We start from the raw sequence: 72,089 nt of genomic DNA on the forward strand, positions 1-72,089 counted from the left end.
CCCATGTTATCCAATGAGGAATAGACCGCCTTCCACCATGATGCGCAATGCAGACGGAGTTAGTTCACTTTCACCTGTACCAACATACCGGACAGGCGGTTGACATTTTATGGTGGTGGACAATATTCAGATAATCGAGAACTGTGTCATATCTTTAATTTGCACATACATTGCCATTACCAATGTCCCATCATGTTACTGCTCTATGTACACTGAGGTGGTGGTTCCATTGTTCAAATTGTGACAGCCTACTCACTCTTGTGTCCCTTAGATACTTACCACCTGGAGGAATCGGAGGAAGAGGCAAGATCCCATGTACAGACCCCTTGTGGACTTGGCTACACTGGAAGACAGGCACATAATACTCACCTATAGACTGGGCAGGGCCACAATCACAGAGCTGTGTGATCAATTAGAGCCTGATTTGATATCTGCTGTCCGTCATCCCACTGGGATCCCCCCTCTTGTGCAGGTTCTATCTGTGCTCCATTTCCTGGCAATTGGCTCTTTCCAAGCGAAAGTGGGTTTGGCAGCAGGAATGTCACAGCCAGTGTTCTCAATCGTGCTGGCAAGAGTTTTATCTCCCCTGGTGAAACACATGTGCAGCTACATTGCTTTCCCCCAGGTGGAAGATTTGGCCATGGTGAAGGCTGGATTCTATGCAATGGGACATATACCCAACATTATTATTGGGGCTATTGGCTGAACACATTTTGCGTTTGTCCCCCCCCACACCTGAATGAACACGTGTTCAGGAATTGGAAGAGGTTCCACTCACTCAATGTGTAAATGGTAAATGGTGTGCCTGGCTGGCCAGTAAATCTACCACATCACTGCCAAGTATCCTGGGTCAGTGCATGACACTTTTGTCCTGAGGAATAGCAGCATCTCAAATGTGATGGCACAACTACAAAGGCACAGGTTGTGGCTAATTGTTGAGCCTGACTCCCCACCCAATGTATGTCAGTGTATGCCTTCTGGTGTTGACCCTATACCATTGTGTAAGGCTAATGTTTATCCCTCAATACTTGCAGGTGACTCTGGCTACCCAAACCTATGGTGGCTCCTGACCCCTGTGAGGAATGCCAGGACAGGGGCTGAGAATCATTATAATGATGCACATGGGCGAACCAGGAGAATTATTGAAAGGAACTTCGGCCTCCTGAAGGCCAGGTTGAGATTCCTCCATCTGACAGGTGGATCCTGTGCTACTCACCCGAGAAGGTCTAACAGATAGTAGTGGCATGCTGCATGTTGCACAACATGGCCTTTGGATGACATGTGCCTTATCTGCAGGAGAAGGACACAGGAAATGCCCCTGTGGCAGCAGTGGACCCTCAGGACAGTGAGGATGAGGGGGCAGAAGATGAGGATGTGGACAACAGAACATCAATTGTACGTCAGTACTTCCAATGACACACAGGTGAGACAGTGGAGCTGACCATTCCTCTGATTAAAGATGTTTCCTGTGTGGCTTTGGTAGGATGGCAATCACTTCCTTTGCATTTCTACTTACTGTCCCCTGCGGCTTCTTAATTTGCACATGTGACAACAGTGTGCTGATGTGATGACTGCAGACAGATACAGGTCATAAAATGTATGCTATAAGTGTTCTGATCATTTGCACATGATGTGACTGTTTCCATATGTGCACATTTTCATCACATAAAACACTTTCACTTAGGTTGTGTTCAAGGGTGTTTATTGTAGTGCAAATTATTGATGGAATGATGCAATGGAATGGGGTGATGGTTGAGTAAAGTCCAGGGTATTGTTCCAGTCTGTTTGTAGCACAGGTCCAGTGTCCAAGGGGCCATAGGAAGGGGAGCAAAGGCAGTTCAAAGTGGACAAGGTGAAAAGGTGGGACAAAGGAGGACATTCAGGGGGGTCTAATTTCCTGGCGGTGGTCGTGGTCTTGCAGGTGTCTCTGGCTTCTGTCTGGGTCGCAGGGAACATTTGCAGGATGGTTCACCTTCTGTAGGAGGAGGGGTGCTGGTGGCCTGTGGGTCCTGTGGCAGGGTCTCCTGCCCACTAGCTGCAGCAGAGGTGGTGGGCTGATCAGTAGACTTGCTAGTGGTAGGGGCCCATTGATGTGTTGTCCATTCCCTCATGATGTTGGCAATATCTGCCAGCACCACTGCTATAGAGACCATGATGGCGTTGAGGACTTGCAACTTTTCCCTGATTTCCTGATGGTGTACTTCCTGCAGCCGCTGTTCTTCTGCATGTTGGTAAGGATCTGGCCCATCTTGTCCTGGGATTGTTGGTAAGCCCTGAGGACATTACTGAGTGCCTCCTGGAGAGTCCCTAGGCCTGTCCTCCCCCTGGTGCACACGGTCCTCCCAGTGTCCCTGTTCCCCTCTGCCTCTGTCCCCTAAACGGTTTGCCCACTGCCACTGATCCCAGGTCCCTAATTGCCTTGGGTGTGGACTGGGGTCCCTGTACAGTTGGGCACACTGCTGATTGACGTGTCCTGGAGATAGAGGTGTGGGGGGAAGTTGGGTGGGTGGTGTGGTATTGCATACTGATGGGGGAGGCTCTGTGGTGACTGTGAGTGGGCTGGGGTAGCCGACTGACCAGTGGTCCCTGATGGGCCAGGTAGCTCATCCAGATCCTGAAGTCCAGAGTTACTGTCATCACTGGGGGTATCTTCTGTTGGGGGACTGGTTAGTCGTGGCACCTCCTCGCCACTGAGATTGGCTGGGGCACCTGTGGGGATATAAGTCATGTATTATACTTCATGTCTGTGACATAATGTACATCCCTTGCTTCCCCTCTATTGTTGCTGTTGCCCTGCCACCTTTGTTTGTGTATGGTGATGGATTGTGGGATTGTCAGTTCTCCATGCTGTGCATGCTTTGGGGATGGGTGTCCATACAGGGCTGGGAGGGCTGTCTTTGCATTTATATAGCATGCAGGGCTTGGCGTTGGGGTTAGTCAGATGTGTAGATGCATTGTGTGGGATGAAGTGGAGTGATGGGAGTGAGGGTAAGGGGGTGTGATGGCATGCAGGTATGGGGGTGATAAGTAGTAAATATTGAATCACCAGTGTCCAGTCCTCCGGCAACTCCAGTGAGTTCCTCGGGACGCAGTATTGCCAAGACTTGCTCCTCCCATGCTGTGAGATGTGGGGGAGGAGGTGGGAGTCCACCTCAAGTCCTCTGGACAGTGAGCAGGTGCCTTGCTGCCACAGAACGTATCTTCCCCCGTAGGTCGTTCCAACTCTTCCTGATGTCATCCCTTGTTCTTGGATGCTGTCCCACGGCGTTCACTCTATCCCCGATTCTCCGCCATAGCTCCATCTTCCTGCCAATGGATATTTGCTGTACCTGTGCTCCAAACAGCCGTGGCTCTACCCCATTTCCTCAACCATGACCCGCAACTGCCCATCAGTAAAACGGTGGTGCCTTAGTGGGGACATGGGTATTGTGTGGTGTGTGTTGTGCAGAAGGTGTTAAGGGATGGGGTGGGGTGTGGTATATGGGGTGCATGATGGATGGATGGGTGTTTGTGGTGTGTGTGTGTAGTTGTCTCAGTGGTCTTCATGTTAGTCTTGTGGCGCTTTTTGGGTGTGTAATGTGGGTGTGTGTTTTATAGTACTGTTGGTGTGTGGGTGTGGTGTGTGTATGAGTGTTAGGTGTGTATTTCTGGTATCGGCCAAGAGGGCAACCATTCTGAAAGATTGCAATGCATTTTGCATTTTATACCTGCCATCGATTTACCACCTCTTTCCAATTTATGGTATTTTACACATGCAAAAGGCTGTGTCTTTATGAATTTCCTATTTGCAAATGCCTTGTACATTGATTGCTTTTTGGTAATCACTTTTAATGGTTTGATATGTTCTATTGCAAAAATAAGGAATCACTAAATATTCAGTGAGGGGTGCTATTTTAAGAAATACACCTTTAGCTAATTTTTGTAATTCACAAGCACCCTCATTAGGGATTGGTAAACCATGTGTGACTGGTAAGCAACTTTGTTTTTCTTAGAGCAGGCCTTTAATTCCCAAATTTTTTGTAATACATGAAACATCTCAACTTGTCACCTCAAAAACACATCCAAACAGTGGGGTGCAATTCTACAATTTGCATTGGATTGCTCTTGCAACGTATTTTGGAATTCTTCTAGTTTTTCAGTTTATGAAATAAGCCTAAATCGCGTGGCAAATCTGTTTGTTTGACTGCTAATTTAGTAACAAGCAGGTATTTAGAAACACCAACACGCTCAATTGTTTTGTCAGAGCTAAATTTCCTAGCGCAGTCCCCACTTTCTCTAAAGGAAGTCTGTGCTTTGCAGCTGGTCATCAGTTTATGTAACATCCTGGATGAAAGCGTTCAAAATTTCCATTGCTTGATTCCTGTTTTCCTCCACGTATGTATTTTCTATTCAATCAGTGTGTTTTGTAGAGCCTTGCGGTTCTTCTGAGAGCGTGGGCTAGTCTGACACTCACAATAACACGATGATTATAATGATCTTTTTGAAGATGGGCTGCTTTGGGAAACTAAAGTACTATTGCAACGTACCATTACTGCAGGAACCCGCATGGGTAGCCCTGCTGTTGTCGTGAATTGGGAAGAATTGTTTATAGAAACTCAACAATTATGGTTTCTTTCTTCCAGTTTAAATTATTTGCTAGAGATATTTTAAGTTCTGCATGTATGATATTGTATTGATAGTAAACACATTCTCATAAGTCGTTGACAAACAAACATTGAGGAACATAATTTGCCAAAGCTGTACAATTAACCTAAGTTCTCAAATCAAGCTGTAGGGCACCTATATTTCATAGGGCGTGTGACAGCCTAAGTTATAGTAAAGACTGCAGTGGCAAAGGCATAGCCAAAGCTACCATCTCACACAGAAAGGATTGCGTAAAGGAACATTTCATATTAGTATAGCTCGTTCACCATCCTAATTGGGTGCTGTGCAGCATATGTCTTTATTCACAAAAAGCAATATGATACAGATTGATAGCTGTCCAAAGGACCTGAGAGGTAAAAGGTTGCGGAATTGGGTAATATTTAATTGGATCTGTATTTTACACAGCTAAGGGAAAAATGTACAATGGTTTTCCCTGGTTACAAACGGCCTGATTCTCAGAATCAGGCCGTTTGCGGCCAGAAAACAGCATTTCTGAATGTACAGACCACATTTTGCGATTCGGTAATCCATTAAGGGGGTCATTCTGACCCTGGCGGTAAAAACCGCCAGGGCCAACGACCGCGGGAGCACCGCCAACAGGCTGCCGGTGCTCCCATGGGCATTCTGACAGCCGCGGTCAGAAACGGAAAACCGGCGGTGTACCGCCGGTTTCCCGCTGCCCTGGGGAATCCTCAATGGCGCCGCAGCTTGCTGCGCCGCCATGGGGATTCCGAGCCCCATACCGCCATCCTGTTCCTGGCGGTTTTGGCCACCAGGAAGAGAATGGCGGTATGGGGTGTCGTGGGGCCCCTGGGGGCCCCTGCAGTGCCCATGCCAATGGCATGGGCACTGCAGGGGCTCCCGTAACAGGGCCCCACCAAGATTTTCAGTGTCTGCCATGCAGACACTGAAAATCGCTACGGGTGCAACTGCACCCGTCGCACCCCTTCCACTCCGCCGGCTCCATTCGGAGCCGGCATCCTCATGGAAGGGTGTTTCCCGCTGGGCTGGCGGTCGGGCGGCCTTCTGGCGGTCGCCCGCCAGCCCAGCGGGAAACCCAGAATACCCGCGGCGGTCTTTTGACCGCGCAGCGGTATTCTGGTGGGCGCCGCCGGCCAGGGTCGGAATGAGGCCCTAAATGTTTTTGCGAGTCGCCATTAGGTAGGGGCGTGTAAGATTGTTATGCAACCGTTAATGCAGTCACAAAACAATCGCAGTTACCACCAGCTTTAAGTTGGTAGTAACCCATTCGCTAACAGGAAGGGATCCACCTTCCCCTTTGTGAATGCAAGTGAAAATATTTTTTCAGAGCAGTTCGTGGTCCCACGGACCACTGCCTCCTCTGAAAATACTGAAAAGAAAACTTTTCATTTTTTTTGTTTGAAATGCACCCCGTTTTCCTTTAAGGAAAACGGGCTGCGTTTAAAAAAAAACTGCTTTATTTAAAAAGCAGTCACAGACATGGTGGTTAAAAGTGGATGCATGTATTGCACCACTTTGTAATATGGTGCTGTGTTTTTGGCCTTCTATCATCACATTAGCGTAAAACATTATGCTAATGTGGTGTTAGAATGGTGCTAGGGGCTCTTAAATATGTCCCTTCATGCCTTCATGCCTAAAGCATATTTAAGAGCCCCTAGTGCCTGCTTGCGCCACATTAGCGCCATTTGTTTTTACATTAATGCGGCCCAACAAGGCCAAAATTGCCAGGCATAATGTATGTAAAGGGACTGTTCCCCTGTTAGGGAGGCTGAAGAAATGGCACAAAGAAATCTAATAGATTTATTTGAGTAATTTTTTTCGGCACTTTTAAACACCTGCTCAGAGCAGGTGTTAAAAGGAGGCACATCATTGATTACAATGTGCCTCATTGAACTTTTTTGATGCGAATCCTGCAAAGCTCCGGACTAGCGTAAAAGATTCTGATGCTAGTCCCCCTAACTACCGCCATCATTCGTCATATTTTAAATACAGCACACACATCGTGGCATTAGGGGGGCGCTAAGGGCCGCAAGAAAAGTGGCACTGCACAGTGCAGCACCACTTTTCTTAGAGCATAGGTCAGATTAGTCTTTCCATTGTTCATGCGAACAGCTCAATTTTTGTGTGTAACAATGTTTTACTAAGTTCCTAAAACATAAATAAACAGTTTAAACAATATCCTTTAGCAACATGGAATGGCTCATGACTAAAGATTCCGAAAATCATTCCAACCACTCAACTTTATCTCAAGCTCTATAGAGCAAAAACAATCATAGTCCAGCTCTACCATAACCAACAGTATCTGGATCAGCAATGGGTGACCACATTTATATAAATAAGTATTCTGACCATTACAAGACATTATAAACACTCTCAAACAAGATCATTATTCCAAGGATATGTATAAACACATCACCCAAGTGACTCAGAACGAAATGAAGTCCATATAGCACTAAAGACACGTTGAATATCTTGCACTCTGTATATTATATGTTTATTCATTGTTGTTTCTGAATGTCATGCAGTCAATGCTCAGGAGTCGGGCATTGTCTCTGTCATTTTAAAATAGACATTTTAGCCACTGGAATAGATGTGTCAACTCATCTCAAGTGATCAGCGGTATCAGCAACAGGACTAATTGCAGAATTAAAGTTAATGTTATTGAGATAGTTTAATTAATTGTACTTGTACACATTTGCCATAAGATGCACGTGGAGGGAAGACTACAAGAGATTAGGTAGGTCACCTCCATTTCCCAAGTGCCAGCAGCTGGAGGATGTAGACGTGAGCTAGTCTCAATTTCTGTGGGTCCATGCCATCCAGGTAGTATCTCAAAGAAGCTAAACTTTAGTCTTGCTTTGCAAAAGCCACAGTTATGCTCCGCTAGGAGGGAGGACTGGTCATCTTCTGTGTATTCATTTTTAAGGGTAGCTTGCCACTCACCTTTCAGAGAGCACCACAAATGTTTAGATGGAATTTCTTCTTTAAATTTAGCATACAGGCTAGAATCACTCCTCTGAAAGCACCCCAATACGTCAAGTAGAGATTAATAGGAGATTCAGGTAATGAGACACTGAGAGAAGATAGTTTCAGTCTAAAGCAGTGTTTATGTTGTAGGTATTGCCAGATTTGTGCTTTATCACGCTGGAAGTCTGTCATGATTTAAAAGATTTGACTATACTGCTATGAAACAACCGACCAAGTTGAGTTATAATCTTATTGTGCCAAGAATATAGGTTGACCTCCAATAAGTAGTGCCAAATTATTCAAAATTAGTGCCAGTCTATGTAGAATACTGTGCATTTTTCGATGAATATATGCAGTAGACCACAGCAGCTCATTTTCTCTAAACAAAGGGTTCAAAGGCTCTAGGTTGGAGGATGTTGTAAAATAAATCCAACTTGCTTTGGAGATATTCCCTATTAAGTGTTTTTTATGAGGACCAGTCTTGGGATAGAGCTCCAGGGACAAAAATTGTACAAGATGTGTTAGATAATTAACTTTGTAATATAGATCCAGGTCAGGAAGTCTAAGGCCACTGGATGATGTATCCACTTGCTTTTACAACATTTTAAGAGTGACCAGCGGCCAACCCCAGATATAGGTCTTAATTAGTTGATCAATTTACTCAGTGATCCATTTTGAAAAAGTTAGTGGTAGCATATTGAAAATATACTTAAAGCAAGGAGCCACTACCATTTTGGTAGTTTCCGTTCTAATCTAGTTTGACATTTGCAGTGTTGATCATTTTGAGAAGTCCCTGATGGTTTTGTCTGTCAAAAGTGTGGAGTTTTTAAGAACAATGGCATTAAAGTTGATACCCATGTGAATCTCCAGATATTTAATAATAGTTGGAGACCATTGTCCTGCTATGGATAAAGCAAAGGTATGTCTGTTCACTGGAAGTGGCTCACTTTTTGACCAATTAATTTTGAATCCCGAAAACCTGACAAATTCATATATCAGATTTAAGACCTTTGGGACAGATGTTACCTGTTTCAGAGTGGCAGCAAGATATCATACACATAGAGAAGTAATTTATGCTTTCCTGCTGCAGAATTGATTCCGTGGACGTCAGCAGATTGTCAAATTCTTGCTGCCAAGGGTTCTTATGCTAATAAAAAACAACAAAGGTAATAAGAGGCAGCCGTGGTGGCACCCCTATAAATGGAAAAGAACTGTGATCTGATACCCTTAGCAGGAGCATTTACTAACGGTGCCTGCACCAGCACTGGAGTTTTTGTATACATTTCTCCGCTGGTAAGCTTAGTCTTGGCAGCCCTGCATCACGGGGCAGACTAACGCAAATTGTTTCTTGCACTCCTGCACTATAATATTTTGTCTCACAATTTTGAGAGTTGCTCTGCGCTCAGCCATAATTAGCCTTTTTGTGCCATGAGTGTGAAAAACTATTTGTCAGCATGTTGAGAAATACACTAGAACTCAGTGCCTGATTTAAGAAAAGTGGCACTGCATCCACTGCAGCGCCACTTTTCTTGCGCCCCTTAGCACCCCACTAACACCACCATGTGTATGCCATATTTATGATATGGTGCACCATGGCGGTAGTTAGGGAACTGTGTCAAAAATGTTGACACTAGTTTGGTGCTTTTCAGGATTAGCGTAATTTTTTTTGATGCTAATCCTGCAAAGCACATTAAGGCCCTTTATAAATAACGACGTACCTAGGGTGACCACCTGGCATTGAGGCAAATTCTGGACAGTACTGTATAAATTCAGGACCAAGTGTCAAAATCCAGGACAAAGGGTCAAAATTCAGGACAAAAATTCAAGAACAAACATCAGTTTTACCAACACACCCACGAGAGGCCATGCCTCACTATGTTATCAGTGCATTTATTTACTCTTTTTTAACATAGCACTATTTATTCACTGTGGTCTTTTTGTGATTGCCTCCTGGTATGCTACATTCAAGTGTCACATTACATCCTTGTTCAGTAGTAAATTCATGCTCTTCAGCAGTGTGTCAAGGCCATCACCCCTACCCAAATCCGCCTAATCTTTCTTAAAGAGAAAGTAACAACAACATTTTAATTATGTTTCTGAACACTTAAAAACCCCTGGCAAACGGTTTGGGGAACATTAAAGTAATTACCCTTATACTAGTTTAAACAAATTGAACAAAACATCTGGCTCACCCCAACCGCCCATGGACTTTCAACCTAATCTTTTTTTAATGAGGCAGGGCAGATGGTGTGGGTGACAGTCTCACACCTAATGTGAGGATGTGAGGTACCCACAACTTGTCTGTAGTCTCACAGCACTATGGTGTATGTCTGGGACTCTACATTTATCTCAGAACAGAGAGCCTGGATTACCAATCAAAGATAATAAAGGAGAAGGATGAAATTGAGATCAAATGGGAGGTTGTTGCTAAGAACCAGATAAATAAGGAAGAGAAGAACAAGGTGGGACAATTCCTAAACTCAGACAAGTTGGGTTTACCAAGACTATCGGAAGGTATTGGGTACCTAGGGAGTTCTGTCTGCAGAGAGAAGAGACACTGTCAAGTGGTTGAACAAGCAGCACCCACCCACCTTGGCAAACTTTTCTGTTTGTAAGTATTATGAGGTACCAAGGTCCCTGAAAGAACTGTGAATGTGTAAGTCCTTATTTTAAACATGCATCACACACATCATGATATAGGCTGCTACACAATGCGCAAATACATTTCGGTTAAAAAAAAAAGTCCTACTAAAATACAGATTTGAATAATATACAGTTTATACCTAGTACTAACATTTTTTAATAGCAGTCCAAGAGAACCTCACACTCTACAGGCACCTCGGAACACTCTTACAGTACCTCTCTAAAAGAAAATATCTTTGTCATTAGAAATCTTCGTGACACCTTTGATAAAAGTCAATGCAGGTTTCCAACCCCCTTTACATTTGCTGATTTACCAGTGGCACACATATACATTTCTTTAGGGAAGGAGACACCCTGGCAAAAAGGCCTTTTTTTAATCTGTCTGCCCCTCCCTCCCTCCTTGCACAGGAGACTCCCTGCCTTTAAATCCAGCAGGGGAATCTGATCCGTCCTAATTACATTTTGTCTTTTAGATGAAAGGCTAAAATTACGGACAAATACTGTCCGTTAAGCCTTTCATCATGGACGATGGACGGCAGGGTGAAATTACGGGGAGTCCGTGAAAATTACCCTAGATGTGCCTCATTTTAACGCCTGCTCTGTGCAGGCATTATAAATGCCACAAAAAATGGCGCAAATACATCTTTTAGATTTTTTTGCACCATTTGTTCGGCCCCCCCTAACATGGGAACACCCCCCTGCATACATTATGCCTGGCACTGGCATAATGTGGCACAAGGGGTTACAAAGTGATGCAATGCATGCATTGCGCCACTTTGTAAGTCTGGCGCGCTGTCTTGACCACACAAACTTGCCAAATCAAATCTAAGAAATGCTTGAGAAAAGCAAAGGGATATCCTCAGTGGAGACAGCAAAGCCCAAACTGGAAGAAGGTTTGCAGAGTAATCTTGCGCTTATTTCAAAGGAAGAATCAAGAAGAGAAGATTCAAGATGGCCGTTGTGAGTCCTGAAGGTTAGTTACAGTTCTAGTCTTGCAATCGGTTTGTTGCTAGGTTACGAGCTCACCAGCTGGAAGCTTGGCACTTCAACTGAGGTCTGACAGGAATCAGCTTTGTGGAGAGAGAGCGCACTTCAGAGCAGAAACTCCTGTGAGGTAAAATTACACTTGAAGACTATTTTACAGAAAACGTGATAAATATTGTCAAGGTTTATTTGTGGAGTTTGATAGTAGTCCGTTCCAGTGGAGGATTGGCAAGGCTACAGAGTTTAATGTATGAATAAACCTTATGTTTACAAGGTTCCTGTTTAAGATCCAAAGTCAAAAGAAAAACAAACTTTAACAAGCAAGTATTTACAAATACCAAGGTTATAAACGAAGGCCGAGTTTAACGGAGAAATGAATGTTAACAAGTAAGCATTTACAAATGCAACGGTAATAAACCAAAGTAGAGTTTAAAAGAGAAACAAACTTTAATAAACAAGCATTTACAAATACAAGTTATCGACAGATGTCGAAGTAAGAAAGGAGAAACTAACTTTAATAAACAAGCATTTACAAATACAAGTTATCAACACATGTCGAAGTAAGAAAGAAGAAGCGAACTTTAATAAACAAGCAATTACAAATACAAGTATTGACAGAAGTCAAAATAAGACAGGAGAAACAAACTTTCACAAACAAGAATTACCAATGCAATAAACGTAATTGAACTCTCTAATGTAAAGTAGAAACCAACTAACATCAGCTGATTTGGAGAACGCATTATCACCAACTATATATATATATATATATATATATATATATATATATATATATATATATATATATATATATAGCAACATAAAACCAATCTCTAACAAAGGTTGAGAACTTCTTCCAGAATCAGTAATAAGCATTTTTAAGAAGAGCTTATCATTCATAGAGAGAAGCAAGGCTACAGAGAACTCAGGGTGAGTGAAGAAATAATAGAATTAAAGATAATTAAGTGTTAAGAGTAGAAAGTGTAAAACTGATGTTGTATGTCCCTAGTAATTGCGACTGTGACTCTTGCAGGTGCTGCATCCAATCTTAGACGTGAAGAGGCAGACTGAGTACTGATGTTCATCATCTCTGTGTCAGTCTCTCTACAATCCCATTCCCCTTTCCCCCTCCGGGGTACTCAGCACGAAGGATTAAAATTTGTTGTGAGTAGCTCGGGTCGGGACTGAGGAGCTATCTTCTGCTTCTGAGGAAATCGAATTGAAGTATCCTGACAGATTGAAGTGCCTTCACCCTAATTTTAGGGGAAAAACAGATTTCCTCCTGAGCAGAATGGCAGAAGGAATTGATATAAAAGCATTAGCCACCGTTTTGGAAGTGTTACAGAAACATTTAAATAACATCATAGAAGAAACAGTCCAAATAAAACAGCGAATAAATGAGTTAGGGAACACCGCTAAATCAAATGAATCTGTGTTTTCACAAATCCCTAGCCCTTCACAGTCTGCAGGTATATCCACTCAAGTAATTCATGCGGTTTCATTTTTTATGTAGACCAGTCATTTGTTTTGAAGACCAGTCCAAAGTGGCATTTATATTGTCTTATCTGACAGGTGATGCGGCCGCATGGTCCATGCCAATAATTTCCAGAAATGATCCTGTTTTATATAATTTCCAAAATTTCAAGGAAGAGTTCTTAAGAATATTTGATCAGCGAACTGCAGCTCAAGCCACTGACAATGAACTATTGGAAATCAGGCAAGGTAATAAAGATCTAGTAGCCTATCTGGCTCATTTCAATAAACTCATTGTAGAGACTGCCTGGCCGGAGTCAAAAAGAGCCGCCATATTTTATCGGGACTGAGAGATGAATTGAAAGATGCCTTAGCACAAGTTCCAAATAGAGCCACCGGAATTTCGGAGTTAATTGATCTTGTGTTACAGATTGACCACCGGTTAACCGAACGAAGAGCAGACAAGAGAAGAGAATATCGACCCATTTCCCATCAGACCAAACTAATTCAGATGCAAGGTTTTGGTGGGCATCAGGAGCAGATAATCTTTAATTTGATAGATGCTCCACAATTTCAACTCATTTTGGGTCTGCCCTGGCTTACAGAACATAATCCACAAATTGATTGGAGCAAGAGAACGATCAAGATGAATTCCTCTTACTGCAAAGAGAATTGCTTTCATGATGGAGTGGAAGTGTCCACGAAGTCCCAAGCGGCCTGTTTATTATCACAGTCTTCAATGATCTGTGCACTAAAAACAACAGAAATCCCAAAAGAATATGAGGATTTAGTCGCCGTTTTTGATTAAAAGGAGGCTGAGAAATTGCCGCCACATCGACCCTACGACTGCAAAATTGAACTGGAGCCAGGTGCGATATTGCCATGTAGAAGAATATACGCATTGACCGAAGCAGAGAACAAACATTTAAAGGAGTATTTGGATCAATATCTTGCTAATGGTTTTATTCGTCCTTCTGAATCCCCAGTGTCATCCCCACTATTTTTCATACCAAAGAAGGATGAGGGTCTTCGAGCTTGCATTGATTATCGAGCCCTCAATCAGGTTACCATCAAGAATCGATACCCACTGCCTTTAGTGTCAGTTTTATTAGATCAAGTAAAGAATGCTAGAATCTAGACCAAATTGGACCTGCAAGGAGCATATAATTTGATACGTGTGGCTTCATGGGATGAATGGAAAACCGCTTTTCGGACTCGATACGGATTATTTGAATATCAAGTGATGCCTTATGGGTTATGCAATGCTCCCGCTGCTTTCCAGCATTTCGTTAATGATATATTACGAGAATTCCTCGACCGGATTGCCGTGGTTTATATAGATGACATTTTAATCTTTTCCGACAATCTACAGGAGCACATTTCCCATGTTCGATCCATCCTCACAAGGTTGCAAGAAAACCATCTCTATGTAAAATTGGAGAAGTGTGCATTTCATGTGGAACGAGTTGAGTTCTTAGGATTCATTTTGTCACCAGAAGGAGTTAGTATGGATCCTACCAAGATAAAGACAGTGCAACATTGGCCTTCTCCTTGCAATGTCAAAGAGATCCAGAGTTTCTTGGGGTTCGCTAATTTTTATCGGAGATTCATATCCAATTGTTCTCAAACAGTTACACCCATTACTCGATTGTTGAAGAAAGGAGTGAAGTTTGAGTGGACAAAAGAAGCTGAAAATGCTTTTAATTTTTTGAAGAATTCCTTCGACTCAGCTCCAATCTTGCTCCACCCCAATCCGGATGAGCCATATCATGTGGAGGCAGATGCTTCAGATGTTGCCATAGGAGGTATCCTTTCCCAGCATCATAAAGATACAGGTAAATTACATCCAGTGGCCTATTTCTCTCAAAAAATAACAACACCAGTGATAAACTATTCAATTGCGGATAAGGAGCTATTGGCAGTCAAAGAAACTTTTCGTGAGTGGAGGCATTACATTTTGGGAGCTAAGCATAAAGTGACCGTTTACACGGACCACCGAAATTTACAGTTTTTAACAGCTTGAACTTTAACAGCTAGGCAACTGCGTTGGTTCCTATATTTTGCAGACTTTGATTTTGTTATCACTTTCAGACCAGGAAAAGTAAATGGGAAGGCAGTTGCTCTATCTCGAATTGATAACGGTGCAGTTAAAGAGCCTCCAGAAAAAGAATTGATTATTCCACAAGAGAAGTTCATATCTGCTATATTGTATGAAGATTTAACCAAAGAAATTCAGGAAAACTTAACATTCGAAGGAATGCTGAAGTGGTCCAAAGAAGGCCAAGGACGAGAAATCAAAAATGGTTTGCCATACTTTAAAGGTGCACTGCATGTTCCGACTGTGGAGCTGCAAGAAAAAATTCTTCAGGCTTATCATGATGATCAATTGGCTGGATACTAAGGAATTAAAAAAACTCAAAATCCGATACAACGAGAATTTTGGTGGCCAAAAATGAAAACTCAGATAAGACAATATGTATCAACTTGTGACAAATGTCAAAGAGGGAAATCAAATAGAACAGCTTCACAAGGTCTGTTAAGACCTTTGCCCACTGCACCCCATGCTTGGCATACTGTTACTATGGATCTTATAGTGGACCTCCCTAGTAGCCAAGGTTTTAACACTATCCTAGTTTTTGTAGACACTTTCACTAAAATGGCGCATTTCATTCCTTTGAAAGAAATCCCTCGAGCCCCACAGGTTGCACAGTTGTTTACACAACACATAGTACACGCCCATGGTATCCCAAAAATTATAGTTTCAGACAGGGGGTCCCAATTTGTTTCTCGCTTTTGGAAGGCCTTTAGTAAAAGATTTGGAATTGATTCTCGTTACTCTACCAGTTACCATCCTGAAACCGATGTGCAGAGAGAGTGAATCAAGAGTTAGAACAGTTAAGACTCAATTTGTTTGATCAAGAGAAGGAATGGTCCGAGTTGATGTGGGCAGCTGAATTTGCTTACAATAATGATGTTCATTCCACCACTGGGTTCACCCCCTTTTATCTGAACCATGGTAGACATTCTAATGTTATGTTGGGTAAAGAAGATGATTCAGTGCCTGCAGTGGAAGAGATGGTGAGGGATTTGCAGCCACGTTAGTTAGGGCTAGAAAAAACATCATTCAAGCAAAAGATTCATATAAGACTCAGGCTGATAGAAAAAGAAGAGAGAACCCCATTTATTCGAAAGGAGACAAAGTTTGGTTATCCACTCGGCATTTACGTCTCAAAGGAAATCGCAAATTTCAGCCATGATTTGTAGGCCCATTTAAAGTTGACAAGATGATCATTCCAGTGGCAGTTAAATTGCAGTTGCCAGCTCATCTAAAGATACATCCTGTTTTCCATGTCTCCTTGTTAAAGAACAGTCCTCCAAATTTACTTCAAAATTCCCCTCCAAGTCCTATCCAGATTAGCTCTGCAGAAGAGTATGAGGTCAATCAAATCTTAGATTCCAAAATCCGTAATGGCAAGCTTTATTATCTAATTGATTGGAAAGGTTATGGTCCAGAGGAACGATCCTGGGAGCCACACGAGTATGTACATGCTTCAAGATTAGTGAGAAACTTTCATAGAACCTACCCAAGCAAACCTAAATTGTGGAACTGTTCCTTGAGGGGGAGTACTGTCATGACCACACAAACTTGCCAAATCAAATCAAAGAAATGCTTGAGAAAAGCAAAGAGATATCCTCAGTGGAGACAGCAAAGCCCAAACTGGAAGAAGGTTTGCAGAGTAATCTTGCACTTATTTCAAAGGAAGAATCAAGAAGAGAAGATTCAAGATGGCCGTCGTGAGTCCTGAAGGTTAGTTACAGTTCTAGTCTTGCAAGCGGTTGGTTGCTAGGTTACGAGCTCACCAGCTGGAAGCTTGGCGCTTCAACTGAGGTCTGACAGGAATCAGCTGTTTGGAAAGAGAGCGTGCTTCGGATCGGAAACTCCTGTGAGGTAAAATTACACTTGAAGACTATTTTACAGAAAACGTGATAAATATTGTCAAGGTTTATTTGAGGAGTTTGATAGTAGACCGTTCTAGTGGAGGTTTGGCAAGGCTACAGAGTTTAATGTATGAATAAACCTTATGTTTACAAGGTTCCTGTTTAAGATACCAAAGTCAAAAGAAAAACGAACTTTAACAAGCAAGTATTTACAAATACCAAGGTTATAAACGAAGGCCGAGTTTAACGGAGAAATGAATGTTAACAAGTAAGCATTTACAAATGCAACGGTAATAAACCAAAGTAGAGTTTAAAAGAGAAACGAACTTTAATAAACAAGCATTTACAAATACAAGTTATCAACAGATGTCGAAGTAAGAAAGGAGAAACTAACTTTAATAAACAAGCATTTACAAATACAGGTTATCAACATATGTCGAAGTAAGGAAGAAGAAGCAAACTTTAATAAACAAGCATTTACAAATACAAGTATTGACAGAAGTCAAAATAAGACAGGAGAAGCAAACTTTCACAAGCAAGAATTACCAATGCAATAAACGTAATTGAACTCTCTAATGTAAAGTAGAAACCAACTAACATCAGCTGATTTGGAGAACGCATTATCACCAACTATATGTATATATATATATATATATATATATATATATATATATATATATAGCAACATAAAACCAATCTCTAACAAAGGTTGAGAAGTTCTTCCAGAATCAGTAATAAGCATTTTTAAGAAGAGCTTATCATTCATAGAGCGAAGCAAGGCTACATGGAACTCAGGGTGAGTGAAAAAATAATAGAATTAAAGAGAATTAAGTTTTAAGAATAGAAAGTGTAAAACTGATGTTGTATGTCCCTAGTAATTGCGACTGTGACTCTTGCAGGTGCTGCATCCAATCTTAGACGTGAAGAGGCAGACTGGGTACTGACGTTCATCATCTCTGTGGCAGTCTCTCTACAATCCCATTCCCCTTCCCCCCTCTGGGGTACTCAGCACAAAGGATTAAAATTCATTGTGAGTAGCTCGGGTCGGGACTGAGGAGTTATCTTCTGCTTCTGAGGAAATCGAATTGAAGTATCCTGACACGGGCAATTTTGGCCTCGCTGGGCTACATTAGGGTAAATAAAATTATGCTAATGTGGCGCAAGGAGGTGCTAGGCCCTCTTAAATCTGGGCCTCAGTATTTAGCTGCTATCAGTCTCTGAAGCCAGGGCAGATGTTAAGGGGTCTAGGAAAGGTTATCAAGTGTCATGGCAAAACTACAAGACAGTGTATACTGTTTTACGAGGTAGATGGAGTCCTTTCCCTGCTCTATGCAGATGCAGGCAACATTAAATTCAATGGCATTAGGCCACCAGTGATCAGCACTACCTAAGTGCAAATGTTTAAACAAAAAGTGGCACTTACTACTAGAGCTTCATATGGCACCAAGTGGGGTAATTTCTGATATGTATCTTTACAGGGATTTTATTTGCATGGCTTTAATTGCAATTAAGTTTCACACATAGGCGGTCATTCCAACCGCGGCGGGTGGCGGTAGCCGCCCGCCTGGCGGGAACCGCCGAATGACCGCACCGCGGTCAAAAGACCGTGGCGGTCATTCTGGCTTTCCCGCTGGACCGGCGGGCGACCGCCAAAAGGCCGCCCGCCGGCCCAGCGGGAAAGACCCAGCAACGATGAAGGCGGCTCCGAATGGAGCCGGCGGAGTTGCTGGGGTGCGACGGGTGCAGTGGCACCCGTCGCGATTTTCAGTGTCTGCAAAGCAGACACTAAAAATCATTATGGGGCCCTGTTAGGGGGCCCCTGCCAGTGGCATGGGCAGTGCAGGGGCCCCCAGGGGCCCCACGACACCCGTTCCCGCCATCCTGTTTCTGGCGGTAAAAACCGCCAGGAACGGGATGGCGGGAAGGGGGTCGGAATCCCCATGGCGGCACTGCAAGCAGCGCCGCCATGGAGGATTCCCTGGGCCAGGGGAAAACCAGCGGGAAACCGCCGGTTCCCCTTTTCTGACCGCGGCTTTACCGCTGCGGTCAGAATGGCCCAGGAAGCACCGCCAGCCTGTTGGCGGTGCTTCCACGGTCCCCGGCCCTGGCGGTCATGGTCCGCCAGGGTCGGAATGACCCCCATAGTGTTGTACATAAAGCATGGAATGTCACCCATACGCACGCTTAAACTATGGTAATGTCATAAATACCAATCTGATATTTGCTAGCTATGCCACACAACCTTGGGTACCCTGTCAAAGGCCTTTTTGGCATCCAGGCACATAGGGACACATTTCTGTAGTCTTTGTGTTAGTATTTTGCAAGGATTTTGATGTCATATTAATTAAGGAAATCAGGTATAGCTACAGCAGTGGCAGGGATATTTATCTGTTTTTGAAAGTAAGGAGATGATGGCTCTGTTGAATTCCTGCCATGGACCGCCATTAATTTCACTTCCTTGAAGACCTTGCACAACAAAGGGATAATGATGTGCACATTGATTTGATAGAATTCTATAGGAAACCCATCTTTCCCAAGAGCCTTACAAATGGGCAGAGTTTTCATTAAGGATTAGGTACTGACTGGCATTGTCTTTATTTTACAACTGTAAATTCTACATGTGTGAAAGCTTCTTTATTGTAGAAGCAGATATTTGATTTTGTTTTCCAGTAATAGGTGGATGTTTGTTGTCCTTTGTGTGTAAATCACTGACTGTTTCATGAATTGCTTTTTTGTATTGACCTTGCATGCTGCCCAAGGGGTTTATGCATATTCAACAGAGTGTTCATTAAGGAGCAGGTACACCTGTAAAAAGTCTTGTAGCCTTTTTCTTTTCTCCAGGTTCCTTATATTGTTGTATAGGCATTCTTCAGTGTTGACCTGCCAGCAGAAAACTATCCATGTCCAATGTCAGCTCTACTGCGTGCGGAATCATCTGAAATGCCATGATCAGGTATCTCACATCTGTGCAGCCTTGTAATTGCAGGATCACGTGTCAAAAATAATCAATCCGTGCCTCAGTGTCATCAGTGCAGGATATTGCCAGTCTCTAGGGTGTAGTAAATGCTGAGAATCCAGTAGGCAGTGATGCACAATCAAGTCATGTAGGACTCTCCTATCCCCTCTCCTACTAATTAATCAGTGAAGGGGTCTAATGTGATATTCCAGTCACCTCCAATTATCATCTTTGCTGTCTGTACTCCACTAGTAATATGTTCAAGTCCAGAAAGAAATTAGTTTGTCACTTTTAGGAGTATAAACAGACTCGAGCATCATATAAGAAGAATAAAGTTGTAATTTTGTAAGACTATTGTTCAATTTGGGTCTGTCCATTACCAAAAATATTGATCACCTTAATATTGCAATCCTTTACTTAAAAGAAGAAAACAATTATATTGATTACTAATGTATGGCCATCAAAATATCTAAAGTACCCAAAGATTGGGAACAAAATTATAGAAACACTAAATATCACCACCACAATCAAACACACCAAGTATAACAAAAATATTGCCAAGAAAAACATAATTATTATAACAATAACAAAGAAACTTGGGGCTTCATTAGAAGTTCGGAGGACGGTTTTCACGGTATACTGCTTGCCGACGAGGAGGTTGCTGCCACACTGGCTACCTCCCTGCCAGACCCATTAAGAGTTTCCTGCTAGGCTGATAGTCAGAAACCTCCTATTCCACTCACAGGCCTAGCAGGAAACATGTTACAGCATTGTCTCCCACTCGTAATCGTGCCAGCGGCATTGCTGTAGCCCGCAGGGTGCACCAGCACCCTGTCAGTGTTCACTGTCTGCACAGCAGACAGTAAACATTGTGATGGTGCTGGGCAGGTGGATCCCTGCACTGCCCATGCCATGTGCATGGACAGTGCAGGCCCGCCCGTGACCCCTTGCACCTGTTCTCCGCCAGCCTTTTCATGGCAGTGAAACCGCCATGAAAAGGCTGGCGGAAACCGAGGTCATAATCCGCTGGGCAGCACTGGATGCATTACGATTATGATCTCTGCCACTGCCAGGCTGTCAGTATCATGGATCTTGGCAGTGCTGGCAGAACCCTGGTGGTCTGACAGCCAGGGTCTTTATGTGGCGGTCAGACCACCACAGTAGCTGCTGTTCTGACCGCCGCTGCTGGGCTGGCTGTCTGAAGACCACCAGCCTCGTAGTGAGGCCCCCAGTACCTAAACAACAATAAATATATAAAAGTATCAGGAGGGGCGTGGCTAGCCTGCCGGTAAGATGGCTGTCACCTAGTGGCTAGGGGCCTAATCCTACATTTCTCCTGTCAGAAGCGGCTGCATTCCGGTTCCCTCGGCTGGGCGAACGTTCAGGGAGCGGGTAGTCCGGAATCTTTGCTTGCCAGATCGGAGGGAGCTGCTGCTGGCCCAGCTGCAAGGAGTAGAAAGGTGGCTCCCGACCTTCACTTGGCTGCGGCCACTGGAGGGGTTCCTGTGCGGGGCCTCCTACTGAGTGTCGGTGCTTCCACGGAGGAGGCTGCGCCTCTGGATCTGGCTGCGGCTATCAGGGGGTGGATCGCCCGGAGAGAGAGACCAGCTTGACGATTGAGGTGGGCCGCGGCTGGCGGCCCTGCTGCCCAGTGAGGCTGTGGATGTTTGCCTGGGTGGTGGTGGGTCGGACAGCCCCCGGCCTGCTGTGGAGCCGGAGCGGAGCTGGTCGGTGGAGGGAGCTGGCTGGGACGGCTGCCCGGAGGTCGATGCTGATCGATGCCTCTGGTGCTGCCAAAGGAAAAAAGGCGCGGCTGTTGAGGTGAGGCCGTGGTCGCGCTTGGGCTCCACTGGCGACGATGTATGGAGGGAGAGCCTGACGAGCGTGGCTTGTCGCTGGTTGGATTGGAGCGGTGCGCTACTGGGGACCCATTTGGAGGCACCTAGAGGTCATCTGAGGATCGTCAACGACATTTGAACATTGTGAGGGGCTGCTGGGGGACTGACCATAGCTGCCTGAGAGTTGTTTGGCAGCGAACGGCTGTCGCCTGCGATGTGCTAGGCCCTGGAGCTGCGAACAAGGGGCCTAATGCGCAAAAGGAACTGCAACATTGTTGGAGATCTTGACTTGTGACACATCGGTCTGGGCGCTCTCGACGTGCTGGTAACGCTTTTTTGGTATTAGTAAGTGATTCCCCGTTGGGAGGCACCAGTGAATTTCAATATGGGAAAGGCAGAGCAAAGGCAAGTGAAGATCTCCTTTGATGGAGGTCGGAAAAAAGGAGGCACCTCGGCTTCCCAGTCTGGGGACCCGCCGGCGGAGGAGGGCCCTTTGGATATATCGGTCAAGGCTATGTTCCTGGACCTAAAAAATAGCCTGACAGGTATAGAAGCTAAACTAGATCATTTAACTGAACAAATGGACCGTATTAACGCAAGGGTGGATGACCATGATTCACGCTTTGACCAGCTGGAGACACGCACTTCGGAGATGGAGGATCAGTGCCACGGAGAGCGAGAACAATTGTTGCGGATGGAACGCATATTGGAAGTGATACGTAAAAAAAAATGAAGATTTGGAGGCACAATCACGAAGAAATAACATTAGAATGATTGGCCTTCCGGAATCCACAGATATGGGAAGGATGGAGGACTTTATGGAGCAAATGCTTGATGACCTTTTCCCAGGGGAGCTTTCCCGGATGTTGGTAGTAGAGAGAGCCCACAGATCGCTTGGGCCCCGGCCCCTGCCGGGAACCCCGCCGCGCCCCATTATTCTCCGCTTGTTGAATTATCGAGGCTGAGATGCTGTGCTCCGGTTGGTCAGGGAAAGACGCCCGGTGATGTACAAGAACTCTGAGCTAAACTTTTTCCTGGACTACACCCCCGGTGTGCAGGCCGCGCGGAAGGCCTTCTTGCCGATTAAACGCTCTCTTGGACTCACGGATGCTCGTTTCTCTCTCATTTGCCCTGCGAAGCTCCGGGTACAGCATGGTGGTACATTGCACTTCCTCACAGATCCGAAGCTGGCAGCTAAATTTGTTAAGACTATGCCCCGGAAATCTGAGACTAAGAATGCGGATAATACTGAAATTGAACATGCTGACCTCAGTGACAACGACTAAGGTGTCATGGAGCTGGTGGGCCTGACAGTCTGGACGGCTACAGGGATGTACTAAGACAGTACCCTTTTTCTTATTTGCCGATCTGACTATATATCCAGCTCTGAGCCCTCGGCCCTACCTCCCCTATTTCTTTTTGGATGGCGGAATGGGTGGCTAGCCTTACGGCCCTTGGATGAGTCCTGTTATTCTGTTTGGGCATTTAGTGGGAGTAATTTGGGTCAGGGGGGAGGATGTTAGTTTTTACCTGTTTGGGGGGTCTGCGTGGGTGGGGGGTGGGATTGTTGGAAATTTGCTGTTATTCAGTTTCTTTACTCTTTCTCTTTTGCTTAATCCGCTTATGTGCGGTCGATGGGTACGAGGGGGGAGATGGCGGCGCGGTGCTCTCACTTGGCTGCTTGAATGGCATTGGAGAGGATGACATTGATTTGTTGCCTTACTTGGAATGTGCGTGGCTTGAACAATAGACGCAAGGGGCGACTTATGTCTGCCTATATCAAGCGCCAGAATATAGACATATGCATGTTGCAGGAGACTCACCTGGTAGCGGATACTTTGAATTGCTTAGAAGCTGGATGGATTGGGGAATGTCATAATGCGGTATTTTTACAATATGCTGGGGGGGTAGCGATACTGTTACGGAAGGGACTGCAGTGGTGCAAGCAGCGGGTAATAGCAGATCTGAATGGACATTATGTTTTATTGAGTGGAACGCTACTAGATAGGCCCTGTAGACTTGTCTCGATATACGGTCCTAATGTGGACGATCCTGAATTCTTTTGTGAGATCTGGCGACTGATAGATACGATGGGTACGGGTTCGGTGATCTGGGGCGGTGATTTTAATGTGATACTAGACCCAGAGAGAGATTGCGAAAGCGCATCCAGGACGCGAAACACTGCTGCTGCTAGGGCTCTGTCGACGGTTATGGCTGACGGAGACTTGATTGATACATGGAGAGCGAAACACGGGGAACTGAGAGAGGGCACTTGTGTCAACTATGTACATAACGGCTGGTCTCGTATAGACCGATGGCTGGGCACGCGAGATGTGGAGCTTTGGACGCGTTTGGTGAAGCATATGGCACGCACCTTGTCGGACCACTCTCCAGTAATGTTGGAGCTGGCGGTGCCTGGTGGTCTGGATGCTGCCTTCACTTGACAATTTCCACGGGGGCGCTCCGAGATGCGGCGTTCCGCGAGGAGGTTCGTGAGGCTATTGTTCACTATTTCAATGAGAACAGAGGGTCGGTGAACTCAGCTGGAATGCTATGGGAGGCCTTTAAGGTGGTTATTCGTAGAGCGTGCCTATCGAAGCAGCATGGTGTGTTGCGATCGCTGCGAAGGGAGTTGGCTGAGCTGCAGGTGGGAATAGTGGAACTAGAGGCGAAGCTAACGCGGGAGTGGACGGGGGACACGCTGGCGATGCTACGAACCACGGTGTCTCTGTATGAAGAAGCTGCTGTGCGAGGGCGATAAAACGGGGCGCACGCTGCTGAACATGCTACGCAAGCTGTGGGCTAGCAGTTATATCACTGAAATAGATGGGCCGGGGGGTGAGCGAGTGATGGGCACGGAGGGAGTCATGAAGGTTTTTACTAATTTCTTTACAGAATTATATGCCACAACCACTGGGCTGAGTGGAGAGGCTGCACAAAACTATTTTTCTGAAATCAGTCTGCTCTGGTTTGATGACGCGCATAGAGCTTATTTTGATGCCCCCTTTTCTCTGGAAGAGGTGAAGGCTGCAATAAGCGGTTTGCCCAGCGATAAGTCCCCCGGTTTAGATGGCCTTACTTCTGCATTCTATAAGGAATACTCTAATATCGTGGCTCCCCAACTGTTAGAGGTTTATACTGAAGCAGTGGAGACTGGGATTCTCCCCACCTCCCTCAGAGGGGCATTGATTGTTACTAACCTTAAGCCTGGTAAAGACCCGCACAATTGTGATTCATATAGTTCGCTCTCTATGATTAACATTGATAATAAGATTCTGGCCAAAATGATAGCGGTGCGATTGCAGCCGCTGATGCCGAGGTTGGGGTTGCCCGACCAGGCTGGATTTGTACCTGGGCGGTCGACGATGCACAACCTGCAAACTTCTTTGCAGTTATGGGTATGCTTGAGACGGATGTGAGAGCTGCGGCGGTGTTCCTAGATGCTACAAAAGCGTTCCTCTCGCTGTAATGGAAATATTTATTTGCGCTGCTCGGCAGATTGGGCATGAGCATGCGATTCGTGAAATTGATTCGATTGCTGTCAACGGACCCCGTCAGCCGACTGCGGCTGAACTGCAGCATATCTGATCCTTTCCCGGTGTCTTGGGGGACCCGTCAAGGTTGCCCCCTGTCTCCGCTACTTTTTGCCATAGCAATGGAGCCGCTTGCGGCTTCCCTGCGACAGCACCATAATGAAAGAGGATTGCAATCTAGGCAGAGGCCTATATTGATTTCATTGTATGCTGACGACATTGCGTTGTACATCCGAGACTTGGAGGCAAACTTAGATGGCCTGCTGAATGAGATCGTTCGATTTGGTACCCTATCTGGCATCATGATAAATTGGTCGAAGTCAGTTGTGCTGCCTCTTACTGTGGGGGCGGTTAGCTTCACGTCCCGATATCTGATTGGATGGGCGAGTGGCCCGGTCAGGTTCTAGGGATTTGGCTAAGCTGCGATGTAGACTCGCTTTGGTCTGCCAATTATGGTAGGCTAGTGACCTGGCTGGAAGACAGAGTCGGGGCGTGGCGCTCGCTGCCACTGTCGCTTATAGGGCACATAGCACTTGCTAAAATGATTGTTCTACCTACGTTTTTGTGTCTATTCGTGAATCTTCCCCTTATACTCACAATTCGTTTTCTGAGGCGACTACGCTCGGCTCTGATAAGATTGGTTTGGGCGGGCGGACAGCCTAGGATCTCTTGGGAGACTGACGCAGCCCTTTGAGATGGGGGGCCTGGCTGCTCCAGACTTGGGTCTTTATTATCACTGTGTGCAGGCCCAGTTTGCGTATTTCTGGATTCGTCCTGAGCGGTACTTGCCGCATCTTGCGCCTGAGAGTGAGGCACTTTGGCCGGATGGGTTGCCGCGAGTCATTGGGAGTTTGACTCAACCCCGGTCTCGCGGTGTGCATACGGTGACGTGTACCTTCAGGGCCTAGGCGGCTCTGCAGCGTTGATCTGGGATAAGTGAGCCTTACGTTCCCGTGATGACGGTGCTTGCTATTGCTGATGAAGTGATGTCCCGAGATGGACGGCTGAGGGAATTTCTGGCTGGGTCAGACCTATTGACCTTAGGAGATTGGTTTGAGGGGGGGATGGCTGATCTCCCTGGAGAAGGCGCTAGGGGAAGGTGTCGACAGCGCATTGCACCACTTATATGTTCTATGGGTCGCGCCATGCTCCACGCGGCATTTACAGGTCTTCCAACAACCCCGAAGATTTGTCAGGCATTAGAGGTGTTGTGGAGTGCACAGTCGCCACAGAAACTCATCACTAAATTATATGGTTGTATACAAGAACAGCAGAGCGTCATTGCTTCGACTGCTAAAGCTAAGTGGGAAACAGATGTCGGGGAGGGAATATCTGAAGTAACATGGAAGAAATGCTGCACGCATATGAGAGTATTATCCCCGAACTATCGGCTGCGGCTTATCCATTTTAAATTTATACACCGCCTATATTATACCCCTCAAAGTGTTTATGCTATGGGGCTGCGCACGGATGCTGATTGTGAAAGATGCCACGCGCTGGACGCGGACTTTCTACATTTAGCATGGAATTGTGGGGAAGTGCGAGATTTTTGGCTGGAGGTGATGCATTTGATTGCGGAGATGACTGGCGTGGATCTGCCCCTCACTCGGTGGCGTTGCTTGGACTGGTGGATGGGTGGCCGTCTGCTCTGCAATGACTGGTTGGCCTGCTGCTGCTTTTGGCTAAATGCAGAGTGGCAATGTGCTGGGGGTGAGGCCGAGCTCCGCGTAAATCTGATTGGCTCCGAGATGCTGTGTTCTGCCAGGAGCAGCTAACTGTTTTTTGGGAATTGGCCTCTGAGTGATCTCGCCCGCACGACATTTGGGCACCTCTGCACTCTTTTCTGGAATCTCATTAACGAGATTCTCTGTGCTTCTACTGTTTGGGAATGTGAACTGAGAATCAATATTGAACTGCTGAATGGTTGCGCCATGGATGTTTGTTGAAATAGATGTATGCTGTACTCGTGCTCCTAACTTTCGCCTCCGCTCCCGTTTCAGCACTCTCCAGCTCTGTCCTTTCCGGCCCTGTGGGTGCAATTGCAGTATGATATCAGTATTGAGATGTATCTCCAATAGTAATCTTATTGGCTAGTAGATGCTTTTGTTGATGGAATAAGAACATTTGGAATTATTGGATACTTCCCAAACGATCTACCCATTCGCTGGTTAGATGAGAGATACTTGATGCTTGGGTATAGCTGTGCTTCGCCCATGGGGCTCTGTTGTTGTATGTTCATTTAAAATTGAATAAATAAATTAAAAAAAAATTATATATATAAAAGTATCACAACGTAATAAAATACAAATTTAATGCCCAAAAAATGAAATATATTAATATATAAATATTAATTTGAATATATTACTAACAAAAGTAAAGTTAACATTACATCATTGAAAAATTGATAACATTAACCCCTAAGCTGCTCCCCGCCCCCAGTGCTGAGCCCTTTTTTGGCTATTTGGGGTAGTTTGCATTTAGGCCCCCATAACCTTTAGTCCACATAATTTATCTGAACCAATTTGTATTCTTTTTTTCCAGCATCTTGGGGATTATAAAGGTACCCAGAGTTTTGTGGGTTCCCCTGGAGGAGACCGAGAAATTAGCCAAAATGCTGTTTTTTTGGGGGGGGGTAAGTAGGAAAAAGAGCTGCAGAAGAAAGAATCTGTTTTTTTCCCCTGCAAGTGGGAAGAACAAAGAGTTTGTGGTGCTAACATCACCATCTTCCCAGCTTTCAGGAGCAGGCAGACTTGAATCAGAAAACCACATTTTTCAACATAGGTTTGGCATTTTACTTGGACAGACCACATTTCAGCCTCCTTCAGTTTCTGAAAAGAGAACAAATTCTGAATTCCGCAAGGGGTAATTTGTGTAGATCCTTCAAGGTATTCCTATAGAAAGGAGCAGTTGAATTAAAAAACCATTTAAAATGAGTTGAAACAAAGACATTTCTGTCTACGTTTTCTTCTGTAACGTTTTCCAGCTATGTCAGATTTTTTCAAGCAATATACTGTTATGTCTGCTGGTTACGGGGATATATAGGGCTTTTAGGTTCATCAAGAACCGAAGGTACCCAGAACCAATAAATGAGCTGCACCTTGCAATGGGTTTTCATTGTATATCAGGTATTCAGCAATTCATTTGGTAAAATATAAAGAGTGAAAAACAGGTATCAAGGAAACCCACGTATTTCCAAAATGGGCATAAGATATGGAGTTTAGGAGCAGTGGTTATTTGCACATCGCTGAATTCAGGGCTACCCATACTAGCATGTGAATTACAGGGCATTTCTCAAAATGACTTCTTACACACTGTCTTAAAGTTGGAAGGCACAAATGTAAAGAAAGACAAATGGCAATAACACTTGCTCTTCTATTCTGTGTTCCTCCAAGTCTCCCAATAAAAATGGTACCTCACTTGTCTAGGTTTGGCTAGTGCCCGCAACAGGAAATGCCCCAAAATGCAACGTGAACACATTACATTTTCCCACTGAAAACTGACTTGATTTTTGCAAAGTGCCTAGCTGTGAATTTTGGCCTCTAGCTCAGCCAGCACCTAGTGAAACCTAGCAAACCTATACATTTTTTAAAACTATACACCTAAGAGACTCGTGAATAGGGTGAGTTGTGGGGCTCTCACCAGGTTCTGTCACCTAGAATCCTTTCCAAACCTCAGACTTTGTCTAAAAAACACATTTCCCTCACATTTCAGCAAGCAAAGTTCTGAAATCTGAGGGTATCCTACCACCCAGCATTCCCCAAAGTCACCCGATCAAAATGGTAGGTCTGGTGCCAGTGGCAGGAATGCAACATGGACACATCACATTTTTCTATTGAAAACTGACACGTTTTTTAAAAAGTGCCTAGCTATGGGTTTTGGGCTGTAGCTCACCTGGCACTAGGGAAACCTAGCAAACCTGTGCATTTTTTAAAACTAGACACCTAGGGGAATCCAGGATGGGGTGACGTGTGGGGCTCTCTCCAGGTTCTATCACTCAAAATCCTTTGCAAACTTCATTTTTTCCCTAAAAAACTACTTTTCCTCACATTTCTGTGATGGAAAGATTCCGGAATCTGGGGGGAGCCACAACCTTCTTTCCACTCATCAATCTGCCAAGTCTTCTGATAAAAATGGTACCTCACTTGTGTGGGTAGGTCTGGTTAGCGTGACAGGAAATGCCCCAAAACTCAACATGGACACATCACATTTTTCCACGGAAAACTGCTGTTGTTTTTGCAAAGTGCCTACATGTGGATTTTGGGCTCTAGATTAGCCGGCACCTAAGGAAACCTAGCTAACCTATACATTTTGTAAAACTAGACACAAAAGGAATCCATAATTGGGTGACTTGTAGGGCTCTTATCAGGTTCTGTTTCTCAAAAACATTTGCAAACCTCAAAATGTGGCCTAAAAACACATTTCCCTCTCATTTCAGCAATGCAATGTTCTGGAAACTGAGGAAAGCCTAAAACTTCCTTCCACCCAGCATTCCCCCAAGTCTCCAGATAATAAAGGTACCTCACTTGTGTGGGTAGGTCCAGTACCAGCAAAAGGAAACACCCCAAAACACAATGTGGACACATCACATTTTTCCAGTGAAAATGGATGCATTTTTTGCAAAGTGCTTAGCTGTAGATTTTGGGCTCTAGCTCAGTCAGCACCTAGGGAAACCTAGAAAACGTATGTATTTTTGAAAACTAGAAACCTAGGGAAATCCAGAATGGGGTGACCCAGAAACCTTTGCAACCCTCACAATTTGTCTAAAAAACACATTTTCCTTACATTTCAGCAATGCAAAGTTCTGGAATCTGTGGGGTGCCTCAAATGTCCTTCCACTCAGCATTCCCCCTAGTCTCCAGATAAAAATGGTACCTCACTTGTGGGGGTAGGCCTAGTGACCGTGATGGGAAATGCCCCAAAACACAATGTGGACAGATCACATTTTCCAGTGAAAACGGATGCGTTTTTTGCAAAGTGCCTAGCTGTAGATTTTGGCCTCTATCTCAGCCGGCACCTAGAAAAAACTAGCAATCCTATACATTTTGTAAACGAGACACCTAGGGGAATCCAGAATGGGGTGTCTTGTGAGGCTCTCACCAGGTTCAGTCACCCAGAATCCTTTGCAATCCTAAAAAATTGTCTAAAAAACCACTTTTCCTTACGTTTCAGCGATGCAAACTTCTGGAATCTGAGGGGAGCCACAAACGTCCTTTCACCCAGCATTCCCCCAAAGTCTCCCTATAAAAATGGAACCTCACTTGTGTGGGTAGGCCTAGTGCCCGCAACAGGAATGGATCACACAACGGTCAATGGTAGTCCTTACATGAGGGGAACTGTTGACCCTGGGGTGATCCATTGCTGACACAGGCACTCGGCACAGGCACACAAGTGGGGGTAGCATTTTTATCAGGACAAGTGGGGCAACGCTGGGTGGTAGGAATTTTGTGGATCCCTGCATATTCCTGTAGTTTGTGTGACAGAAGTGCAAGTACATTTTATTCAATATTCCACATTTGCAGATTATTCTGGGTAAGAAAACTTTGGGGAATACACACAAGCCACACCTCTGTGGACACCCTTAGGTGTCTAGTTTTCAGAAATGTCTGGGTTTTGTAGGTTTCCCCATATGGCTGCCGAACCCAGGACCAAAAACGCAGATGCCCGCCTTACAAAACCAGGTTGTTTTGTGATAGATAATTTTGATGTATCCACAACACGATTTGGGCCCTTCCCTATTGCGGCCTTGCGTGAAGATGGGGATTACCCAAACCATGTGAATCGTCCAATAGGACTGCAATGTGGGTTTCCTCACTAAACCCATTGTGAGCATAAGGCCCAAAAATATCTTTAGCTCTGCCAGTGAAGTGGGAGTCCACTGGCGTGGAGTCCACTGGTGTGTCCTAGAATGGGGCCCTGGAGTTCCACCATGCTCCCTCAGAAATTGTTCTGCCCGCAAATTTGTTTACTGCTCAATGTGTTGAAGAAGTCAACATCCAAAAAGAAATGGACATAGTCGACTGGCAAAAAAATGGACTTTACATCCAGCGTCACAAGTAAAAGGTAAAATTTAGGGCTGAATTAAATTGGGGAGCTGCCAAGAGAGCACTCTGTCTGTGCTTGCCGCCGCATGCACCTGCTCTCTGGGTTGGGCTAACCCACTTTTGTCCCGCTACACAGACTGTGCTTGGGAAGGGACACCACCACTGTCCTTATCGCCTCCTCAGAATCACTGGAAGAGGAGTTGTCGGATGGGACTCCTCTGACTGAAATATCACTCCCAGAGTCTGCTCCATTATCCTTTCCCTCAGTTGCTGTCTCAGTATCTGCTGTCTCAGTCTCTGATCCTGTGTCAAAGCTGTCCTCCTTAACCCGAAAAAAACAAAACAGTCACACTATTACTTCACCGTGCCACATACACATCATCACAGTCTTTAGCGCCTGTGGTGCCTAGTCCGACAATCATTTTTGGTGCTCCCACTCCCATGACCTCCTTCTCAGATTCCCTCACCCAGCAAACGTGCCCTTTATCTCTCCATAGCCCCCCTCACAAACACATTTAATTTGTTTCAAAGTGCAGGTAATGGCTGGCTTTACTAATCCACTCAGCTATTCACATAAAAGATAGATTTGTTCTTTGCAGCAGACATATAAATCTTCTGCGCTACTTTAAGAAATCAAAACTGCCATTAAACAAATGTCCGATCTCTTTCTCTAGCAGGAACATAATCAAAACAGTTACATTGACATTTTTATTGCTTCCTAAAGCTAGTGTCAAAACGCATTGGTTGAACTCACTTCAATAGCGACTCCCCTAATTTCTTTTTCAAAATGCTTTCCCTTAGCGTTCACACATATCAGAGTGTCGACCAGAAAAAGCAACTGAGACCACTCCACCTCAAAATGTCAAACTTCACTTTTATCATGCAATGGTACGGCACAAACTCAAAGCATTTTGGAGACCCATCCTCCTTGATCACGGGTGAGTGAAGTTTGGCACTCTGATACGTGTGAACGCTAAGGGAAAGCATTTTGAAGAGGACATATACACACATATATATATATATATATATATATATATATATATATATATATATATATATAGATATATAGATATATATCTATCTATATATATATATATATATATATATATATATATATATGCCTATACCTATATATATATATATATATATATATATATATATATATATATATATATATATATATATATATATATATATATATGTACTTATACATAGGGAAACCACACATCTATGAAAAAAAATTGCCCCCACAGGGGGTCAGCCCTGCTCACCGGCGACCCCCTGTCAATTTCAGTTTTTTTATTTGTAACCCCTGGGGGGCAATCATGCCCCCCTCAGGGGTAAACCAACTTCTTTTATTACAAAAAATTCCTTCTGGGGAGGGAGGGTCAGCCCATTTTCCGAAGGGCCGACCCCCAGAGGCAATGTATTTTTTAATTTTGTTTTATATTATTATCCCCTGGAGGAGGTGATTACGCCTCCCCAGGGGGATAAACCAACGTAATTTTTTTTAAATGCCCCCCAGAGGGGGGCAGCCCATTTTCCAAAGGGCCGACCCCACCAGATGACATCCCTCGTGTCTAGTGGGGTTTCCTAGGCATGGATCACAGTGCAGTCGCGATCCATGCCCAGGAAACACTTTTAGGAAGGCCTTGTTTGAAAGGGGGGAATTTCCCTTTTCAAATGAGGGCTTCCTGAGGGCTGGAAGGCCCTTTCCGGCCTGTTTTCCCCATCAGAGCAGAAAGCGGCTTTACCTCTCCTTCCTGCTCTGGGTGGGGATATATATACACACACACACACACGCACACATTGGGCCTCAACCTCCACATTATGATGCTGGCGGACTGCCAGCACACCGCCACCCCCGCCAAGATCAGAGATCCCGACGGGTTGGCTTGGTGGTGGTGCAATTCGTGGTCAGCCATGGTGGTGTGAAGTTCGGCACCGCTGTGCTGGTCACATTTTTCCTTTGCACCAGCCTTTTCATGGCAGTGTTACAGCTGTGAAAAGACTGGCAGAAAGGCAGAGTCTGGGCCAAGGGGTGTCCTTCACTCCCCTCAGCCATGTCATGGGCAGTGCAGGGGCCCCCCTGTCAGCACTCTCAGATTACGCACTGTCTGCCATGGCAGACAGTGTGCAATCCCTGGGTGCTGTGTGTGGCGGCATTGGCTTTGGCTCTCAGCTCACTGAGAGCTGAGGCCAATGCCTTTGCACTGTTTCCCCCCCTGCTAGTCCAGTGGAAACATCATAATATAGCAGTGGGGAGGTCGCCAGCTCCCCACCATCGTACTGGCAGTCTGGCAGTCGGACCACTGAGATTGTAATGAAGCCCATAATGTTTAAACTTTAATATATGTAAAATAATATATAATAATACACTGATAGAACACAAATGGACAAACGCTAATTAGCAATCATCAAATAAGGTGAAAATAAAATTCAAAAAACAAAGAAACCAACCAATAATATTACAATTTAGGCAGTTGACCTCACTTTAGTAATTAAAACAGTATAAAAAAGGCACACAAATATTCAAGGAATTGTTTCACAAAAACAACTTACTTGGAAGTAAGTTCACTAAATCAATGTTAAACTTATTAAATAAGCTAAAACTGAAAATGATTAATTTAACAAAGTACACCATAGTACTTAAATACAGATATAACAAGTCTAAATTGAAAAGTAAACATCAGTGACAATAAAGTTGGATAAATATTTCATAATCAAAAAAACAAAAATGCTAGTAAAAAGTAATACATGATTTACAAATAATTAACTAACCTCATCTATTTAAAAACTAAAATAATCCCTGGTTAAAAATCAAAACTAATTAATTACCACTTACATTTAGTACTACAATTTTGGAATCAATAGTGCAAAAGAAACACTTGAGGAAAAAAGTCTAAATTAGTGAACACTTAAAGAAACATTTCCCAAACTCCTCAAAAGAACCAATTTGTAAGAATAAATGTATAGAAATGTTTTACAAATGCCCAATTACCTAGTAAAAATACAGTTATTAATAGTTTATTAATATTTTAATATTATATAACCCACAAATAAAATGTGAAACAGAGCCACAAATACAAGACCTCACAAAGGAAAATGATTATTAATTCACCTGGGACACACGTACAGCAAATAAAGTACAAGCAAGAGAAGATTGAATTGTAAAAAATGCCTGAATAACATTTAATTCGTACATAAATATTAAATACAAGAAATATCAACTATAAAAGCTGCAACACATAGTACAAATTACAATATAATATTGACAAAACTAAAAAGCATATTTAACAATAAATTATATATACACAAAATAATCTATAACATATCTCACCCTTTATACATTTTAGAATAGTGTTACTTACAGCTTTTTACCCGAAGCGATGAAACTCCATAACAACCCAAAAGGCAAAAATAATCTCCAAATTAAAAACAGAATCCTCCCAAACCATGCAAAAATATAAAGGACAAAAAAATTTAACTTCAAAGAAGCAATAGAAATCCTTGGAGACCATCCAAAAACTGAATAATTTAACTTTCAAAAACACTCAAGGAAATTAAAAGTAATATTGGTTAGAATAAAACCAAATGTACTTCTTTGTTAATAAATTTAAAACAAACATCCCCAATCACCCAAACGGAAACCTTCAAACAAGAAACACCCACCCAAACAACACATAATCCCCTAAACATTATAATACAATATTTAATTTTAAAAAACACACACAATCCATACATCAATAACAAGCGCAAACAACCTATAACAACAATATAATGATGCCTACTGCACTTGACTACCACAATTACAACACATTTCTAACTCTAACAAAACAACATATTTCTAACACTAACCAAACATAGTACTAAAACAGTAACCCAAACTAACCAAACTAATCATCGAGACATCTGCCATAACACTAAAAACCAAAAAAAGCACTTAAAAGTAATCTTACCTGACCCAGAGAAAAGTAACAAGGAACAGTGATCAAACACACCGAAGAACAGCCCAAAATAACAAAGATAGACTACAAAATGAATAACACGGAAAACAGCAGTTATTAGTGACTTTAAAAAGATGGCTAAGAGTAACAGGTGGAAATTTGATATCTTAAAAAAAAAAAGAGAGATTGGCTAAAAAGACACTGCAGGATGACCACAGCATTGTCATCCGTCAGTCTGACAACAGTTGCAATGTTGTGGTCCTTTCTACTTAAGCTTATTTACAGGAAGGAATGTGCATTGTAAAGAACAGTAACTATTATAAATTAGTGTCCAAAAAGGAAATTGAAACATCTACCAAGAAATACTCTGACGTGCTTACAGACTGGAGGGAGTTCCCCCAGTTACCATTGCTCTATGTACTGCCTAAATTGCACAAAAATCCATCTATGACCCAAGGTAGACCCATTGTTTCGTCCATTGAATCCTTTTCGGAGAATACCTCCAGATATATTGATCATTTCTACACCCTTTTGTATCAACTTTTCCATGATATGTACAGGACAGCAAGGACTTTCTGTGCAGGATATATGATATCTCCTGGGAAAGTGATTACTTGCTGATTATTGTAGAAATAAGTAGCCATTATACGAGCATTAAGCATAGTGATGCATATAGACATGTAGACATTTTCTGAAAGGCACACTCACTATCACTGTTATTCCAAGCAGACATGATAGTCAACATGATAAAGTTCTGTCTGGAGAACAACATTTTTGTTTTCAATAAATTGTACAGACAAATACAAGGTACACCTATGGGCACCGGATTTGCTCCCAGCTACACCAGGAATATAACCCTTATATGGTGTTGTGGATACATTACATAGGCGACATGTTCCTGGTTTGGAAAGGCGAAAAAGAACAGGCTTTGAATTTTTTTGCCAAATTGAATGTACACCTATGATCTAAGATTTGAGGACAACATCAGTGAGACAAGTGTAGATTTCTTAGATGCCAAGGTGTTTGTGGATGGTAATAAACTGATATCTAAACTCCATAGGAAAGGTATGGTGGGCAATACACTGTTACATGCAGACAGTAGTCACTTCACAAGTCTGATAAACAGCATCTCGAATGGTGAATACCTGTGGGCTCGCAGGAGTTGCAGCTTGGATATTGCTTTTCAAGAAGAATGAAAGGTGACGACAATGACATTCAGAGAATGTGGTTGCAGTGAGTTTGTGCTCAAGAGTGCGCTAAAGAAAGTACACAACACAGGCAGAGATATTCTCTTAGCTCCTAAACAAGCACCCAGTTCTGAGATCCCCACAGTGACCAGACTCATTACTACATTTAGCAATACATCTAGGAAAGCAAGAAACACACTTAACAAACACTGGAAGATATTAAGAACAGAGAATACCCTTTCAGACGTGTTAGGCATTCATCTGAACATAACTTTTAGAAAAGGGTTATCCCTGAAAAACAAGCTCTAGGATAATGAAGTTACAGAAACAAACAACACACCAGGTGCATTAAAGGAGTGTTTTACACATATGGTAATTGTAAAGCATGTAAATATAGTAACAATGTCAAGCAATACTTCTCTTCACTGAGTAATACACACAAGCACATTGATAAATACATAAAATGCCAATCTGATTTCTGTGTATACACTCTGGTTTGTCTCTGTGAAAACTTCATATAGGGAGCAGCACACAACCAGTGAAGTAGTACAGTGAAAGAGAGCCATAAAGAATAGAGATAAGAAATATCTAGTGGCATGTCATTTTGCTGACAAACACAAGGGAAATAGAGACTTACTATGGTTCTTTGCCGTAGATAGAATGCCTATTTCTATGAGGTGGAGCAATTGTATACACAGGCTTATAAAGCTTGAATCTAAGGGCCTAATTTACGAGGCCCTAACAACACACTGTGTCACCGGAACATCATTTTTTTACGCTCCTGTGGCGTAGTGTGCCAGGCCATATTTACAAGGCCATGCAAAGCCACCTTGTATGTCAACATCATAGTAGCTTGATTTTAATATGTTTGTTTTGTCTTGTTATTTATATCCATACAGGGTTGTGCCCTCCTTCCTGAAGTGGTTGATCAGCTGCATCTAAACTGTCAATTGTTGCTTGTGGAGCTGGACTCAATTTTTTCTGCTCAACTCCTTTTGAGTTGAAGTAACAGATTAACACAGATAAACAGCGATATCTTTCTTTCTATTTTTCTCTTTTTCTTCTTCTAATACAACATATTCTCTTCTTCTTGTTTATGGGGATGGGATGGATGGGAGTCATCCTTGTGGATAGTTTTAAGAGACACAATGATAATTTATACTTAGCAAAGTAGCCATGAATGGCACAGTGTTAGCAAAAAATTTCATAACTAGCAAGGGAATTTTTCCCTTTAGCAATCCCTACATATGTGCAGAGTCATGTGTAACATGGGAGAATTCGCTCCCCTGGGCACAATGTTTGATGACCAGATGAAGACTGGCTATAGTTTGGAATTAGTCTACTGACATTTATGATGTCTTAGTAAACTGTGAAGCATTTGCCCACTTGGGTGGAATTACGTGTATTTTGGTGATATGACACTATTATAAATAACTTTTATAATTGTATAATATGCATATGAGAAGAATCAATCATATTTCAGTCTGTTTTGATTTTTAGTTGAAATTGCTTTATTTTCATCTATGATGTGGTCTGAATGTGCCATTATATGCCTTAACTTGATGCTGTTATTTGTGATCTAGCATGTTCCAGCATGGCCTATTTTGTTCAGATGTAAATAGTGAAGGCCTCACCCTTTGTCTATTTCGATGTATATGAATGCTTTAAATAGTGCGATTAACAAGACTCACCCACTCGTGACCAATGCTTGTCAGACACTGAAACGCATTGGGTTTTGATTTCCTGCATATCCACACCAGACTAAGGGCCTAATTACGAGTTTGCCTGTCACTAGACCGCCAGACTCACAGTGGCAGTCTGGACCGGCGCTGCTGTGGCATCTGAATGCCACCATCTCTGCCAGGATCAGTGATCCCCATGGACTGACGGCGGGTGCAGTTTGCAATCAGCCTCGCCCTGCCGATTAAAACCTGGTTCTCCACCAGCCTTTTCATGGTGCAGAACAGGGTCAGAATGCAATGGTATAATGTGTGGATTTTTTTTCTGTTGACCATATTGACTTAAGCAGGTTGGAGGAATGCACCTTCAAGTCTTGCACGTGAGTTACAGACTGGCTACGGCATGCTTTATACACTTCCAGGATCAGAAAAGGATCTGAGTGGGGATGGCAGCAATGAGTAAAATGCTTTTTATGTTTAAGCACATGAACATAAAATGATAGATTCCACTGTAGATGTTGAAAGAGGCAATATGTATATATTGATCAATATATGCCTTAAATAGGCTGCAATATGGCAACCGTATTTGCATGCATCTTACAGGACCACTGTTATTGGAGTCCTTTCTTATTGTTTACACCAGAGGTGTTTTGTTTAAATGTACAACATTTTTCACTCCACCGATACCGTGAACAAGGAGTTGGGTGAGGACTATCTGTGTGAATTAAATTTGCTTTCTTCAAACTGCACCACACGTGTCTGATAAGTTCTTTGTGAGGGAGAAGGACTGTGTGTTGCATATATATATATATATATATATGTCAGAGGAACCGCCACTTGTATACACCAATGGAATTGATGCATTCCTGAATTTACAAAGACTGGTAAAACTGGTATTGCAGTAAAATGCTTCGCCAACAAGGATAAATACCTTTAATTCTTCCTAGTTTGTTCATTTTCTACATGGGCTGCGTTTAGTAGCACACTTAGAAAGAGGAAAAAGCCTCAGAGGATTGTTTTTAAGCAGGAAGGTCTTTCTTCCTGCACAAAAACAATCCTGCCTGCAATGCAGGCACCCTTGTGCCATGGGCAAAGGGTGCCTGTGTTGACGCTTGGCAGCACATTGTGCACCAGCACAGGCAAAGAGCAGGATTGTGCCCTATATTGGTAAATATGGCGCATTCCTGCCCTCTCTCTTTCATGCAGTGTAGCAAGTTGTCTTGTTGCATTACGTTGATTGATAAATCTGGCCCTGAGTCTTTCATGGGTGGCACATGAATTTGTACTTTGATGCTTTTGTGTCAGTTCAGGGCCTCATTTACAAGCCCCTTGCGCCACCACTGCATCATTTTTTTTTGATGCAGCGGTCGCACTAGCCGTGCACTGCACTGCGCAATGTGCAATGCGTCAGTTTGTAAAGCCATACTTCATATTTTACCTGAGCCAGGTATAATGTATGTATTTTAGGCGTTCCCAGGCAAAAAGCCACACAGAACTGATGTGATGAAATTTACATTTCACTGTGTCATTCTGCATCTTCACTGAATCAGAAGTTTACCGCCTACTCAGAGCAGGTGTAGAATTGACACAGAGTTTTTTACAATGGGAGCCTACTCGCATTGATGGAGTAGCATCATTTTCATGACACTACTCCAGCAATGCGCGAGTTTAGCGCCAACAGATGTGTCAAAATGTTTGACACATCTGTGAAAATGTGCTCCATGGTGCTCTGTATTGTAAATACAGTGCATCCATGGCACCTTTAGGGGATCTTAGGGAAGTGCAAGAAATCTGATGCCTGATGCGTCAGATTCTTGTACAGGAGGCGCTCAATCTATGTCACTCTTTCGTGACGTTAATTTACTCTTCAGACAAGGTCTGCCGAATGGATGCGAACATTGGGCTGGAACATGTTGCTGCCTCATTTCTTTTTCCTTTTGCTGTAACCTACAGTTAATGCTCATGCTATGGACACATGAAGTTGTCAATGTGTTGACTGGCTAACTATGTTTTTGTGCTTGTAAATCGCTGAGTCTTATTATGTGACAGCTGCGTTTGTGTTGATATGGGGGCTGACAATGGACTTCTAGAGCTGGCAGCACTTTTCTTTTTACGTATATATTGCATTTCTGTCATGGCTGAATTGTGTATTGACGATATAAAGACTTATTTTCTACTTTCGCAAGTACACAGTTTCTGGCATTCATTTCTCAGACTATAACTTGTCAAACAGTTCTGCTGTGTTTTTTCTCTTAGGTGCAGGTTGTATCAGGACACCATCATGCATTTTCGTTCCTTTCTGGACACCATCAGATATCTAAATTTGAAGAAACCTTGGGTTGAGTGTCAATTTAAAAAAATGTCTTTGGTAAGTTGGATACCCAATGGGTGATGTAATTAGGCTGTTCACTGTTTGTTTAAAATCCAAAGTTTTGTTTGGAATTTACAACAAAAATTCACAGAATCCTTAATATACTGTATAAGTAATTAAACTTTTATTTACTTTTGTTTTAGTTTTCCTCCTCTATGCGTTTAGGTCGAATATATGCCGTTGTTCACCTTACATCACATAATTTTTAGGATATAAGCATAATCCTTTTAGAGTGTTGGAGTAAGCCTGGTAGTCAAACACAATCAAAGTTGTGTTTTCACTTGAAAGAGCAAAGATAAACCAGTTTGTCATGTAATTATGATCCGAAATTATATTCCACTTAGTTATTTTTGCTCAGGTGAATAGCCAGCATGTGTTTCGCACCCACATAGCCTGATGGGCTGGGGCTTTCTCAAGGCTTTTGGATTATGTAGTTTGTGTGATTCCTGTGTAGCGCTCCCGATGAGAATCTTAATATACTCAGAAATTCTAGTTTTAACCCCAAAAGGAAATAGGTCTCTGCAGTCTTAGTTCGAGAGACGGTCCCTGCTGACCTTGCAATGTTCGTTTGTTTTTAAAAATGTTAGATCCACTCAGGGCAAACTCCCCTTCAAGTGACCAACCCCCATTGTACATATTTGTTGCCAATCATCCAGACCCAGCTCCTGTTTTTTTCCTAATACCTCAGAACATAAGTCTTTGCTCCCGCTTCTAGCACTTTGAACAATGGAAACAAATTTCCATTCAACTGGGAATAAGGCATGTACGACATAAGAGTAAGAAAAAAATACATTTGTTGTAATTCTGGGATTTTAAGTTGTTGCTTTCCTTCTTTCACCCAGTAATTCCTTCACTAAGCTTATGCCCAGCTACAAATAACATGAATGGGGACTCTTGGTGGTGTCCCAGTGGCGGAAGTGCTCAGTCACGCTTAAAGGCACTCAGGTGGTCATAATGAACATGGCGGCAAACGCCTCCCCGTAGGCTGTAACTACCGCCAACAAGCTGGCAGTCCGGACCACCAAATAATGAAGTACATGAGAAACAAGTAGTGGTCCATCCACACACCGCCATCAGTGTACTGCTGACGAGAATGGAGGAAGCTGCCCACAGGCCGGCGGAAAGGATCCACCCACCTACCAAATAATGAAGTACAAGCCCGCTGTCAGTTCCGGGGCAGGAACCACCGCCACGAACGAACAAAATAAAAGGAAACACTCACCGGAGTTACACACAACACGCCTACGCAGACATGGAGAGAGAGTTGGAAATAATACCAGTGCTGCTTCTTGCCATATACCTCCACGACTGTGACCGCCGATGAAGATGACGACGGTAAGTACTGCAACCTGGTACACATGGGAAGGAAGGGCACAGTTACACACCCACCCCACCCACCCTGCAACGCACTCCCAACCCCTCACTCTAATCCACACCAGAATAAGATGTACTTACCCGCCATAAGGCAACAAAGACCTGCACCAAAGTACACACATGTGCACAACACCCCCCTACGGTGAAACGATGAACAATGTCACCATATTGTGCCAACAGCACCACTGGGCACTCAAAGTTTAATAAAAAGAGAAAAACGTACTGTGGAGATAAGGCCATTGGCCAGTCCATTATAAATACCCTAAAGGGCCCAAATAGGCTGGACTTGACTCCCACATGTACACAGGGTACTCCACTGTAAAGGGACATCAATGGGGCAGCCAGGTACCTCAGGGAACAGGGCAGGGGGTGGTGGGTTTGGGACTTTCATCTGGTAGGGGGGTTTGGCTTAGGTTTGGGAGGCGGAGGGTGTTTAGGCTTGCCCTTGGAAGGTGGGGGAGTGGGCTTGGACCGGGGTGGCAGAGGGACCTGGGGCAACACAGGGCTTCTTCCTCCCTGGGGAATGGGCACAGGAATGGGAAGGGTGGACTGGGGTGGACTTAGGCGTGGAAGGAGTGGACTGGGCAAGGGGATGGGCACATTTAGGGACGAGACAGGGTGGGCCAGTGGGTTCAAACAGGTCAACACGGGAGAGGAAAAGCTTCTTAGGGGCAGTTGGGGGGATTTGGAGGCAGATCTGGGAGTGCAGATTGAAGGAGTGCTTGTACCAGGTGTAGGTGTGCCGGACGTGGATGCGGGTCCCTGTAAAGTATGCTGATGTGTGGTGGACATTGTTGTGTGGGTGTCTGCGAATGTTTGAGTGTTTCGGGAGGAGAGGGGGTGGACACAGTGGGACAAGATACGCTGCCAGTGTACATGGATGTTGTCTGGGTGTCTGCAGGTCTGGTGAGTGTGCTGCAAGTGTCTGTCAATGTAGTTGTGGTGAGTGCAGGTGTGGTGTCTGTGGTGGATGACTGGATGTCAGATGTTGCGGTGACTGCAAGAATGGGGGCAGCAGCAGTGACTTAGGGTGCAGTGCTTGTGGGTGTGCATGGTGAGGGGACAGACAGGCAGGCGGGAGATGTAGACACAGTGGGGAAGTGGATGTTGTTGTGTGTGCTTTTGTATGTTTGGGTGTGTGAATGCCTGTGGTGGGTAGTATGGTGCTTGTGTTTCTCTGTGTGCTTCTTGTGTGTTGATGTGTGTGCATGGCTGTCTGGACGTGTGCTTGGGATGGGTGAAGGGAGTGGGATGTTGGAAGGGGTAGAGGTGGTGAGAGGGGGAGAGAAAGACCAGGGACACTGGCTGCCGTCCAAGAGGAGGCCAGAGCCTGAAAAGATCTCTCCAGGCCAGACATGGCACCGTGAATGCCTTCCATGTATGCGTTGCATTGCTGCATCTGGGATGCCAGCCCCTGGATGGCATTCACGATGGCTATCTGCCCTACAGAGATGGTTCTCAGGAGGTCAATAGCCTCCTCCGTGAGGGCAGCAGGGCTGACTGGGGCAGGGGATGAGGTGCCTGGGCCGAAGGAGACGCCCACCCTCCTGGGTGAGCGGGCCCGGGCAACTGGGTGGGGAGCAACTAGGAGGGCGGAGATTGCATGGGGTGGCAGAAGATGACATAGAATGGGTGTGCCCAGCAGGGTCCGCCATCACCAGGGAGCTGCCATTGGAGGAGGTCTCAGAGTCACTACCGCCAATGATAGTTGCCTCCCTCATGGTACTCCCCTTGCCCTGCAACCCACTGGTCCCCTTGGCGTCCGCCGACTGTCACCTTCGAACCGTGGGCTGCTGCATACCCACTTGCGGGACCACTGCTCCCTTGCCAGATTATGCTGATGTACACAAAGGACACAAGATCACAGGGGTGGAGAGACAAAACATGGGAGAAATCTGTAAATACCTGAATGAATGTACATCCCTGACTCACAAACACTCCCATCCAGGACACACCTACACGCAGCACCTACAACAATAGTCATGACTGTGCCCCTGACTAGTGGCCACTACCCCAGAATACACCAAATAACCCTCATGAAATAACGACCCTGATTCACTGTGGGAAGTACACCCATGAGAGACCATGCCCAGCCAATGCACTTACAAGAACATAAGGCCACAATGATTACCAGATGACAGAGAGGGGACCCCTCATAGGCCATTAGAGGCTGCTAACACTAGCCCTTACACCATCCCAAGGACTTGGATGCGGCAGGACTGCAGGGACACACCTAAGTGCCTACCACTACAATGCATAAATCCCACAGCACCCAAATACATCCATCAAAGTGGTATCACAACAGTGTTGGTACTCGCCCCCTTGTGGCTGCTGTGCTGCCTTCAATCACCCATCCAGATCCGGATAGGCCACCGCCAGTATGCGGGCCATTAGGGGGGTGGGGCAGGGTCCGAAGGGCACCCCTTCCTCGTTGGAAGGCCTTCCCCACCGGGCCTCGCCGGTCTTCCTGGCCCAGCTCCTCAGGTCCTCCCACCACTTCCTGTAGTGGGTGCTCCATCAGTTGGTAGACCCCCAGGGTCTGCACTTTCTTGGCAATAGCTTGCCACAGTCCTCTTTTCTGATGGGCGCTGACCTGCTTGGGACACACAGAGCAGAAAAACAAACGTCGGTATATGTGCTCCTAACACAGATGACATGTCGTCCCCTATTGAATGGACATTTTACAAAGTCAAGCTACCAACTCACGAACAGTACATGCCAAACAGTCTATGGCTGGGCAGTCACAAATCGAACACACATGCATACAGGCATCCGCCACCATCACACACATCCAAGGAAAACAGCCGCCAATTCACCTGCTCCTCTGGTCACCCATACAACTTGGCACACAGGAGTAGGACCCCATCCACCAGCTTCTCAAGCTCCTCCGTGGTGAAGGCCAGGGCCCGTTCCCCTGTGACTCAAGCCATCTCAGAGACCAGAGTCAGGTCACAGCAGCACACACTGCACGGGAATCAGGAGTCAAGTGGCAAGGGCCTGACCACATGGTGTACGTTCTGCGGCGGTGTGCACTGTCACCGCCGGCGGAGATCATGATAGGCCCAGGTTCCCCATTGAAAACCATGTAATCCAATGATTGGGTGCACGGCGGTGAACACTGCCTTCCGCCATGATGACTACCGCCAGTGGAATGATGTCACTTCCACTCCCTCTGACCTGGATGGCAGGAGGCTGCCATCTTCCTACCACCACGTTAACATATCCTGGCCAGGGGCCCCATTCAGGGCCTCCAACTCTCCGAACTTAGTCGCTTGCTGACATGAGTGTATGATCCTCACATGCACCCATCTTAGGAACTTTGTCACACTGGGATGCCATTACAACAGAGTTGACTCTGCACACATGTGCCTGACGTTGTACTTAATACAGAGTGTGTGTGTGTGAAACCTATGTGTCGCACATCCATTGAAACAGTAACATCATGTGCTGCAGGTGTATGGGTGCCCTTCAGATGTGTTCTTTTCTCCCCCATAGGTACAGGCCTGTGTGGTGAGGGAGGGCCCCATCTGTGTACAGACCTCTGGTTGATTTGGAAACCATGGATGAATGTCACATCAGTGTCACCTACAGACTCAATCGTGCTACAATCCATGACCTATGTGCTTTACTGGATCCTGTACTGAGACCAGCTAATCGGAATCAGCATGCCATCCCTACTGAAGTGCAAGTGCTATCTGTACTCCATTTCTTGGCTACGGGCTCATTTCAGGTGACAGTGGGCATGGGTGCAGGGTTCTCACAGCCAATGTTTAGCCTCATCCGGTCCAAATTCCTGGATGCATTCGTCCAACACCTGCAGACATATGTCCATTTCCCCCAAAGGACTGAACTTCCCACCATCAGGTCTGGATTTTATGCCTTTGCTAACATTCCTCATGTGATAGGTGCCATTGATGGAACCCACCTTTCTATCATACCCCCAAGATTGAATGAACAGGTGTACAGGAATAGAAAGAACTTCCACTACACGAATATATAATTGGTGTGTACTGCTGACCAGTACATATCACAAGTCAATGCCAGGTTCCCAAGATCAGTCCATGATTTCTTTGTCCTGAGAAACAGCAGTGTACCACACTTGAGGTGACAACTACAAGGGGACAGAGGATGGCTCATAGGTGAGTGTGTATGAGAATGTTTTCTGTACATAGCTGACAGCTGTGCATACAGTTCATTATGGTCCTGTTTACATCCACTTTTGCAGGTGAATCTGGCTACCCCAACTTGCAATGACTCCTGACACCTGTGAGGAATCTCAGGACAGATGCAGAGAGGAATTATAATGAGGCACATGGACGTACTAGGAGGGTGATTGAGCACACCATAGGTCTCCTGAAGGCTAGATTTCGTTGCCTCCATCTCTCTGGGGGATCCCTGTGCTATGGCCCTGAGAAGGTATGTGGGATAGTGGTGGCATGCTGCATGCTGCACAACTTGGCTGTGAGGAAAGCTATCCCCCTTCTAGAGGAGGGGGGTGCTGTCCAACCAGACCAGCAACCTCAGATAGGGGATAGGAGTAATGGTGAGGAAGAAGAGGGGGAAGATCTCAACTCCAGGAACCAGCTGATCCACCTATACTTCCAGTGACTATGAGGCACTGTTCAATGATGCTGTTGTCTTCACTGCATTATGTCAGTCTGACTCATGTAATTGGTGAAGTGGTGTCTGTAGTCATTGACACTGTTAACCGAGTACTGAAGTGGCATGTGCCAGGTAACCCAATATTGTGTACATTGTGACTTGCGTCAGACACTACAGTGCATGGGATCCCCTCCTGCAATAAAGGTATGAATATGAAATTGACTGGCTAATGCATACACACTCACAATTATTAACTCATAATGACGGGGGCATACGATTTGGTGCATATGTGTTTTTATTAAGTGTCACACATTTGAAATATCGCTGTACAGTGACAGGGAGTGGGCTCATGATGCATATCAATAATCTGGTGCATGAGCTCAGCTGTTGATGGCAGTGGGTATTGGTCCATTTGTCCCTTGGAGGATGGTGTGTTGATAGTGGCAGGTCAGCAAGGTAGCCCAGTGGCACACATGGGAGACAGTTCAGGGCAGAGTCACTTCTTAGTGGGGCCTTGGTCTTGGCTGGTGTTCCAGTGCCATGTCTGGGTCTGAGGGCACATTTGCGTGACTGGAGCTTAGCTGCAGGGCTAGGGGTGCTGGTCTCCTGTGTGCCCTCTGGCAGTGCCACCAGTCCAGTAGCTGCTGCAGATGTAGATGGCAGGGCAGTGTCCTGGATAGTGGTATGGGCTTGCAGGTGGGTGGAGGTCTCAGGGTGGCTAGGGTAGTGGTGGCATTGAGCTGTTTCCATTGCTCCATGGCCTGGTGGTGGTGTGCTATCTGCAGCTTTTGAATGTGCTCCGGGGTGGCCAGGATCTGGCCCATCCTGTCCTGGGTATGGTTGTATGCTCCCAGGACACCAGTAATCATCTCCTGGGCTGCAGCATCCATCCTTTGGCTTCCCCCTTGGGTCACTGATGCTCTCCCACTGACCCTTCCCCCCTGTGCCTGTGTCCCCTGCACAGGTCTGGCAGTCCCACTTGTAGTTGGCCCTTCATCATCCTGCCTGTTGGTGGGTGAAGACTCTGGCCTCTGTAAATGTGGGCCGCCAGTCTGTGGCCGGGAGACTCTGGTGTGGGGTCGTTTGGCCAGAGCTGATGTTGGTGGCTGGGTGGTGGGGCTGTCAGTGGTATCCTGGGTGGGGCTGCTGGAGGGTGACAGTCCAGGACTGTGTGACGGGCCAGGGCATTCCTCACTTTCCATACATCCATCACCAGTCTCCTGAGTTGGGCCTCAGCCTCTATTGAGCTGCTGGCACTCCTTGGCCTTTCCGTCTGGGTGGCATGGATGATAGTGGCTGTGGGGGGGATGGACATGTATGTGTCATGTACTAATTCGGAAATGGATGCACAGATCTGCCCTATTTTGTGCTTTTATTCCCCTGTCGTGCCATGCAGGGTCCTTTTGTGGAATTATCCTTTCTTTCTGTGTGGGGGGTGGGGGTGCATTGTGGGTGCTGTAGTGCCAGTGTGAATCATTGCAGGGGTAGGTGTGCACAGGGGGGGCAGGATGGGGGCCTGTTAGTGGAATTGTGGCCATGCAGGGTAACTGGATGTGGGTGTTGTGGCCTGGGTGGGGATGTGGTCCTAGTGGTAGTAGGAGGGGTGGGGTGCTGCATGCATTTTAGGTGGGGTGACTTTTAAGGTATTGTAGTCGATTTACCCGAGTCCAGTCCTCCAGTGAGTCCAGTGAAGCCCTCCGGGTGCAGGATAGGCAGAACCTTCTCCTCCCAGTCGGTGTAGTCAGGTGGTGTAGGTGTGGTCTTCCACCAGTCTTCTGTACTGCGATGGTGTGCCTGGATGCCATTGACCTCACCTTCCTGCGCAGGTCGTTCCATCTCTTGCGGATGTTGTCCCTTGTGCGTGGATGGTTTCCCACTGCATTGACCTTGTTAACAATCGTCTGCCATAACTCCATCTTCCTGACGATGGTTGTCTGCTGCACCTGTGCCCCGAATAGTTGTGGCTTGACCTTGAGTATTTCGTCCACCATGGTCCTTAGCTCCCTATCTGTGAAGTGGGGGTGCTTAGGGGGTGGCATGGTGTGTGTTGTGGGTGTGGTGTTATGGGTGTATTGGTGAGGGTGCTGTTGTGTGGTTGGGTGTGTGGCTTGTGATAGTGTTTGGGGTTTGTATGTGTTTTGGTGGTGTATTTGTGTGTGTGACTTTTGTTATGTTGTGTTCAGTGTATGCGTGTTGTGTTGTCAGTTTCATTTGTGCTATTGGCGATGTAAAGGATTGTTGGGGTGTGTACGTGAGTGTTTTATAGTGTTGTGGATGTGTGTCAGGTGTGTGGGTTACAAACTTGCCAATATGTGCATTTGTTGTTGTTGGGTCCCATTGCTGGCCGTGGCGGTCTGTACCGCCAATGGCTGTTCGACATCCACTATCCGCCACGTTGATTTGTGCATCATTATTTGGTGGGCGGAGGATTTGTCTCCATGGCAGTGGCACGGTGGGATGTACAGCCTTTCCGCCATCATAGGCCCTGGCGGTGGGTGCAGGCTGTAGGATTTTTGGAGGTTTGACTTTTTGGCACCATTATACGGCGGTGTGCGGTTCACATTCGCCACGGCGGTCGGCGGTGATTGCCGTCATGTTCATTATAAGGGCCTAAGTCTACAGAGTGCAAATGTTACTTAAGTGACAACTTTCCTTTTTGGAAAGCTTTTCTGACACTGTCTGCTGGCACAGTCAGTTTCAAACATGTCTGAATTCGAGGAAAAAGGGGTAAGAGTACCTGGATCATCATTGATGGCTCTTTAAGACTTAAGACTATGTGGCAGAGAAGACATTCACATTTGAAAGTGTACTTCTCATCATTAGAGCTGGACAAAGGGGTAAGAGCAACCCTTATTGCACCGAGCAAGTGCAGATCAATTCCCCAAGTATATGTATTGAAAAAAAATCATACATTTTGGTGGTCATTCTGACCCTGGCGGTTGAAAACCGCCAGGGCAGAGTGCCGCGGAAGCACCGCCAACAGGCTGGCGGTGCTTCATGGGCAATTCTGACCGCGGCGGTAAAGCCGCGGTCAGAAAAGGGCAACCGGCGGTTTCCCGCCGGTTTACCCCTGCCCCAAAGAATCCTCCATGGCGGCGCTGCTCGCAGCACTGCCATGGGGATTCTGACCCCCTTCCCGCCATCCTGGTCCTGGCGGTAAAAACCGCCAGGAACAGGATGACGGGAACGGGTGTCGTGGGGCCCCTGGGGGCCCCTGCACTGCCCATGCCACAGGCATGGGCAGTGCAGGGGCCCCCTAACAGGGCCCCATAATGATTTTCACTGCACCCGTCGCACACCAGCAACTCCGCCGGCTCCATTCGGAGCCGGCTTCATCGTTGCTGGGGCTTTCCCGCTGGGCGGGCGGGCGGCCTTTTGGCGGTCGCCCACCCGCCCAGCGGGAAAGTCATAATGATCGCTGCGGTCATTTGACCGTGGTGCGGTCTTCTGGCGGTCTCCGCCCGGCGGGCGGCGCCCGCCGGGGTCGGAATGGCCCCCTTTATCTAGTGGTCTAACACAGCACTCAGGGCTAGGATTGATGAGGCTGTTTAGCCATGAAAACATTTCAGTCCCTCAGCCTATTGGGTTTTTCCATAAACCCCGAAGCAGGGAATGCATTGCGAGCCTTCCTTATATCTAATTATACTTCTCAGCTGTCCTTATTTAACAAGATAATCTGATTTTCAGACTTTTGTTTGCAAATCTTTGTATATTTGACTTTTTTGCGTTTTAAAAAATCTAATCAGATGAATGTTGTATTATACATTTTTCTACAAGAATAAATAGTCTTCTAGTATGGAGCGGGTTACAGTCATGGGGATGCCATGTCCCAGGCTTCAGTGGAGATCAGTGGATTACCTGTAGGTAGGGTCCTTCGAGTCTGGCCTTCATCACTGCAGGGAGGAACTGGGTCAAGCACAGAGCTCCAAAAGAGCTGGGTTAAATTTCTGGCATAGGGACTCACCTCACCACTCAACAGGGAGTTCCCACCTCCCTTCCTACCACAACCTTGTATTGATTGTTGGTGGTCCCTCACAGATAAGTTTCGATTTGGAGGAAGGAGACAAACAAAGGTCAGTAACTGAACTGTTATGTGTTCTTCTTTTCTAAAATACATGTATAGGAAGTCTCTACATATTTCTTTAATGCTCAGTGAGCACAGCAGTTGTTTCGAAAGATTATTAGGATGCAAGCGCAGTGATTAATGAAACACTGATGATAACACTAAAACTGTTTCCAGCCGTTGCCACGGTTCCATCAGATGTCCCATTAACCACTGTTTGTTTAGTGGCTATTTAATTACAATCATTGGATATCACTGAATAGTCGCTTATAACATCCCGTTGGTTTCCATCAAATAGCAATATCTATAACAGTTTCCCCTTTAGGGCCACAATGTGCCTTTAACACAGTTGCATTTCACTTCTCCATCACATTGTTCACACCGTTTTAAGGATTTTTGACGTCAACTGTAAACTATTCCACATTCAATTTTGTGCGGACTTTCAAACGAGGAATTTAGCAGCGAGACATACCTTTTAAATGACCTTTAAAACATGTCTGCCTCCTAGACAGGTATATTATTAAAGACACTTTCAAGGCCTCTCTTCATTGCCCTTTTCTCAGAGCAAGAATCTACTAGAAAAGCAAATGGTTTCTTTGTAAAAGTGCAGCTGCAGTATTTCTAATATTTTCTACAATTTAATGAGAGAAGGCTGTGCATTGTTAGTCGCTCGCATATTTCTATGTTTATGGGGTTTATGTATAACTTAATAGGTCTACTGGGCTGGTTTTTCTCCCATTACCTTGACAACATGAATTGTTTGCATTTTATAAACCTGAACATCTCTTAAACAAATTTTATTGTTGGCAATATAGAAATATTGCAAATCAATTTAGCGTTATTGTCCCTGGTGCAAGCAGTATCGTGTCTGAGGACCACAGATGGAAGAAGAGTATGTTTGAAGGAGCCTGGTGTGGGCTTAAAGAAACGAGGAGTGGTGCACAGGTGAGCTGCGATAAAAAACAAGCGTTGGCAAAGCCAATAGATGTCGTCTTGTGACCTTTAGGCTTTGCTAAATGTTTTCAGCAACACTGCACAGTGTCCTCGATACTGTAGAATCTGGCTGGAGTAAAACAAAAACAAAAAAGTTTGTGCAGTTCCTGCATCATTTTGTAGGTGGCTTTACCATGCACACATGCACCTACAAATTGACCAGCCTTTTTTTGTTTTTAGTTACCAATCTGAGTTGGATTTGCAACTAAAACAAAACAAAACTCGCAAACACATTTTTTAATGTGCATCTGCAAAATCAGTGCGGGATAAAAGCAACAGGGCAGGGAAAGCAACACAGGGGATGGGGCGGGAACATAGAAGCGACATGGAGAGGACGGGGACACAGAAGCAACATGGAGAGGCCGGAGAACAGGAAAACTAAAGCAGAAGGCAGGAGACACAAATGCACAACAGGAGAGGACAGGGAGATATGCAAAAGTGAAGGACATGAGTAAGCGCACATGAGGGGCCGCTGAGAAATACGTGGGGACAAGCAGGTGGGAGCACCAGGGGAAGGGAGGTTGCTCAAAAACATGCACTCTCTGGGAGTGTGGACAGAAAAAGATAAACATGAGTTCCCTAGCAATGAGCAAAGACACCAGGCAAACGCACACATGGTAAAGAGGCAGTTTGAGAAGCTGGGACATGAATACGAACCAGGCTAATGAGAGTAACAACAAAAGCAAAACAATGGTAAGCAATAAGGGGGCTCCAAGTTCCTCTATTTTCTTTGTAAGTCACAATATGCCTTGTAACAGACAGCACATGCCTTGTTTAGTAGGTTTGACATAAAAACCCTATGACTTCTGACAACATCACATGGTTGACACTTGCCCCACACTTCGGTTCCAAGTATGAGTGTCACAGAAGATTAAATAATTAGTGCACCCGATGAAATCTGATATCCCTTTGTTTGAAATTCATCGAGTATGATAGTTAGATCCAAGTACAAGTTTTTGTTGCCCTTCAAAATGGGAGCGATATGTGGATTTAGGTTCTCTCTGTAACAAATCCACACGACCCAGAGCAACAGGAATAGGCGCAGGGGTTGGAATTATCTAGGCCACTTGCAGACAGGTCTTTCACCTTTCAACAGCTACCTTATATGCTGCTGAACATGTGCGTGAGGCAATGAGCGGACACTAAAGAACGTAAACAGAGCCCTTGACCTCTGAAACCAAGTAGCAAGGATAGTGCGAGGGGTATCAAAGGGTATCAAAGAAAAGGCTACTCCTGCATTTCCCTATAGGACAAAAGCAGGAGAGAAGAGTGACACAACAGAGTATATGTGGGCATCATTTTTTTTATTTACCAACCTGAGAAGAACTGGTAAATCAAAAAATGTAAACCTCATTTCTTTTAAGGTGCAGATCCTGACAGCAATTTGGTGCCTGGTCCTCACCCCAAAAAACAAGTATTTGTTTTTAAAAAGACCATGGATTGAGGATGGGGAGGCAATGGAGGAGTGGTTGGAGAGGATGCATTGGGGAGTGGGCAGGGGAGGGGAAAGGCAGCCCTTGTGGGAGAGCAGCACAATGGCACAAGAGAGAACCGCACCAGCAAGAAAGCAACATAGAGCACACAGGAGTTTGCCATTGGGGAGAACATGAGTGAGAGCTTGCAGCACAAGGGGGACCGCAACATGGAGCACATGGGAGAACCACACCAGCAGAAAACACATGAACTCTAAAGGAGTGTTTAAGCAAAAAAAGAAGAAAAAAGTTGTTCCCTAAAAGTGAGCAGTGGAAGGATGGAAATCTGCCAAGCCAGAGGCTATGCTCCACAGGACGGACAATCACAAGATAGAACAAAATGGACAAGAAAAGTCATTGAATACTAAGCAAGCAAATGAGTGTGGCAGTAAATCAACCAATGATAAGCAAAGGTAACTGCTCTCAGACAGTTCTAAGCTCTTGGTAAGCCCACAATAGGCATATTCCAACCCGACAGCTTGCATTGTCTGGTAGGTGAGACCACTGCTTAATTTGTGCTTGTTGTTTCTGGTGCTGAGCACCAGCACTTATTTTTGAGGGCCAGGGCTTGTTCTTCTGCCTCAAGCATTTGCTGTAAGCAAAAGACACATATGGGAAAGACGGAGGAAGGGAAAAACGAAAAGGCATCACAAAGGGAGAAAGCAGAAAGCTGCAAGAGTGAGCTGAAGGGGCAGGGAGTTGCTTTAAATGGATTGAAGAGGCCAGATATGGCTTCAGGATTACGCGGACTCAGTATTCAGTGTTCACACATTTAATTGCAGCAGCCGCGTGTTTAAGAGGAGGGCTTTGGGCACCAGCACCTCTTTATTCACAAATGAATCACTGGGTGAGACCTAAAAAGGCAGAACTAAAAGCCAATTCAGGAATAAGTCATGTATTCTACAAGAGTAAGCCCCACCTGCTTACAGCAACAACCTTTGTGAATCGGGACTGTAGTGTTTTGCATTGCACCATCTTTAACAATTTTCTTCACCTGTCTTCGGATTTTGATGACTCTGCACTTCAACCTTGCAAAATAAATTCCTTGATGTGTTTTTTAATAACATTTAACGCATTATGCACAAATTTAATTATAAAAAAGAGGGACCTTTCAAATGATTAAATGGAAATGGTTCTTGGACATTTCTACCTTTACATGAAAAATGCCTTCAGATTTAATCTGTCGTGTGTACTTATGTCTTAAGAAGGCTATATGTGTTTAATAAGGTATGTTTTATGGACAGTTTTGCTAATAGGCTAATGTCTGTTTATTGATTTTGATGTTTGTGATTTATTGGGCGTATATTTTATTGATAAATCGAAGCAAACTAAAAATAACATAATAAAGAATATATATATAACCGAAGGTTTAACTATAGAATGCTTATCTTTCAACAGTGACCTGCAAACACTTACCTGGAAAAATACTTTAAAGTACCTAATATTCACGTGAATGTAGAACGTGGCTGTACAGAAATGTAACACATAATGGGGCCTAACTGCCATGTAAAATGCTTGGTACATGCCACCTGGTGCGCTTACACTTACCTCATAAGCAGCTGGCCTGTTTTCCTGGCTGTTGTTTTTTTGTTGTTTTCACGAACAAGTTAACAAATGCCACCTGGTGGGGCGCATTATACATGTTTTGTTGAAATAGTGATTCCTTCAAATCACCTGAGTGAATTAAATATTGATGTGGTAAGTGCTTCTACGGCTGCCTGTGTAATTTGTTTGAAAAATGTTCTTCTCCTTTAGGTCGGTTCTAGCACATTCATGTCCCCAGAAATTACTTCCTTCCTCTCTCCACAGTGGATATTGTGATTAAGCCATCCACAATTGTCTCCAACCCATCTCCCTAGTAGCAGGGGGTAGCTTAGTCAGTAAGACTGGGGTTTGACCTTCAGATGTCCCGACGATCACGCTGGCACATAATGTTAAATACATTATATGACAAGCGGGGCACATGAGATGGGTTTACGAGGCAGTGGAAAGGGAGAGGCATGCAAATTGGTAGGAGTAATAAGTGAGAGAAACAATATTCTGTAAAAGAATTAACATTTTTTGGGCATTCAAAACAGAGAAGGGACAGAGTGTGTATGTGTTTTTGTCAGTGTTTGCGTGCATAAATGCCATTTTAAATCCGATAGACATCTCACTGTCCCCCACTGAAAGCAACTGTACCCAACGTTTCTTCAGAAGATACATTAGGGGGGTGTAACACCCTCAAACATCCCCCTTGAAGCTACGCCCCTGCTTAGTATTCAAAAGTACAAGGTGTCGTAGTCTCTTGAGTGACAAACAACTGCAATAAATGTTCATACACCTTACCATGTGTTTAAATGTTGTGGGTATCGATGACCAATAACGGATGTCTATTGATGCCCACGTCGTTGGTACTCATTTTATCTGTCTGAAGGATGATAGGCTAAGTCGACCTGCCAGAATTGGAACTTGTGACCAGGGGCTCAAACACAGATTCCTGGACAGGATGCTTTTGTCCACTGAGTCATCAAACCTAGGCCCAAATTTATATTTTTTAGTGCCGCAATTGCGTCAATTGTATTTTGTAAGTTTGCGCCGTTTTTGCGTCAAAACGTGGCGCAAATGCGGTGCTAAAAAAGTGTAAATATGGGCCCTAGTGGCTCTGTGGTTGAATGATTCAATTAATGCCCCTCAATGTATTGGATACTTTAAGGCCCATATTTATACTTTTTGACGCAAAACTGCGCTACCCAGTTTTGCGTCAAAAAAATGTGTGCCGGCTAATGCCATTCTGAAGCGCCATGCGGGCAATGACGTTAGCCGGCGTTAGCCGCCGGCCCTGCCTGGTGTGCGTTGAAAAAAACGACGTACACCAGGCAGCGCCGGCGTAGGGGGATATGGAGCTTGGGCGTGAAAAAATGGGGCAAGTCAGGCTGAGGCAAATTTTTCGCCTCAACCCGATTTGCGCCATTTTTTTCGACTCCCAACCCCCATAGAAATGACTCCTGTCTTAGCAAAGACAGGAGTCATGCCCCCTTGCCCAATGGCCATGCTCAGGGGACTTCTGTCCCCTGGGCATGGTCATTGGGCATAGTGGCATGTAGGGGGGCACAAATCAGGCCCCCCTATGCCACAATTTTCTTTTAAAAAAAATACTTACCTGAACTTACCTTAATGTCCCTGGGATGGGTCCCTCCAGCCTTGGGTGTCCTCCTGGGGTGGGCAAGGGTGACAGGGGGTGTCCCTGGGGGCATGGGAGGGCACCTCTGGGCTCCTTCCGAGCCCACAGGTCCCTTAACGCCTGCCTTTTACAGGCGCTAAAAAACGGCGCAAAAGCAGACGTACGTCATTTTTTTTGACCCGCCCACTCCCGGGTGTGAATTTTGCCCGGGAGTGTAAATACGGCGCACATGCCGCGGAGTCCATTTTTTCGACGGGAACGCCTACCTTGCATATCATTAACGCAAAGTAGGTGTCCACGCTAAAAAAGGACGCAAACTCCATGGACTTTGGCGCTAGACGCGTCTAACGCCAAAGTATAAATATGGAGTTACTTTTGCGTCGGAATTGCGGCAAAAAAAACGACGCAATTCCGGCGCAAACGGAGTATAAATATGCCCCTAAATATTTTGGCCCACAGAAAGACATGGCTGGATTTAAGAATGGAGAAACAGGGCGAACAGTATCTTCAATTGCAGTCAGTATCCCTGCACCTAAGTCCAGCCATTACGAGTTGTTGTCTCCAGGATGGGGAAACACTATGCAGTCCCATAGTACTGTGCTTTTTGCAATGTGTTTTCTAATTTCCGGGAACAAATCCACCCATATTTGCCACCTAATGTTAGCAGATGGTCCACCTAATTATGGTCCATGGAAAGGATGGAGGGTTGAAATGGGCATCTGGCAATATTGCACCACCTTCTATGTCAGGGGGTAAAGAACCTACTACCCATATGAGTTAGTGGAAATCTACAGCTCTTGCAAGAATCTCTTCTCAGAAGCCGGAGGTCAGTGCAATTAAACATCGGCATGCTGAATGCCAAGGTTGGTAGCCTTAAATTCACCTCATGCCTCTTTGATCCACTACCAGGCAACCCCTAGTCCTTTATCTCACTCTTACAATGTCTGGCTTTCTCCCTTTGCAACAGTTTTTCTTACTCCATCCATCCAATCTGGGGGGCATATTTACAAGCCCCTAGCGCCTCCTCACGCACCCCTGGTGTCATTTTTTTAATGCTAAGGCAGTGACAAGGAGGCCTTTTCACCAATGCAAGCTTTACAAAATGGTGCAATGCAAGCCTTGCGCCACTTTGTAACATCTTACGCCACATTATGCCTACACCAGCCATAATGTATGCAAGGGGGGTGCTCTCCCATTAGGAGGCCCAGAAAAATGGTGCAGTGAAATTTACAAGATTTCACTGCACCATTTTCCCCATCATTTTCTAATGCCTGCCCAAGGCAGGCGTTAAAGTGATGCCCCCATTGTTTCCACTAGGCCTACCCATGCATTGCTGGGCTAGTGCTATACTTTTTGGTGCTAGTCGACCAATGTGCCACAATAGCATCAAAATTGTTGATGCTATTGTGCGCCGGATTGTAAATACGGCTCTACCAAGGTGATATTAGAGGGGTACGGGGGTGCAAGAAAAGTGGTGCATCACAGCTGATGCGCCATTTTCTTGGAAATATGCCCCTGTGTGTTTTCCCCTCTCTTGAACACAGTAGATATCTAATGCAAAACAAATGGGGGCTGGCCACTAAAAGTTAGGTGCCAGTGGTGCCCACCAGCAATCACCAGCTCAAATTAATCACTGGTCCTTGCCCAGAGGGCCAGCAATTTTCCCTGGTTAAGATAGGACAACTAGCCAAACCAGTCCAGTTTTGTCATACCCGGGAATTGCAAGGGGTAGGAACACTAAACAACTCGTACCATGGCCAAGCAGTATTTCCAGAGCAATACTGCTCCACCACACTCAAAATGGGTGCCTTGGTGAAATGCCCCCACATCTGCCATTTCTGTACTCCTTAAATTTTGTTAACAGTTTCACTTCAGGTCCTCTCCGACAGCAGCAATAAATACCCTCCATGGCCTTCTGGAAGAGGCCTTTCTGCTCAATGGCTTCCCACATTAATTCTGTTGTTTTTAGAAGCTAATCTATCTCCCATATTTGTCTGTTGTCTGAATCAAAATGAGTTCCTTAAGTCTAAACATCATACCCAGTAAATATATATGTGATGCTGCATTCTGATTGGCCATCATATTTTGTTTCTGCAAACCGAAAATACCTTACCTGTAGTCCATTGGAGTCACAGTCCATAACACCCACTATAGTTTACCTTACAAGTTGCTTTTATAGTTTCAGTGGTTCAGTATGCAGCAGGGGCTCCTCCTTTACGGTGGAGGAGTGTTGCCACCCCCTCCCCTGCCAGCAGAAGCAAAACTTTAAAAATAAAATGATAATAAAACAGTCTTATTATAATTTTATTTTCCTTCACCGGGCCGAGTCTTGAGGGAGGGGTCATCACAATGACAGGCATGGAGGAGGAGTGGTGGCACTAGTGCAAGTGCAAACGTGGGTTTGGCCGTCAGTCTTAGGATGGCCAAACCGACATGCGCATTGCGATGTCTCCAACCCAGCTGTGTTACCAGGTTGGAGACAGTAGGCACAATCTCCGAGTCCAAATAAGAGCACAAATCAATCCAGCTCAGGCCAATCCTGGCGTTTCCCTCATGCTGCCAGCAGCATGAGAGCAGCATCTGGATTGGCCATAGGGGAGTCTGGGAGCCTGTGTTGCAGTAGAGCCAGATGAGCATATCTGCAGTGCAGGCGGCGGCAGGTAAGTTATTTTTTTCCCGTTGTGTTGCTATTGTTGCACCCCCCAACTTCCGCCCCCCCCAGATCCCAGCTACTACTGTCAGCATGAGCAGTGTCTAGGCTGGATCCAGGGAAAACATTTTCTCTCCCTATGTAATGGCTGTAACATACGATGTGAAACAGAATGCCAGTGACCAGCAGCCCTCCTGAAGAGAAACAGCTACTTTTACCGAGCCTTATATCTTAACAGTGATAATCATACTTTTGCTTAAGTTTTTTTTAAATAATGAAAGTAGTTACATGACCCAGACCTTCTTTGTTTCTAACGACTTTGGGAGTAAAAGTGAATAGGCTTAATTCACCTTTTGAATATACCTTTCACGTTATTCTTTTTAAGGTTTCAAGATTCAGACAATGCAGCTTGGAAAACTCCACTACCCATTTAAAGTGTTTTTATAGTCATGGGAATACGAAACAAAAGAAAATGTAGCAAATTGAACTTCAGCTTTTTTTCATATATTTTGAAATTCAGTTTTCTGGTCACTCATTTACACAAAACACATCTTGTGAAATATCTTTAAACGAACAACAAACTTCACAGCACACATGCATGATTATTCTGAATATAACCTCAGATTTCTCCTTACAGTGGGTCCAGTCCACAAAAAATGACGGTATCTGTGCATTTTAAAATTATTTTCGATTTGCATACATTTCCCCATATTTGTCAGTCACAAAATTCCAGTGGGAACACGGTGGAAACCTATGAAAAGCGTAGATTTCCCAGCTTAGGCCTACTTCTCTGTACTTACTCGACAGGTTGTCAGCAGTGTGGAATATCCACAGAAGTAAATATGATATATTTTGATTGCTCCCTTTTTTTCTCCATATAGAAATCATTTGTTCATGTGGAGAAAATCATTCCCTCTTGACCAGTTGAAATATGGGGGTGATTCAAGCGCCTCCTTGCGCCACATTAGCCTCATTTTGTTTTATGCTAATGTGGCCCAATAAGGTCAAAATTGCAACGACTAAATTTACAAAGTGGCACAATGCATCCACTGCACCACTTTGTAACCCTTTGCGCTACATTATGCCTGTGCATAATGTATGTAAAAGGGGAAATTCCCCGTTAGGGGGGGTGAAAAAATGGTGCAAAGAAATCTAAAAGATTTCTTTGCGTCATTTTTTTCAGCAGTTTAAAAGTAGGCACACCATTGTTCACAATGTGCCTCAATGGATTTTGCAGGATTAGCATCAATATTTTTTAAGCTAATCCTGCAAAGCTCCAAACTAGCCTAAAAAATGTTGCCCCTAGTTCTCTAACTACCGCCATGGTGCGCCGTTACGAGGGAGCTCAGGGGCGCAAGAAAAGTGGCTCTGTACTAGGTGCAGCACCACTTTTCTTAAATCGGGCCCTCAGTGTGAAAAGCCATTGTGAATGTTTGTGAATATTTAGAGAATTATGAGTTTACCACTTCTTGTCAGATTCGCTATGGCTGCTCGTTGAAACATCATTGTTCCCACCACTAACCCTTTACCTACAACAGGTGAAAATCTGCTAAATCGGCACATTACCCTTGTTCACAAGTTAGATTTAAGGGCAGAAATTCTTTAAGCCCCAGAAACTATACGAACCCTTATTCCGTGAACCAGGATTTAGAAATTTTCACCCTGAATCCATGCTTATGCACTCATAAATGGAAACGAAGCCCACAAATAACATTACATGTATATTTGTAAAGTGCATGTTCAACCAGAAGGGTATCTTGGTGCAGAATAGCAGATATTTATTGTTATACAACTCAATGGTACTCATTGTATTGGCCTTGGAAGAATGAAAGTCTGAGTGGACCCGCCAGAACGTGAACCTGTGATCATGACGTCGAACACAGGCCCCTCCAGTGGATGCAATAGTCCACTAAGCCTCTGGACCCGGCAGGGATATGTCTTTAAATGTTTTTGTGGTTGTAAGTCACTATATAGACGTTGATACTATTGATGTGAAATAATATTGCATCGAGTACATCGGCTCTAGCTACATTGTCATGCTAAGTATATGATCATTGTTCTTACCTTCAAATGAACTTACCTTAGGATGCAGTGGTTAGGATAATATAGTCGATGTGATATAACACATGCAATAAGGTGACAGCCTGTAGTTCTCGAATTTGACCCAAGAGTATCCATCAAACAATGCAGTCAAGAAAAGTACTTGGTTTGGATTCTTTTGAGAATAGTTTGCAATGACCAATACTGCTTTATTGACGAACCAGGCTCTATTACAAAGGTTGGCTTATCCTGGTAATATGCTGTAGGCCCACGAGGAGTAAACACGAAGTCAGTGACGACGCAAGGGAGGAAAGCGGGAAGCACATGCATCTGCAGTGCCTAAAGATTGCGTAATCAATCTCTAGAGAGAACTGTGCACTCTGGCAGTCTTGTCTTTCCATAGAATTTAGTAGAGTGCCTTGACTTGATACCCCCCTTGAGACAGCGCTATCAGGGAGTCGGAAATTTCAGACACTGAGAGCAGGATATGGATTTCAGTGTCTCCGGACTGCTGACTGTCAGGATCCTATCAGAATAGGCCTGTTTCTTTGTACCGTTCTCCACAACGCCCTTTTCCTTCGATTTCACTTTTTTTTTACCGCTTTATATCAGCATTTTCTAGCAGTCTTCCACTGGTCCTAGCATACCAGGCGAGCACGTAGCAGTTATCACAGTGGCGAAGCCAGTACTCAGTGCTAGGCCTCAATGTTTACACCGTGCAGCTCTCCTTCACCTACAGACGTGATTATCGAACGTTTGTGAAACAGAGCAAGGCACGCATACAGATAAGATGGCGCACACAAATAGACATTGTGGGTTTTGTTTTCCAAGCAGCAATAGCTGAAAGCAGATTGTTTAAAAAAACGTAGGGCGAGATTTACAAGGCCCTTGTGCCCCTTAGCGCCACATTTGCGTGAACATTTTGGCCCATATTTATACTTTTTGACGCAAAACTGCGCTAACGCAGTTTTGCGTCAAAAAAATTAGCGCCGGCTAACGCCATTCTGAAACGCCATGCGGGTGCCGTATTTAATCAATGATGTTAGCCGGCGTTAGCCGCCGGCGCTGCCTGGTGTGCGTTGAAAAAAACGACGTACACCAGGCAGCGCCGGCGTAGGGGGATATGGAGCTTGGGCGTCAAAAAATGGGGCAAGTCAGGCTGAGGCAAATTTTTCGCCTCAACCCGATTTGCGCCATTTTTTTCGACTCCCAACCCCCATAGAAATGACTCCTGTCTTAGCAAAGACAGGAGTCATGCCCCCTTGCCCAATGGCCATGCTCAGGGGACTTCTGTCCCCTGGGCATGGTCATTGGGCATAGTGGCATGTAGGGGGGCACAAATCAGGCCCCCCTATGCCACAATTTTTTAAAAAAAAAAATACTGACCTGAACTTACCTTAATGTCCCTGGGATGGGTCCCTCCAGCCTTGGGTGTCCTCCTGGGGTGGGCAAGGGTGACAGGGGGTGTCCCTGGGGGCATGGGAGGGCACCTCTGGGCTCCTTCCGAGCGCACAGGTCCCTTAACGCCTGCCTTTTACAGGCGCTAAAAAACGGCGCAAAAGCAGACGTACGTCATTTTTTTTGACCCGCCCACTCCTGGGCGTGAATTTTGCCCGGGAGTGTAAATACGGCGCACATGCCGCGGAGTCAATTTTTTAGACGGGAACGCCTACCTTGCATATCATTAACGCAAAGTAGGTGTCCACGCTAAAAAATGACGCAAACTCCATGGACTTTGGCGCTAGACGCGTCTAACGCCAAAGTATAAATATGGAGTTAGTTTTGCGTCGGAATTGCGTCAAAAAAAACGACGCAATTCCGGCTCAAACGGAGTATAAATATGCCCCTTTGTGCCCCAAATGTGACGCTAACGAGTCACTACCATAGTGCCATATTTACAAGGTGGTGCAATCTAAGTTTGGTGCCGTCTTGTAAACCCTAAGCTGAACATCACCCATAATATATTCATAATTTATGCGAAGGGGGCATTCCCTCGTTAGAGGGTCGCAAAAAATGACGCAGTGTTTTTAACGCTTGCTTAAAGCAGGCGTTAATAATATGAGGCTCCCGTTGATTTCAATTGGCCTCTTAATACTATACTGGATTAGCATAATTTTTTTACACTAATCCAGAATAGCGTTACAATAGCGTAAAAAAATAACACTATTGCTCCCAACATGCGCCATGGTGCGCTCTTGTAAATACGGCACTACCATGATGGCGTTGGGGGCCGCAAGAAAAGTGTTGCATCACAAGTGCTACCCCACTTTCTTGTAAATATAGCCCTAAATGTGTTAGGGAGCATAGTAGTTTACACCTTTGATAATCAATGAGCTTTACATTCTTAAAGCAGGCAAAGCTTGAATACGAACAAAACATGTGGCACATATCATTGTTCTTCCAGTGAGAAGTCTCAACACTCAAAGGTCGCCATAAAAGCTTTTCTCCGTGTACGCTGAAGATTTTTTGGGCTGTGTTCCTTCAATAAGGCATAATTCCATCACTCACAGTGAAGTTAGTAAACAACTGAATTGGGTTTTCCGTGTGGGTAAACACTGTCAGCTCTAAACAAACACTATCCTTGTGAAGACCGGTGCGTTAGGAGGACTGGTCCCTGTAGTGTGTTTAGGTAGTTTCGAGCGAGTGCATAAAAAAACTAAAAGTGCAGTTATATTTGCCTTGGTCCGCTTTATAACCTTCCATACTATCAAAGCTTGTGTGGCGTTAGATTAGTAAATACACACTTCATTACGCTCAATGGCTCATAATTATAGGTATAGAGCAACCTCACTGACCTACTCAGTGAACTGCTCTGCCACCGCTTAGCTCCACCTGCAAGTGAAGCCCCCCTGATTCAAATTCTGACCTCGGTCAGAAGTTCAAGGCCCTCCTCCACCGCAGGCTTCTGCCTGCGCCTCATCCCTGGTCTCTAATGGGAGAGCTCTGCTCTTCTGCTGGGCTGCCCTCTTTCTCTTTTCTCTTTTTTCCCCCGTTTTTCCTTTGTGTACTGTTTTTGTGCCTTTTGCTTTATTCTTGCTTTCCCTTGTTTCTCTCCTCACTTGCTTCTGTCTCTCTCACACTCTCCCCGCCGCTGCTGCCCCCTCGACCCCACCCCCTCCTCTCTCGCACTCTCCCTGCCACTGCTTCCCCCATGACCCCACCCCCTTTTTCACACCATTTCCAGCTCCCGCCTCCCAGCTGTCCTCTCCTCCCCACCTACTTAATGGCAGCCGCGCGAAGCCTGTACGCCGCTGGCACGCCTAAGGCAAGCCCATCTGCACCCATCCTCTACCCTACCACGACCAGCGCCAGGACCCCTGGTCCTGCCACCCACCACCTCTACACATCAGCAGCACTCATTGCACCCAGGACGCAACAACAACTGCAAGCAATCATCACCAGCCAACACCCACGGACCCTTCAGCTGCCTCTGCTACCGCTAAACCTACACCACCACCAAGACCTTGGACCCAGCACAACCCACCCGTAACATCTCACAACCCAAAATCTATGAAGTGCATTCTCCTCAACATCCGCTCCCTCCATAAACACGCTACTGAAATCTGGGACCTCCTTGACAGCACCACCCCTGATGTCGCGTTCCTCACGGAGACCTGGACCAACACCACCTCAGGCCTGGACATCGCCATCGCCATCCCCCAGGGTTACAAGATCATCTGGAAAGACCGCCCCAGCCACCCTGGGGGAGGAATCGCCATCGTCCACAGGTCCAACCTCCGCCTGAACACACACTCAGAGGACTCCAAAGAATCCACAAGCCTCATGGAACACCTCCACTTCAAACTACATACCAGCCCGATATCCATAATCAGGGGAACTCTCATCTACTGCCCTCCTGGACCACGTGCTCCCTTCGCTGACTCCATCATGGACTACAACTCAGCACAAGCCATCACAGCCACCAACTACACCCTGCTGAGAGACCTCAACTTCCACCTCGATAATCTACAAGACCCCAACACCGCTTCCCTCCTAGACAAACTCCACAACATAGGGCTCCGACAGATCGTGACGGAGCCAACACCCTCAACAGGACACACCCTCGATCCCATCTTCACTACAGGAACCTCCGCTACCTTCAGTCACACCTCAGAATTCCCTTGGACAGGCCACCGATGCATCCATTACACCTTCAACACACCCACCGTCATCAGACCCCAACCCCAACCAGCACATTGAAACTGGACAAGAATCACTGACGATCAGCTCACTGCCGCCCTCGCAGTCCCCACCATCGCACACAACGACTACCCAAACACCGTAGCACGCACCTTCCACAAATGGATCGCCGACTGCGCTAACACCATAGCCCCCCTCAAAAAGAACAACAGCTCCCACGCAAAGACAGCCAGCTGGTTCACCCCAGAACTCAGAGAATCTAGACGCACTTGTCGCCGCATCAAGAAAATCTGGAGAAACACCAAATCCACAGAAGCCCATAGCAACTTCAGAGCTGCCACCACTGTGCACCACCAACTCATCAGAAAGAAAGCTATGCAAGACAGAACCTCCTCACATGCACACAACAGCAAGGAACTCTTCAGCATCATCAAGGAGTCTGCCCAACCCAACAGTGAAACAACGGACATCCCATCCTCACATACCTCTGTGACGGACTCAACACTTACTTCCACCACAAAATCAAGACCATCTACGACAGTTTCAGCAAGGACAACCCACGTGCAGAACACCCTCTACCAAAACCCGACAGCAAAAAACCAACAATCACCACCTGGACCCCTCTCACCATCAAAGATACTCTGAGAAAAATGAGGTCCGTACACTCCGGTGCCCCCATGGACCATGCCCCCACCACATTTTCAACAGAGCCGCAGACACAATCACCTCCAAGCTCTGCCTTACCATCAACTGCTCACTGGCTACCCCCTCCTCAAGAAACCCTCAGCAGACCCCGCCAACCTTAAAAACGCCAGGCCCTACTCCCCTTTTCTGCGAAAATCCTCAAAAAAGAGGTCAACAGCCAACTCGCCACGTTTTTAGAAGACCACAACAATCTCGACATCTCCCAATCCGGATTCAGGAAAAACAATAGCACCAAAACAGCCCTCCTGGACGCAACAGACGGCATCCACTCCCTGCTGGACAAGGGAGAGACAGCGGCACTCATCCTGCTAGACCTCTTGGAGGCCTTCATCACAGTCTTTCATCACACCCTGATACGAAGGCTCCACGAAGCTGGCATTAGGGACAAGGCCCTCGTTGGATCCAGTCCTTCCTCTCTGGCAGAACTCAAAGAGTGAGACTTGCCCCCTTCCTCGCAGACCCCACACCCACCACATGTGGAGTTACCCAGGGATCCTCCCTCACCCCACGCTGTTTAACTTCTACATGGCCCTGCTAGCCGCCATCGTCAGAAGCTACGGAATCAACATCATCTCCTACGCCAACGACACCCAACTCATCCTCTCCCTCTCAAACGTACCCAACAGAGCCAAATACAACTTCCACGAAGGCATGGAAGAAGTCGCCAACTGTATGAGAAACAGCCGCCTTCAACTCAATGCAAACAAAACAGAAGTAGTCATCATGGGCCCTCAAACCAATGCGTGGAATGACTCCTGGTGGCCACCCACTCTCGGAAACCCGCCCAACCCCACCAGCCAAGCCCGCAACCTCAGGATCATTCTGGACTTCAATCTTGGCATAAACCATCAAATCAACTCAGTCACCTCCACCTGCTTCTGCACCCTACGCATGTCCTTCAAATGGATCCCCCTCGAACATAGAAAGAACATCACACACACCCTCATCACCAGCAGACTGGACTATGGCAATGCACTCTAAGCTGGAATCAACAAGAAACTCACCCGCAAACTCAAAACATCCAGAACGTCGCCGCTAGACTGGTCCTCGACCTACCTGGACACTGCCACATCTTGCACTACCTGCGTACACTGCACTGGTTACCCATAGAGAAAAGAATCACCGTCCAGATCCTCACCCATGCACACAAAGCCCTCCACAACACCGGACCAGACTACCTGAACCATTGACTCAACCTCCAAGTACCCCACAGGACCCTACTCTCAGCCCAGCTCTATCTCGCAGAAGTACCCCGCATCAGGAAATCCAGAACAGGAGGACTCTCCTTTTCATATCTCGCAGCCACCCCCTGGAACGCCCTTCCTCTCCACATCAGACAAACCACCTCCCTCCTTAGCTTCATGAAGGAACTAAAGACACTGCTTTTTTAAGAACTACTGGTGAATGCTACGCTTCCCCCCACCAGCGCCTTGAAACCCTAAAGGGTGAGCAGTCGCGCTTTAAAAGAATCGACTGACTGATTGATTGTATGTCATGCTTTGAGTGTGTGTGTGTGTGTGTGCATGCATATAGACATACATATGTACATATAGTATACACTATAGCTAGGTCAAATGTTAGGTTAAAATTTCAATGACAACATAATATCTTAAACTCTAAAAACCACTGAAATTAACCAGTTATAGTTATCTCAAGTAACTATAACTCAAGCCCTAAGGCGACTTTAACTCGCACCACAGCCATGCATGGTTTTATCATCAATGATACCATTTCAAATGTTGCAGTGATGTATCCATTATATTATAGAACATTTCATGAGTGATGTAATATGTGATGTAATTAGCAATGCATGGTGAGGGCATGTGCTATAGTTACTTGAGAAAACTATAACTGCTGATCTCCAGTGGTTTTGTGAGTTTAAAACATCACATTGACACTGAAATTTTCACTGACTATAACTTGAATTTGCCCTTTGTTTTTTCAGTGAACTTCTTAAGTTTTTTTAAAATGTAAGGTAAGATATAATTTGAATGTATACTTCAGTAATTCATACACAAATATCACCAGAGAGAGACCTCATATTTGTCTTATATTGTCTCCCTGATCAGTAAGGTCAGATGGGGTTCCCTAATTTTTGTAAAAGATCATCACCTGCTAGTTATGTTAGTGGTACGCTTCATCATTTGGTTCCCACCCAGCGTGCTTAACATATCTGGGTGCCAGTGTTCCTTCCCCAAAACAAGACTCATGGTCACATGATCCCCAAGTGACAAGGCCCTTAGCAACTCTCCATGTCCCTAGTGAGTGGTATCCCTGGTACCTAGGGCAGTGGTACTAAAGAGGGTACCCCAAGAGCTGCAGCACAACTTGTGCCACTCTATGGGACCCAGCATCAAACCCACACAGACTGCCACTGCAAGCTGTGTGAGAAGGTGCTCTAAAAAGTGAAAACACGACATGACACACACTTGTGTCCCATGCCCCCTAACACTGCCTGTAATATTTGTAAGTCACCCCTACTGAAGGCCTTACATTCCTAAGGCAGGGTGCATTATATTCAGGGCCACTGGAATTATGCAATTGTGTGGCCGCAGAGCTTTTCGCATAAGTATAGATTTGCTGCATTTGCCATTTAATCTATCATCTGCTGCATAATCTGCAGATTTTACCCAAAAACATTTGTTTCTAGCTCAAATGGTTCAAAAGTTACTAAAGACGCGGCAACAAGTGTTGCTGCGCAGTCGAAGGACCTTTGCAAAGCTAGACTGTTCACCTTTCTGTTGCTTGTTGGCTTGTTGCTATTTTTAGGTGTTAAAATGGGACTACTGAGGTGCAGCCAATGCCCAGACAGTGTTACAGAGTTTAAAAATGACAAAATAATGATGCAATACTATTACAAAATGAGCCACATTATGCCGCATAATTAGCTTTTTCTTGCTGCATAATTTACCCAACCTGCCACATAATTTGGCCCTCTCCTGCGGCATAATTCCAGTGACCCTGATTATATTACAGGTGAGGACATATGTGCATGAGCAAATATGCCCCTACTATGTCTTTTTCAATTCTTAGACATAGAAAGTGAACAGGGGAGCGATTTTAAATACATGTGCTGGAAACTGGTCGAGTTCCGCAGCTACATGATGGCTTCACTGAAACTAGGGATGTTTGGTATCAAATATCTCATATTAATAAACCCTCACTGATTCCAGTGATGAATCTATTAATACATGCACCCAGAGGGCAACTTAGAAGTGCTCCCTGAAAAGCTACCAACTCCTGTTGTGCTGACTGACTGGTTTCTACCATTCTGCCACCAACAGACAGGTTTCTGGTCTTGGACAGTCAGGAACAAAGCCTGCTCTGGTAGGAGTGTTACACACCCGTCCCAACAGTATGACCTCCAAATCTGCATACCAAGGAAGGGGAGCTTCAAAGAGTCAACTACCTTTGGTATGCAGAACTGGCTTCCCTCAGAGATGAGGAGATAACAATCCCTCTGATCTAGGGTGTATTTGGCACTTGGACAGGTGGGAAAATTAGCTATGTAGGATGCTTGTTGCACTTGCAGGCTGGACACATCTTTAGGTGATCAGCCTGAAGTGAACACAATCTTAGTAATTCTGCTATCTTGTGTGTGCTGGAAGTAGGAATTCTGGGACAGGATGATTCCCATTCCCCAAAGGAAATGGTCCTCTGGGGGGGGGAGTAGTAACCCCAGGGGTCAGTAGCCAATAGGCTACTACCTCTTACTCCCCTCAATACCCCTGATCTGAGTATTTAGGGGACCCCCTGATGCCCCATCACTGGACACAAAAGAAGACGTGGACAAAGAAGACTGCTGACCTGAGAACTGAGGAGCATGACTGACTTGGCGCCAACCCTGCCAGCCTGCCTGTGGACCCTTGTGGAGCAACTGACATGTTCTGTTGGGCAGACTCCAAGAAACCTGGAGAGCAGCTAGTGCTAAGCAAATTGCCAGAAGACTCTCCGTTAGAGCGGAGGAAGTACTTCCCTGCATCTGCAGGCACCCAAAGAAGAGCTGAGAGGACCCCTAAGACTCTCCGTTAGAGCGGAGGAAGTACTTCCCTGCATCTGCAGGCACCCAAAGAAGAGCTGAGAGGACCCCTGACCACCAAAACCCAACGCTGGACAGCACCACTGCACAGTGCCATCTAGCCTGAGATGAAGTGTGCCAACTGTGTCAGCGTGGTTCCCAGGCCCTCCAGAGTCGAAGCCCATCTTGACGTTGCCCACTGTGGAGTTCCCAATGGCGTTTGCCACCTCTGTCTGCAGGCCCCCCTATTGTGATCGCCTCCGGTGACGTAGACCAGACGGTCCACTGCACTTCTGCACTTAGCCGGCCTAGACCGCCTTGTGAGACCTGAGCCCACTTGTTTGGTCCAGTCGGACCAGATCCCCAGTCTACGCCTTGTGCCTGGCTCTGTGGGTCCCCTCTGCTGCGACGCCCTCCATGACAGAGATTGGGCCAAGGTACCTCTGCATCCAGCCGCCATAGACCAAAGAGAAGAGGACCACTGGTGCCTCTACATCCCCAAGCATCACAAAAACTGAACCCCCTTGGTTGTTCACCTAGACTGGACTCCTAGTCCCTACCTGTAGCATCTTTTAAACTGGACTGTTCCCAATTTTTGTGAATGGGACACCTGATGCCTTAATACACCTCTGCACCAAGACGCACCGGAACCTCTTGAGGTGACCTGTTGGTGTGACCTTGGATCTTGCCCCCTACTCACCTTAAGTCCTGGAGAACAGTCCTGTAATTTGCTGTGGAGTACCTGTTTACTGTACATGTTTTCTCTTCCATAGGGTAACATTGGAGCTACAGAAAAATGCACTGAGGGCCTGATTTAAAACTTGGTGGAGGAGAATGCTCCATTACAAATGTGGCAGCTATCTTGTCATCGCATTACGATCCCATTTTATCCTAAGTTTTGACTTTTGAAAACTGTAAAAACTCATAACTCAAAATGTACTCACCTGATTCCAATGATCTTGGTATCTCAATTCATATGAAAGTTTGTGTTATTTTTATAAATTGGTGTTGGATTTAGTTTTTGAGTGTGTGTCTCACTTACTGCCTAAGTGTGTGCATAACATGCTTAGCACTACTCTATGATATAAACTGCTCACCCACACTACCACTAAAGAGAGCATTTGGGGTGTAATTTGTGCCTCTGTAATTCCTCTGGTGTTCGCTTGGACTCTTTACACAGTACACCTCTGTTTGGTCCACTATATAAAGAGCTAGCTTGCTACAAGAACCCTATCCTAAAGTTGTGTCTGCTAAGAACACAAATTGTGTACCCGTGACAAATATCAAACTGCATTACATCATGCTACTTTTAATGCCTTACGGTTCCCTTTCTCTTATTACAAGGTAAGTTCTCATTTAAGGAATCTTACTCAATGGTTTATCTCCCCATAGACTCTTTGAGTCAAATAGACACTTTTGTGACTTGTGTTGCACCCGTAAGGAACCTAAAGAGTCTCCTCTAAGCTCTGCATGTTCAGTAATAACCACAATGCAATGTATAATCATAGTGATTATTAAAATAAAAACATGTCTGTGAGTCTTCTGTTAAACATAGTTTTTAATATTGCATTTTGTGGACTGCAAATGTTGAAAGAAAGACTCAGAGACATTTTGTATTTTTTTCCAAATAAAACTCACGTGTCCCTGAATCTTTCTTTTAACATTTTTTAGCCCTCAAAATGCAGTCAGAAAATGAAACGCGAAAGAGCTTGGCACTTCAGCTAAAGAGCACAGAGCTCCTGCTTCAATACCTTCTTAATGCTGCTGCAGGGCTACATAACATGTAGGTCCCCCATAACATTAAAGAAAAAGCTTGGTGGTGCTCTTCATATTTGAGGGGCACCATCAACTTCAAAAAATTATAAACAACAAGCATTTGCAATGCAATAGGTCTTGCGTTTGCTCGAGTTAGAGCTATTATTAGCGTTGTAAAATCTAACTGGACTTTTCTTGCCACATAGATTGAAAATGGAAAGTAAAACAGTTGATATAAGCAAGCCAATTCAAAGCGCCACGGCTGCCATGAGCATGAGCGCGAAGGAGACACACAAAAGGAAAAAGAAGTTCGCTTGCAGTCAAACTTATCGGCAAATGTGCAATTATCCATGTAAAAGGGTTGATGGCCAAGGCGGAAACGAAACTGCCCCAAGGAGGGACAAACATAAAGCATTTACCAATGCTAACAAAGGATTTTAAAAAGACAAGCCTATGAACAAGTGATGGTGATGGGCGTGCAGTGGGTGTGGTTAAAAGCCCACAGATAGATTACAACATGTGAGAGCGATTGCACGCTCGGCCTAAAAAATCAGTTAAAGGGCATTATGGGGCACTTCTTGAAAAAGTAGTGAATAATAACTGAGCAGCTCCCGCCGCTCATTCATTATTCATTTTAGTCTTTCGGTGCCCACCTGGGACACTCTTTTTTTAAACATTATTGGGAAGTGTGTTGCACAGCCCCCTTCTACAAGAGCCTTTGCGGCCCGGGTCTCCCTGGAGCCTTTCCATTTTAATAAGAGGAAGGGGTTAGGTGGATTGCCTCCCTGAGCAATATCAGGCCTCAGGGAACGAATGCTCTGGGGATTTAGTTTTTTTTATTTAAGGGGGAAGGGATGCGTGGTTCCCCTCCACAAGCCACTTTGGGCCCTGGAGACCCCATCCCCTGAGGCCTTTCTTTTTTCATAAGGGGAG

Source organism: Pleurodeles waltl, chromosome 2_1, assembly GCF_031143425.1.
Source record: "Pleurodeles waltl isolate 20211129_DDA chromosome 2_1, aPleWal1.hap1.20221129, whole genome shotgun sequence".
Classification (NCBI taxonomy): Eukaryota; Metazoa; Chordata; class Amphibia; order Caudata; family Salamandridae; genus Pleurodeles; species Pleurodeles waltl.